The following is a 70,698-nucleotide window of genomic DNA, read 5'->3' on the forward strand; positions in this document are numbered from 1 at the left end:
TGGTCACCGCTCGGACTCCCACGAATAACTGGAGAGAAACTAGAGAAAGGGAAGCAGAGAGAATCAACATTTTCCCCCTGTTCTGAGAGCAATGCTGTACCCAGAAACAAATGCAAGGTAGCCCCACCAGGGCAGAACAGCGCACACCACCCAACCCAGCCACACTCAGGAGACCCAGGTGCTAATGTCCGTGGCTGGAATCATGGAAACACTCCTTTGTGGGCTGGAGTCTCAGCTGCTAAGACCACACACTGCTCTTGCAGAGGACTTGGTTTCAGTTCCCAGCTCCCACAGGGCAGCTCACAACCACATCGCTTCCTGTTGCAGGGCACTCAGAATCCTTTGTGGGTACTGCATGCACACTCATGGCACACTGACACATATAGGCAAAACATCACACACATAAATTAGAGTGTTCTTTCGAATGAATGGAAACCCTACAATGTAGATAGTCCTACCCTGGAGGGGCCCCACCCTGTCAAGAGGCCAGAGAACTTGCTGGTAAAGGCATCTCCTGCCCTGCTGAGAACCCTCAAGAGCCTCAGTCATTAGGAAGGAAACTTCCTGAGAGATTCATGCTGGAAAGGCGATGAAGTCACACACTAATAATCCAGTGCCTTTGTCTGAAGATGTTTAGAGAGGCTCCACCATGCGGAGGGCACAGAACACCCACGGCTCTGTGGAAGCCTAACAGAGCCTGGCCCGCGTAGACACTGTGTCAGGAGGGCGAAAAAGGAAACAAAATAAAACAGAAAAGCAAGAGAACCAGCAAGTTCCCTGGCAGCAGAATGTTTGATTAACAAAAACAGGGCTAATTACCACTTTATCTGTGGAGCCATGAAATCACAGAACCGCACTAAAGCCGCTGTGAGCGTTTGAGCGCTGGGTGGATTAGCATATTCACCAACTGTATCCCTGTTAATCTCATCTGCTCGAATGCTAAATAAAATCCATAGGGGAAAAAATCCTGGAAAATCAATCAATCAATCAGTCATCTACTGAACTGTAACAGCCTGTGAACTGTGTGGGTGGTTCTGTCTTCCTAACATGCTATCTCACCTCCCCCACCCCCTCTTACTGCAGGGTCTCGTGTAGTAGCCCAAGCTAGCCTCATACTCACTGTGGAGTCAAGCCTGGCCTTGATCTCCTCATCTTCTTGCCTCCAGCTCACACGTGCTGGAATTTACAGGCAGGGGCCACCACTCCCCCTTGCCTTGATGTTTTAACGACAACAGAAATAGGTAGAGGTGGAGACAGGAGGATGAGGCCTTCAGGGTCACCCTTTGCTGAGGCCAGCTCGGGCTACGTGAGAATTGATCTTGTTTTTAAGAGAGCAATAACAAGCAGGTAAACGAGCCTAGCGGTAGCTTAGCATACAGAGTTTTAAAAAGCTTTTAACAATGGAATGTCAAAAAAAAAGAAGGAAAATTCACTGTTTTTCCATAAGTAGCATACCATCGTTAAAATTCCTCCACCAGGTAACAAATCCTGGCGAGCCGGACTGTAAATGTATACTATTTCAATTCTAAGAGCAGATGTCATCTAAATACCGCTAGGATGTTTTCCTGCACAGCTGTCAGCGTGCAATTCTTCCTATCTCCCAAACCCTGCTTCCATGTGTCTCCTTCTAGGCTAAATAATTGTAAAGATCTTCCCAGCCTCCTCTTCCTTTTATGCGTTTTCATCACAGTAAGAGGCGTATAACAAGGCGCAGCACTGTAACCGTAGAGACGACCGTGTGTTGAAATAAGAGCGGCGGGGCTGCATCTCCAGCACCCCGGCCACCTGCTAGCTCATGCCCGAAATAACAACACACAAATTGTATTCTTTTAAACACTGCTTGCCCATTATATCTAGCCTCTTCTCAGCTAACTCTTGCACCTGGACTAGCCCATTTCTAATAATGTGTGTAAGCACCCCAAGGTGCGCTTACCAGGAAGATTCTAGCCTACATCCATCCTGAGTTGGAGCTTCATCGCGTGTGTCTCTGAGAGCAGAGCTATCTCGCGTTTGTCTCTGAGGAGTCTTACCTCACTTCCTCTTCCTCCTGTTTACTCCTCCCACCTATGTTTTAACCTATCAGGGCAAGCAGTTTCTTTATTTAATTAACCAATGAAATCAACAGATTGATATATGACACTCCCACATCACTTCCCCTTTTTCTGTTTAAACAAAAAAAGGCTTTAACTTTAACGGAGCAAAATTACATATAACAAAACAGTTATCAAGTAAAAATTGCAATAATCTATATCATAACTAAGGAAAACTATAACTATAACTAACTATTCTTTAACTCCATCAAAGACTCCAGAAAGATATACTATTACCTAAGCAAACAAGAAATCCAAAACTCTAGAAATGACAGAGACGTCTCGCTACCTGGACAGTCACCCAAAGTTCCTCTGTACCATTGGGGCATCCATCTTCGGCCTACAGGCCCATCGTTTCCAGCAGACATTTCCACAAAGCAGGAAATTTCAAAGGCAGTCACTATCTGCTTGTCCTGAAGAATGTCTTGCAGACTCTTTCATGAATCAGGAACCCCAAAAGGTCATCTCACCTTTAGGCAAGTTCAGCAGTCCTCTCTCTGCGGGTTCTTTGTGTCCAGTTTATGCAACAGTCCAGGCAAGAGCAGTTTCTTGCCCAAATAGCTATAAAACTACATAAGGATCCTCTTCGATGCCCATCTTCCTCTTGAAGTAGATTGGTGCTGCCAGGAGCAGAGTGTCTCATTGTCATGAAAAGTCCTAAGTTATTAAAACATTTAAAATGCCATATTCTATAATCTTTGAAAGATATGAAGAATGCCTATTTAAAATATATCTATGTACATATAGAAAATCTTAACCAACATAACTACAAACTTGACTATTATGATTATCTATTAACAATCTATATTTCTAATTATACATTACATTTTTAAACAAACTACACAATCACAGTACCTTAACCAAGATCAGAAATTCATATACATATAACAAAATTGACCTTAAATCTCTATAAGTAAAGCAAAATCTATACTAATGCAGATTATTCATATCTATATCATATAGTCCAGGCAGCGAGACGGAAGGTGTGCTTACCGGGAAGATTCTAGCCTACGTCCATCCTGAGTTGGAGCTTCATCGTGTGTGTCTCTGAGAGCAGAGCTATCTCACGTCTGTCTGAGGAGTCTTACCTCACTTCCTCTTCCTCCTGTTTACTCCTCCCACCTATGTTTTAACCTATCAGGGCAAGCAGTTTCTTTAATTAACCAATGAAATCGAAATCAACAGATTGATATATGACACTCCCACATCAACCGTGGAGCAGCGTTAAGCTTCTTCATCACCATCCTCCTCCTCCAGTGTTTCTGTTTGGTTGGTTGTCCCATGGATTTTATCTGTCTGTTTATTTCTTTTTGAGACAGGTCCTCATGTTATAGCTCGGGCTGGCCTTGAACTCATGGCAATTCTGCCTCAGACTCCTGAGTGCTAGGGTGGGAGGCGCAGGACACCACAAGGCTCTCTAGAGCTTTTGCATCTTCTCAAACTGCAATTCCACCTCCTTTAAAACGCCCCAGCAGTGACCGCTTTCTGCATCTCAGACAGACTGTGCGAACGTCTCATGCAAGGAGGAGTCATATGGTTTTTATCTTTCCGTGACTGGCTCGTTTCCCACAGGCTGAAACACTTGCCAGAATTTCCTTGCTTTGAAAGGCAGAGTCCACTGTGTGAGCACACCACATTGCTATCTGGTCACCCTTTGCCAGACCTTTGGATGGCCTATTGTAAACACTGCTCTGGTGACGGTCCCTGCTCTTTAGTGTGTATACCCACCAGAGCAACAGCTGGGTCCTGGTGGTTCCACTTCCAGTTTACAGGGGGTGTGCCATGCTGTCTTCCATAGCAGCTGTACCATTTTACCCATCGGCAGAGAACACGATTTCCCTTCTTCAGATCCTCCCCGCTTTCTCCCCGTCTTCTCGGAGGATGTTGCCATGCAGGGAGTCTGTCCTTGCCTAGCAGCAGGTCAGAAGGAGGTTGGCCCTTCTGAGCCAGCCCAAGGCCTCTGGCTACAATGAAGCCAATATTCCCACAGGGTTGTCCTGACTGTTAAAAAGGAGAGGAGATCCCGAAAGTGACACGGAGAACAGTGACTCAATTTGCCTACCAAATGGTCCAAGTCTCCGATTCAGTTCCTAGTCCCGAGAACTTGACCCAGACCCATGGACCTCCATGGACTGCCATGGGCCCACAGGCTTGGGGCCTCAAATAAAGATGCAGGCTTACACACGACTCTCGAACCTTGGTTGGATGGCCAGCAACCAAGCCAAGGTGCAATGGCTCCCCGGTAGGCATGTCCATACTGGTAGCTCCATATGCCTCAGAGGGAAGATTGTCTACATCCCCCCCACCTGCCATGCACCTTCTTCTTCACCCTTGTGTCTTTAGGAACCATCTGTCACCAGTCAGCCTACTTGAGTTTCTTCCTGTCCTTCACAGCTGAGAGGGGCAAGATGTCCAGGATAGGCCAGTATTGGTAGAGGTAGCACTCCAGTATAACATGAAGGGGACATGCCCGAGAGGAGCAGACCTCAAGCTGGTATCTGCCCTCCAGGGAGTGGGGCTTGCTTTTCTGGGGCTTTGAGATGCTGAGTAACTCGGGCTGAGTTAGAAGCCAAAGAGAGGGAAGACGGTTGAGCCTAGTCAGCAAAACAGGACAGACAAAAGGGTTTTTCCTCAGAGCCTAGCTGGCTTCCTTGTTTCTAACTGGGGCAGAGAGGTTACAGTGTAGGATGAGTGGACAAGATCTCGGCACCTGGCCCCACCAGGCTCCACTGCAGGGGCTGGGATGACGGGGGGGGGGGGGGGGGGGGGGGGGGAAAGGTAACCATCGCCTCTTCTTCTTGTGAGTGGACAGACTGCAACAGTTGCTGCGGACCCCATGTTTGGGTCCTCCCAAAAATTCTCGTCCAAGATGGTGGTGTTGGATGTGGCTTCTGAGAGAGGATTAGGTCATGAGGATAGCATTTCCGGAATGGCATGGGTACCCTCATAAAATCTCTTAGAAAGACTCTTTCCCCTATACTCCACACAAGCCTGAGTCTCCTCCCTGAATCCCACCCACCCCACCTAGGTGGCTGAGCAGGGAACTTCGCAGTGTCCCTTTCTGGAGCACTAAAGTTGCAGACACGCTCTCTTGCAGCCCCTACTCCTGCATGCTTGGTGTGGTTGAGCACTACTCTCTTGTCTCATCCCTGTCACCTGTGGGTCTTCCTGTCACCCTCTCTGCTCTCTTCCTCCTTCCACCCTTCCCATTCCCACCTTTAGTCTGAGTGGCGCCACTGCACACAGAGTGACTGTGTCCTGGTCACTCAGGCCCACATATACCCATCTGGACTGGCAGAGGTGCAGGCTGCTGGGAGCTCAGGGAGTGCCACACAGCTACAGAGCCTGGAAGAGGCAGTAACTGCCCAACACCTACCCCTTTGCCAGCTCACGTTGCCATTGGAGAAAAGCTGAGGAGCCAAGAGCTGGGCCTGATGTCCTCCATCCCTGAACTCAACAGGGCATACTTCACCACCTTGCCCAAGTCAGACTCATTCTTATGACACACTTTAAGCAGTATGGCATCAGGCAAACAGGCACAGAAAACACAGTAACAAGAAAGAAACCACTGGGCGGTGCTGGAGCATGCCTTTAATCCCAGTGCTCAAGAGGCAGAGGCAGGTGGATCTCTCTAAATTCTAGGCCAATCTGGTCTACAGAGTGAGTTCTAGGCCAGTCAAGGCCACATAGAGAAACCTGGTCTTGAAAAAATAAAATAAAAGGCGAAGGAAGGAAGGAAGGAAGGAAGGAAGGAAGGAAGGAAGGAAGGAAGGAAGGAAGGAAGGAAGGAAAAAGAAAGAAAAGAAGGAAGGAGCCGGGCGGTGGTGGCGCACGCCTTTAATCCCAGCACTTGGGAGGCAGAGGCAGGCGGATCTCTGAGTTCGAGGCCAGCCTGGTCTACAAGAGCTAGTTCCAGGCAGGAGAAAAGGAAGAAGTCTAGCCCCATGGGCCCCAGGAAACAGGAGTTTAGTGATTCTACACACAAGGCTCTAACCCTATGGACCCATCAGCTTCGCTCATCTCATCCTCTTTGCTGAGCTCCCGGAGAGAAAGAAGGCTGGATCCACTCACATGGATCTTAACGCTGCTGGTAGCATTCCATGTCCTTAGGATAGCTTCAAACCAGACGTGACTTCTGTCTCTTCTATGGAACGGAAAAGCCACTTCACTGGTTCCGGTGTTCCTTCCAGCTCAGAACCCATGATTCAACGGCCTGACCTAAACTAGGTTCCATGCAAATGACTTCTCTCGAGCTGGCCGTACCAACCCCCAAAGCAGGAACCCAGGCAAGACAGAGGCCCTCTGTTCTCTCTGCTGAGCCTCCTCCTCATTGCCCTTCCAAGCCTGACCCCTGCACAGCCATCACAAACCTTTCCACGTGCCCAGTCTGTGCTGCAGACTTCATATGCGTGCGGCAGCTTTCAGTTTCCCTCAGGCGCCACAGGCTTCTTAGCACAAGGCATTGCTATCTTCTTTTCATAGAGGACACACACCCGCACGAGCGAGGGGATGTGCTGAAGCCAGAGGGGGCAGGTCCCGTCCACAGGGACACTCTGGACCTTAGAGCAGCAAAGGCATTCTGCAGCCTGTCTTGCACTTCCTTCGCGCAGCACACGCACACCTGCACATGCAGGTGACAGGGGCAAGGACCCAACTTAATCAAAACCTCGTGTGTAATCGGGCTCTGACGTCGTTCAGTCTAACTGGCGACGTCCGCGCACTTGTGTTTACGTTGACACTGTGCATTTGTGTTTGTGGTAAAGTTTAGAATTACAGCAGTGGCAGAGGCTGTGTTGATTTAGTTATGGACCCCAGAACGGCGCTAAGTCAATCATCAAAAGAAAGCAAGCAACAAGAAAGAGGCAGCCAGCCAAGGAAATATAAACTACCAAGGAAAGAGGGTCTTGGAGTCCTGGAAATGGAGTCAAGAAAAAGTAAAGACAGGGGGCCTGAGCTCAGCAAGTAAATTACCCTTTTATTGTTTCAGGGAAAGGCTGCTCTTTCCAGGAAGATGCACGAAGGAGAACCAGGGAATGTGGAGGCCTGATTGGGTCACCAGTGTTTTAACAACCCATAGTGTCCACTGGGCTCTATCCTCTCATTTACAGAAATAGCAGCTGAAATAAGGGTGCTATGAACCCTGGGACATCCCTTATAGCTGACTGTATTGGGGCAGGCCTATGGCCTGCTGGGATGGTAAGGGAAGAAAGGTCAAGCACCTTGTGGGCCACAAAGCTGGTCACCCCAGGACAGGAAAACCACCCACACTTAGCTTTGGTCACATGACTGTGGGGGACCCAGGCAGGACCCTGGCAGCTTCAGGGATGAAAGTGCAGCTTGAAGGGCGTATAGGAACGAGGAGAGGGAGGCCTGGGGTACCCACCTAGAGCTGCAACCTTGTGGTTGGTCAGCCTGCACCTCCGGAGCAGCTTGTGTAGACCAGGTACGGAGTTGCACCCCTGCACCTCCCCAATCCTCTACCCACCCCTCACCCCAAATCTTGTATTTAGGCTCCAAAGCAGAGTGTGGTCTTTCCTTTGATCACGTGCATGTTGACATGTCTGTCAGAGGAAGGCCAAGACAGGTAGGTGTCCTACCACTCCCAGGGTGCCAGTGGGCTGAGCTGAATGGAGAGGGTGCAGCATCATTTGATTATAAAGGATTTTGCAATGGGCACAGCGGAACATACCTGTAATTCTGGCATTTGGGAGAGAGAGATAGGAGGATCAGAATTTCTTTCATTTTGTTTTTAAATTTTTTATTTAAAAAAATTTTTTTACATACCAACCACAGTTCTCCCTCCCTCCTTTCTTCCCACTCCCCCACAACCATCCCCCCTCCGAAAACCCCAATCCACTTCTCAGAAAGGGTAAGGCCTCTCATGGGGAATCTACAAAGTCTGGCATATGAAGCTGAGGCAGGACCCCTGTATCACGGCTGAGTGAGGTATCCCTCCATAGGGAAACGGGCTCCAAAAAGCTCGGTACAGTGCTTAGCTGCAGATCTCTGCATCTGCTTCCATCAGTTACTGGATGAAGCTTCTCTGATGACAATTATGGTAGTCATCAGTCTGACTACAGGGGAAGGTCAGTTCAGGATCCCTCTCCACTATTGCTAGGACTCTTAGCTGGCGTTATCCTTGTGAATTCCTGGGAATTTCCCCAGCACCAGGTTTCTCCCTAACCCTATAACGCCTCCTTGCTCTCCCTCTCTGTCCCTCCCCCCAACCCAACCATCCTGTTCCCTCATGTTCTCTCCACCAAACCCTCCTTTCCCCCTGTTCCCCTCCCAATTTACTCAGGAGATCTTATCTAATTCCCCTTCCCAGGGGCACCCAAGCATGTCTCTCTTAGGGTCCTCCTTGTTGCCTAGCTTCTCGGGGGTTGTAGATTGTGGCCTGGTTAGCCTCTGTTTTATGTCTAATATCCACTCATGAGTAAGAACATAGCATGCTTGTCTTTCTGGGTCTGGGGTACCTCACTCAGGATAGTTATTTCTAGTTCCACCCATTTTCCTACAAATTTCAAGATGCCACTGTTTTTTACCACTGAGATGTGTAGATGTACCACATTTTCTTTCTCCATTCTTTGGGTGAGGGGCATCTAGGTTGTTTCCAGGTTCTGGCTATTATGAATAAGGCTGCTATGAACATAGCTGAGCAGGTGTCCTTGTGGTATGAATGTGCAGAGGGTCAGGATCTCAAGGCCAGGCCAGCTTCAGCTACATATTAAGTTCAGAGCTAGCCAGAACTGTGTGAGATCTTAACTCAAAAAAAGCGTGAAGATAAGTGTGCTTGGTCTCTGCAAAGGACTGCGTTTGGCAGAGCTCTGTGTCCCCATCCATGAAGGGGAAGGGTGACCGCAGTGGCCAAGGTCAGCGCATCACCCCAGCAGTAGGGCCGTGCCATGCTCAGCAAATGCTGAGCAGCTTTGACAGACAGAGGCAGAAGAGAGCTGCTCCCCCAAACGCTTGGCAATGCCCCCTGCAGAGAACACTCACTGCACTCCCTCACTCTCTCTCCCTAGAAGGCTGGAAATCAAACCGTGGCTTTAATCACCTGTCTTTCCTCTAACCTGGCAATCGAGAGCTGTTTAATAGGAACGAGGAGGCAAATTCCCCCAAGAAGGACCTGGATGTAAGCAGATGTACATCAAACACACTTCAAAGGGTTCTGCCACGTGGACATGAGGGCTAGACATGAAGAGACTCGGAGGTCACTATGGTGACGCCAGAGTAGGCTGTTGATCGAAATAGGGTTAAATACGTAGTCAGTCTTCATGACTGGCAAGATCTGGGTCGGCAAATTCAGAAAGCACCGAAACTTTTCTATAAGTCAAAAGTCAATGTTCATATACTCTCGTGGTCACTCAGAACACAGCACAGTGAGCGTTGTCTCCTTTGATGCACAGACTCCCGGCGGAGGCGGGGCAGTGGTGACCTGCCCTCTGGTTCAGCTCTCAAACTTTCGCAGGCTCTGTAGCAACAGCTTGTCTTCCCTCCCTAGCAATTGTTATGCTTTTGCTCCATGGGTTGCTGTCGTAAATGCTTCCTCCAAACACAGAACGCTAAGTTCTGTGGGACTCTTAATAAGCATGTCTTGTGTCGGGTGAGCTTCCACCAGCCATGTGTTACAGTGCGGAGTCTGAAGTGAATGGGCCATCAGTGTCCGTTGTCTTTTTTTTTTTTTTTTTTGGTTTTTCGAGACAGAGTTTCTCTGTGGCTTTGGAGCCTGTCCTGCCACTAGCTCTGTAGACCAGGCTGGTCTCGAACTCACAGAGATCTGCCTGCCTCTGCCTCCCGAGTGCTGGGATTAAAGGCGTGCGCCACCATCGCCCGGCTTGTCTGTTGTCTTAAACAGAAGGGAGAGGACAGCAAGATCACACAAAGATGGGTTGGTAACGAAATGTGACTGCTCACAGGAATTTATCTCTGGGTCTCCCCCAGGAGTAAGTGTGTCATATTCACTAATGTGGTGTTCATGGCAACTTAACAGACCATATCTGTTAGGGGGAATGAAAACTGGCCGCACATTGCAGCCCGGACTGTGGCTTGAACCATGCAGAGTGGAGGTGGAATCGCCTGACGGCTCAGGGCCCACATTGGGGAAGACAAGGTTATCAAGCAATAGGCTTGACAAAATCCTTGCATTACCCCCACTCCTAGAACTCTAGGGCCTCGTCTTGTCACCATCTAGTGTCTAGTACCTTCTTGGCTATTCACATCAGTTTATGTTTCCCCGGGCATCACACAGACCAAACCTTCCGAGGCATTTCATTTGGCCATGGGCCTAATACCAATATTCCCCTATACCTTCCACCTCGGAGCCCTCCAGTTTAACCCTTCAGACTCAAAAGGACCCAGTGGGACACCCTCAGCAGAGTGGGAGAATTGCAAAAAGGCTTTTATAATGAGCCTGGTGCTCACTGATAAGAGAGAGGACTTTGGAGCACAAAGGGAAAGGCAAGCTTCTCCCAAACAGGCCGGTCTCCAGGAAGTCAACTCAACTGAATTCCAGGAAGATGGGGCAAAGGGAAGTGAGCACAGATTTGAAACATTAAGGAGAAAGGGCAAGAGAGGTAAAGGAAGGGAAAGAAAGAAAAGAATAAGAGACTTCTAAGAAGAATCTGAGCATGCCTGGTGGGGAGGGGTGGGGACTTTGTCGTGGACCTAAGGGTACCTGACCCACAGAAAAGTCATTACTCTGGGATCCTTGCACTGTGATAAAACTGAGCAGGGGTTGGAAAATGTGGCGGGCTGACCAAACCCACCCTCCTTTGTTTGTGTTGTGTAGATCAGCTAAGAATGTTTTTATATTTTGAGGTTTTGATCCTGAACACACACACACACACACACACACACACACACACACACACAATATTTACATGTATGGGGGTTTTGTCTGCATGTGTGTCTGTGCACCATGTGCATGCATTGCTCCTGGAGGCCAGAAGAGAGCGCTGGGTCCCCTGGGACTGGAGTTAAAGACAGTTGTGAGTGGCCTGTGGAAGCTGGCAAGCAAACCCAGGTCCTCTTGAACTGTAGCCAGCATTCCTACCACTGAGCCATTTCTCCAGCCTGAGATTCTCATATGGCTGATAGTGGAGATCCTTTTCTGGGCAGAGACTGGAGCTGTGTAACTTCTTTCTAGCCTTTGCTGGGGTGAGGGGTGGGCTTGTTGGGGCCCCTGATCCACCCCAGGCATCTGGCAGCTGTCATTTATCAGCTGGAATCCTCCAGGCGGACGCCTAGGCTGCGCATGAGACATTGCCTGGTGACAGCTGAGTCAGTGTCTCTGCTGTCACCAATCAGCTGGCTGAGGGCTGTCCGTTCCACCCAGGTGGAAATCATGAGCAGGAGAGAGGAAGCTCTTTGGTGCTGGAAGTCCCCAGCCCTTGAGTGTCTGAGGCCAAAGGGCTGGACCGGCAGACCCGACCTACAGCTTCAAGCTGTGAGAGCTAGGGCCTAAATCCCAGCTCTGAGAACTTGAGTTAGCAATCTTCTGCTCTGGGCTTTAACCAAGAGTGACCTGGGCGCTTAGTGGCTGCAGGCAACACCTGCTAAGTTTGCCAAGAGAGAATCGTGGCCTGTAACATTGCCTGGGCAGAGACATTGGGAAGACACCTGGTGAGTCCAGGCCACATGGGCATAGGAAAGCAGGCTTGCCATGGCCATCCTGCCTTCTGTTGGGCTCCAGATCACCCATTTCAGGGCCTATGTGTAAGCATGTTACTCAAGTTTTTGTGACTCAGATTTTCAACAGGTGTATGTGTATGAGAGAGAAAGACTTGGGGCCATTTTTGTATGCTAGGCAAATACTCTACCTTTTCAACTACATCAAAGCCCTCAAACCATTTTGAGTTCATATCTTCTGCCTCTCCACTCAGTGCCTCGTGCTGAGTGCGAGGCACAAAAGGCCTAATCTCCCAAAGCAGTTCAGAGTTAAGAAGCCATTTCTGTCTCCTTCTCCCATAATCCTAGCAGACACACTCGAACCCACCGTTAGGGCTGACTAGCTCAGTATCCTTTAGATGATAAAACTAACTGCTACTTCCTGCTCCTGTTAACCTGTGTGGTGGGGCTCTGTCCCCGCAATCCTAAGACACAACAAGGACTACCCAGCCCCGGCGGCATTTCCTATGTGAATCCTTGCCCCATCCAGTCCAAGTCTGGCTGCTTACTGCTTCCAGGCTGATCTAGTCAGGATACACGGTGCTGAGGGGCTGGAGAGATGGCAGTTGCTGCTCTTCCCGAGGATCTGAGTTTGATTCCTAGCACCCACATCTGGTGGCTCACAGCAGCCTGTACCTCCAGATACAGGAGATCCAAACCCTAGGCTCTGCAGGTACCCACATGCATTGTGGTATTACACACACACAAATAAAGATAAATAAATAAAATTTTTAAATTAAGAAAAGGTAGCGGCAAGGTGTTGAAGAAGAAAGGTGATTTTATTCAAAATCCAACTAGACTGGAATATGGAGGACTCTCAAGGGTCCGTCTTGCCAGGAAGCTGATTTGGCGGTAGGGATATTTTATACAGGTGGTTGATAGGTATTCCCAGACTGGTGGGTGCCTTCTCTTAGCAAGGGAACCATCCGATACTACATCTGATCCTATTCACCTCATCTCAGGATGACTTCCAGTTCTGTGAACATCAAGAACAGAGATGTTATTCCCTCAAACTGTTCCTGTCATTGACTCTTTTGCCCCACACAGTTCCTGACACAGTGGACAGGCTGGAGGGCAACACTTCCCTGAAGCCGTCCAGCTGATTTCCAAACTGACAGCACAGAAAGGAAACAAACCGCCCGACAGCTGCGGCAGTCAAGGGTCAGGCGATGTCACGTAGGGCACTGTGCAGGGGATTTGGTCTCAAGGCTGATGTCACCGCCTACAATTCTAGTGATGATGTTGGCTCTACTCTGGATCTTCTCAGCCCGTTCTGGCCTCCTCTTCTAGGAAGGGAAATCAACACAAACCCAGCTGACTGTGTCCTTGCCCGAGACAGGCTGAGTAATGGCCCCAAAGACACCCCGGTCCTAATTCTTATTTCCAATCGGGTTTTATAAAGGTGGCTGAGTTGAGAATCTTGAAGTAGTAGATTGTCTAGGATCTTCCAAAGGATCCTGAACATCATCACTAATGTCATAAAGAAAGATGAAAGGAGCCAGGCACACGCCTTTAATCCCAGCACTCGGGAGGCAGAGGCAGGCAGATCTCTGTGAGTTCGAGGCCAGCCTGGTCTAGAAGAGCTAGTTCCAGGACAGGAACCAAAAGCCACGGAGAAACCCTGTCTCGAAAAATCCAAAAAAAAAAAAAAAAAAAAAAAAAAAAAAAAAAAAAAAAAAAAAAAAAAAAAAGAAAAAAAAGAAAAAGAAAGAAAGATGAAAGGAGAGAGGATCATGGTGGAAGAGGAGGAAGTGACAAAGCCAAGGAGGAGTTTGGGTGACATGGCCATGCCAAGAAAAGCCAGAGGTCACCAAAGGTTGACAGAGGAGAGAAGAATTCTTCCCCTGTCTTCTAAGCATGTAAAGCTGCCTATCTTCAGGGTTTTGAGAAAGTGCAGCACCCCCATTTGAGCATAGAAACTCAAATAATGGCCCAAACCCCTGTTCCCCATACTGTGAAGCCCTGGAGGTCTATTAAACCTGCTTCAGATCACAATGCGCTTTCCGGCACTAGGTTGCTTGTCCCCAGCCTTACTTTCTGCCGGTGCTCAGGACTTGGAGGCCTCTTCCACCAGGGCTCTCCATCAGCCGACCCCAAGACCACCTGCCGCAGCTCCTGTCTGACCCAGGCGTCTCTTAGAAGCTGTGTGCTCTGCTTCACCTACTTGATGCATTTGGCTTTCAGCTCCCAGTGGAAGCAGCAATGGATTTTCACATCAAGTTAAGCCCATCCCTACTGCTAAAGGTGTTCATCCACACAGCAATGGAACTTTATTGATTGTTGACTGCCTATAAGTGTGACCCAGGCAGGCTCTTAAGTATTAGGATGCTTTACAGTCGACACAAAATTCTGTGTGGCCATTGTGCACAGAGAGATGCGTTTCTTATCCAGGGGTCTCCTGGAAGTGCCTTTTCCCATGGTGTTTCTTCTTAGCCCCACCCAACGTCCTGCGCCTCGCTCCTCTGGCTTCATTCATCTCTCTGGCATGCTAAGAGCTCAATTTTCAGCGTTTTTCTTTCCTATTTGTACTTTTCTGAGGATCGTCACTCTATTTTTCTTTCTGCCCTCCCCCCCACTTTCTCCCATCTACCCAGTGAAAGTATCTGTTTGGATGCCCCCCACACGCTTGGAGCCCAACATATCAAACATGATTTTCTTGTTTTTGTTCCTGTCTATTAATCTCCCACTAATGTGGACAAGCAGAGGCCCTGGGCAGGGCTCTGGAAGCCAAAGTAGGACACGAGGGAGGACAGAGCAGAGAGAAGCAGCAGCTAAAGGCACAGAAACGACGGGCATCTGGGGCAACGTCCACAGGGACGGTGCCATGAGACTTCTCTTTGGAGGACCCCAGCAGAGGTGCAGAGCCAGACGCCAGATATAAACAAGGCCCAGAAGAAGCAGAAGGCCCTCGTGGGTGTGGGAGACAGCACATAAAGACATTCTGCAGAGACAGGCTCCAAGGTCATCTCAAGGGTGCTTAGTGACTCCTGTGGACACGTCTACTCCTGCGCCTCCTTTCCTGTTGCTCAGCCATCCAGCCAAAATCCTCAGACATGTTCTTGGACTTGCTTTGCTTTTAACAGGTCCTAGCGGGTGTGTTCTATTGAAAGCTACCCCCAGCATCTTCAGCCCCATCCCATAGCCTCCGAGGAAGGTCCTTTCCACAGCATCTTCCTGCACTGATCACACACAACGCTAGAACTAGAACTCCAAAGTCACGAAATTGTCTAGCTCTTTCTATAGCATCTAGAATGAAGTCTCCTAAGGACGCTCCAAGCTCTTTCCCGGCACTCTCCTTGTCTGGGGCCTGCAAGTGAGTGCTTAAAAAACATGACAGCTTCCTATAAACTTGCAGATTTCTGGTTCTTGGCTTGGAACCTGGCTGCGAACACTCTGAGCACTCATCACTTAAATAAATAGGCTCTGAGCGAAGACGCCAAGTTCAGAAGGAAAAGAAGCGCGTTAGCTTCAGAGCCCACAGCTGCTGCCCCCTCAGCCTCTGTGACCAGCACCTACTGAGGCACAGAAGCTCCATGCTATCCTGAAAGCAAGACCAGTCAGGAAATGAATGAGCCCTGGACGAATCCAAGGCTGGACCCTTTGAGTGATGCCAGAGACAATGAGCAAGGGTGGGCGGGAAACACTCAAGAGAGTACACAGCTTGAGGAGATTCATGCTTTCAACATACTTTTAACATGCTTTGAACATACAACTTTTAAATAGACATAGAAAGGATGAGATCTTGCTCAGTCACCCTTGCCCCTTTCCCTCTCTCAGTATCTGTGGGAAGGGGTCCCAGGACCTCTCTCCCCTCCCCACACTGCTGGTGGAAACCAAGACACCACCACACCCTGCCTATAGAAACTAAGGTCTGTGGATGTTCGAGTTTCTTAGGTAAAATGGCACAGCATTGGCTTATAACCGACGCAAGCCCGTCATATTTTAAACCCTCTCTGCTTGACTAACAGTACCCGAGAGAATACTGTCTGAGCAGATGTTACTCTGTGTTACTGAGGGGATGACGAGGAAAAGGTCTGTGTATGCTCTGCGCAGACGCGGTGGTGTCTGGAGCAGTTTCCAGCTATGGTTGGTTGAGCTGGGACATGTAGAAATGCAGGGGTATATATGTAAAGTACTTGGACGTTGCTGGGTGGGACTGACAGATGCTGCAACTGTGCGGAGCTGTTGTTTCCCCTCCCTGACCCTGGGAACCGGAGGATCCACAGTCCCTATCTGACTTCTCGCTCTGTCTCATGAAGCTCGGCTGGGGTAGAAATCCCACAACAGGCTTCTGCTTTAGTCCGACTCCTCGGCTCAGAGATTCCCCTGGAACTGCAGTGCTTGGAGTGAAATAGAATCAGGCACCTGTAACATGCCAGTTTTGGGGGTAATTAAATGACCTCATATCCTATGGCTTATACTGACAATGCTAAAGAATAATTCACCTTATTGATAAAATTCTCTTTGTTTAGTCATAGAAATTATTTCTGCAAAATAACTCAAATTAATTCATTATCTAGGTAGCTGCATATTTTTATGTTGAATGTTGTGATATTGTTATTTTGCTATCTTTGACAAACAAAATGAAGATTTCACATGATTCAATCCAGTATCTTTAGCTGCTGATGGGATCTCTGCCTCGGGGCTGGTGGGGAGAAGCTTTAATCTGAAGCCACAGTGGTGTGCCTCTGGGGAAGAGGCTGTCTTTCCTCTAGGGAAACAACTGACATTCTAGTTCTGTGGACTCTCACAGGCAAGGAAAACAGAGCAGCCAAAATTGCTTTACATAGACAAATACTGAGGTCCTATGGTTTTAATTGAATTTCCCTGTTGTCTTAAATGGAGGAATTTTATTCCTTGTGGCAGGACAAGATGGTTTGGCCCAAGGGAGGCTGGACCGTAGAGCACAGAGAAGGCCTAGGAGGCAGGCAATCCCGGGTCGCCGCATCCCACACTTGGTGCACATCTAAAAGGTACCTACACTATTTCAGCACACTGAGCTTTGTAGAATCCTGTCAGACAGCACCTGGGAACCTTGGGATTGGGAGAGGAGATCAAGAGGGCTGGAGAGGTAGAGGACAGGGCTCAGGCCCAAGTTCAGGGCCAGACATGATGATCATACTCAGAGCAGACTGATCTACTAAATCAGTGTGGGAGGGCCTTAGCCCTGACCACAGTGACTCTGAGGAGATCTCTTGATCTTGATGAAAATGAGATGGGCTCAGATGGGGAACGGGGTTTAAGGGAACCAAAACAGGCACAGAAACCTAAGAAAGACAGGGAAAGTTGTATGTGGGGATGTCCAGCTCGATGCGAAGTCCACTTGCAGTGGTCAGAGATGAGGAGCAAGGTGTGCTGGATCCTAAGGTTTAGGTAGGCAAGCCTTGGGAGGAAACGCTTGCATTGTGGCAAGATTCCCTGGTGAGCAAGCCTCCCCAGTACGGCCACACAGGAAAGAACGGGCAGAGGCCCTGCTGGACGCTGATCCCTCTGGTCTTCGCATTGGGCAAAGGCTGGGAGAGCTCAAGGGGCTCTGAGGCCACAAGTAGAGCCCAAGGCCAGGAAGGTAGAGGGACTAGTGCAGGAATACATGGGGAATGAGCTGCCGGCTAGCTGAGCAGGCAGGGGAGAGTGGAGGTTCAGGCAGAGTGGACTCTCCCAGCCATAAGACGCCCCTGCTATGCCCTAGACCAGATATTAGTGAAGGCATCCAGCTCAGCTGCCTACCTTCTCTGTCTCCTTCCCACTATGGGCAGAGGAAGAGGGAGACGTGGAGTTCTTAGGATTATTCCCTCAGCTTCCCACCCTTGTCTCAGGGAAAGAAGAGGAAGCACCTCACCTCTGAGGCGCAGGACCCTTGGGGACATCTCTGGGCAGGACCCGGGCCTGGGTGACTTATGACACTTTGAAGATAGTAAGAGTGCAATGTGCAGAATGCTGGCTCCTCCTGCACTCTGGAAGGTGCCAGCACAGATCACACATGTACCAGGCCCAGGGAACACACACACACACGCACACACACACGCACACTGCACACAGGTATTCATACAGCACGCATAGATTTACATATTCTTGTGCTTACATACCATACACACAGCACGAGCAGACACAGATTATACGTTCACACATCACCCACTCACAGTCATGCCCAGAGACACGCCCACACCGCATCTATTTACACATACACCATGCACTCACATAGTACATACACTAACACACATCCATACCTCGTCCACACAGAATACCTGAAGAAGTTCTGAGATTGTGCCTGTGGTGGGGACTTCTATGGCGGGGTCCAGCATCCTGGGGGAAGCCAACATCAGGGAAGAAAGTCACTTACCTGACAGGGCCACTTGTGCAGAAAGACAAGGCAGGCTTTCTGTGGAGAAAAGCATATTTTTGTTCTTGTAATATGACCCTGCAGTCTGGTAATTGCTTTCGGTTAATTGTGAAAACAGCCTCTAAAGACAGAGCCTTTTGAAGAGCCTGCTCTTCTGAGTTTCGCAGGACACTTAGGGTGGGTCCTGCACTGGGGGATGGGTGGCATGTCCTAGTTAGGCTCAGCAGTGAATGTGCTGGAACCTTCCCATGCGGCCACTCCCCAGCAGACACTCAACAGCTGAGTGTCTAGGTCGCTTTCTGAAGATGTGCTGTCTCGTGGCTCCATGCGCACCTGACCTGCTCCCCCAACAGGAAACCTCACGTTGCTCTGATTCCTCTCTGTCCCTTTATCATTTAGCTTCTCACGCACTTTTGATGTCACTTTGGCTTGTCCTTTATAGTGGGCCATCGTCCTGGGGACTCAGCACTTTTTTTGACAACAACCGTCTCTAATTAGCATCCCCAGGCAAGGAGGGCGTTTCTTGAAACACTCCGTTTAATCTAGTAATGCATTTTCTAGGAGGTGTCATAGAGCCAAGTCATCGGCCCCAAGGTACCCAGGAGATAGCACCAGGCTCCCTGGTACTTGCATAGAGTAGACCTGAAACGGTTGCTGCAGCCTTGCTGAGTTAGGTCCCCCATGTGTGGAATTAAGCTCTGTCAGTCCTCTGACCCTCCCCCACAGGTACATGGTTAGAGAACCACTCAATGCAACTTTATATCACATGGAATTTGTATTAAGCTTTTTGTTTTGTTTTTTGTTTTAGTTTTTTTTTTTTTTTTTTTTTGAGACAGTATTTCTTGGTACAACAGTCCTAGCTGTCCTGGAACTAGCTCTTGTAGACCAGGCTGGCCTCGAACTCATGGAGATCCACCTGCCTCTGCCTCCCGAGTGCTAGTATTAAAGGCGTACACCACCACTGCCCAGCGGAATTGTGTTGAGGTTTTAAATTGTGTTAAGTTTTTTAAGAGCTGCAACAAAGCGTGAATTGAGCTACTTGTTGCCGAGGGGTAGGGTGGGGCTTTTCCCAGTGCTGTCTGTTTTTTGTTGACAGTTCTGAGCCAGCTAGACCACCTGAATCAAATTTAGAAAGCAAGGTGTAGAAAGGAAGCTAAATCTAACAGCAGCAACTGACCGGGGTTTGCCTAAGGTCACAGAACTGGTTATTCCTGAATTTAACATCAATCCCAGATGCCTGTCTTTGAGAACCCATAGGAAAAGAGCCTGGGATCATCTGGGCAAAGCTGTGGTGTCCACACAATGGGACAGCTAACTGTCATCAAGGAAACAAGGCCTAAGGCCCTACAATCCCAAGACTACACTCTCAAGGTCCTTCAAACCCAAGGCTCTACAACCCCATGGCTCTCCAATCCCAAAGCTCAGGGCTTTCACTCCCCTGTTATCGGCCTCTCCATCAAGAGATCCCTGTCTTCCTCCATCTTCCCTGATTTTGCTGATGCAGGGGACAGAGCATTCGGGGTGTGTCTCAGGACACAGGGGGCCGTGAGCAGAAGCTCTGTAAGACCCAAGGCACCTCCAGGGTCTGACCTCACATTCGCCTGTGCAGATCGCCCGCGTTCATTTGGCTGAATGAAAGAATTTACATAACTATGCTGCTTGCGTGTCTGTGTTTAAATATGCTGTTTGTATGTGTGCGTCTATACGTTTGTGCACACGCATTCCCCTTGCATTTGTTTGCTTAAATTTTGTGCTGAAGATACAAGTTATTTATCTGAAAAAGTAGACAGCTTGTCACGACTCAGAGCCTGATGCAGCATGGCAGGTCTGACTCCCTTCTGGGCCTCTCTACCCCCACCTCATCTTCTACCATGCAATGCATTTGTGCCCGTGGTTTATTTAGGAAACTATTGTGGAAAGAGAATAGCAGTAGGGATTCTCTGATTCTCTGGGCCTGGGTTGCTTTGTTCCACATTATGTTTAGTGAGAACAATCCACATTGCTAATAGCTGTTGTTCCAAATTCTTTTTAAATGTGTGTGTGCGCGTGCGTGCCTGTATGTGTGTGTGCATGTGTGTGTGCATGTGTGTGTGCGTGTGTGTATGTGTGTGTGTGCATGTGTGTATGTCCATGTGCCACAGTTCATGTGTGGCGGGCAGAGGACAACTTTCAGGAGTCAGTGAGTTCCAGATATCAAACTCGGGTTGTCAGACTTTGTAGCAGGCACCTTACCCCACTGAGCCATCTCCCTGGCCTTCATTGCAAATATTTTGAAACTCGAAAGCAGTGGATGCAACCACGTTTCGGCACAGAATTCGTGTGCCTGTGAAAGCAGTTCTCTCTTCCATTTGTTTTAATGCCAGCAGTAGGAGCAATGAACGGCTTGCATTCTAAACGTAGTTAATGCAGTAGTATAATGGATCGGGAAATCTTGCCTTTATGCAAAACAAATGGCAAGGGATCCGACTCGTCCAATTCATTGCATCCTGTTGGATTTCCCAGACCCCTGATGGGTTTTGTCTGAAGGCTCAGGTCCCAGAAATCCCAGAGCCTCCCACAAAGGAACACCCTTGCTCACCCTAGAACAGCTTGACACAGGCTAGTCAGGGTGAGACTGTCGCTAGGAGCCTGGCAGGGCCATGAGTTCTCCCTAGAGAAACAGAAAAGGAAGTGACTGGCTGGGGACAGCATCTTAACTGCCTGCTCTAGGCCACTAAAACTAATGGAAGTTGGATTTAGCTAATGAAATAGCCTGTGGCCAGATCAAACAGCAATGAAATTCATTAACTTCTCATCTAACGCAGAGGAGCCCCAAATTGAATTTCATACGCTAATGTTTGCGGAGACAAGGCAAAACCAAACTGCAGAGGAAGAAGGAGACCCTTGAGATTTACCTACAGAGTGCCGTCGTGTCTTCTTGTCACCCTCACGTCCCTCTCTGCGCCTGACCGTCGTGCTCAGTCACATTCTCTGCTGCCAAAGGATCCCACAAGTGCTATAAAAACCTTTGCTTGGGAGTGAGGTGCTAGATCTGCCATGGGTGCCTATCAAGCCGTCAGGCACTTGTGAAAAAAGCAAAGTCTCCCCCACGGAGGAGGCTGCTGAACGGCAGCTTGTGGGTGTAACTGAAGAGGCTGTGTTTAGGTTACGGGGAGGACCGAGGGAAGCTGTCCTCCAGCACTAGTCACTGGTCACCCCGGTTGGCACTGCTGGTCATTTACCAGGTCCCTACATCCTTGTGGGAAGAAAACCAACTCCATGCCTTTCCTGTGAAATCCAGATCCAGCCAGGGCAGTACTGAAGGACAGGAACACAGTTCACAAGAAGAGACAGTGTGTCCTGGGATGATCCAGACACCTGACTGGACCAAGAGTGAGTGCCGTCTACTCAAGATGTGCAAAGGAAAAGTCCAAATCCTGGTCAAGGAGGGCTTCAGGGAGCCTAGAGGAAGCACTGGTCTCTGCTCCAAAGGGACAAGGGAGGCTGGCAAATGCCCTGCCTCTGCAGCTCTCACGCCGTCTCCCAGAGGGGTAGGTGTGTAACTGGACCTAAGGGTGGCATTGGACAGCCATAAGGGAGCTCAGTTGCTCCCTTCACTTGGTTTCCCTCTAACTTCAGTTGCTGAACTTTCTCTGCGCTTGGTCCCTCCTGGTCCCAGTCTGTTTATGTGTGAAATGCAGGCTTGGTTTCCTTTTGTCTTGCTGTGGTAAGACTGAATGACATGGGCTCCTATGGACAAGAAGCTCTGAGTCCGTGGGATCCTTCCGTGAATGGAAATGCTATGATCCCTCTCCTGCTTGATCTAAATAAAATTCTTACTTTCAGAAACTTTCCAGAAAAGCAGAACACAGAATATACTGATGTGGGATTCCAGTCTGTATGCTGTGAATACCATTGGTTAATAAAGAAGCTGTCTTGGGCCTGTGCAGGGCAGAATAGAGCTAGGCAGGGAGAACTAAAGTGAATGCTGGGAGAAAAAAGGTAGAGTCAGGAGATGCCATGTAGCCCTGCCAGAGACAGATGCCAGACAGAACCTTGCCGGTAAGCCACAGCTCTGTGGTGACACACAGATTAATAGAAACGGGTTAGTTTAAGATACAAGAGTTAGTCAGAAATACACTTAAGCTAATTGGCCAAATAGTGTTGCAATTAATACAGATTTCTGTGTGATTATTTCAGGGCTGAGTGAGCGAACAAGTAGCCTCCGCCTACCGCTTCTGGAACTCTCCATCCCCACTGTTAATATGTTATAACATAATTCTATATTTTAAGTCAACCACAGCTTGGGTTTGTCACTACTGAAAGAGTTCACACAGCAGTAGGCTTCACTAGCTCCCTTGTCCTCCTCACAGTTCGGAGTCCCTTCAGGGTCCCCATCATATTTGCCTCCTGTGGTCTGTGACCATTTTTCTCAAACTTCCCTTGTGGGGAGAGGGGTGATCTCGACAGTTTCGAAGGGTCCCGGGAAGATGTTTAAAATGTGCTTCAATTAGGGGCTTTCCTGCTTTCCTTGGGGATAGACTAGAACATAGATTTGGGGGAGACCACAGAAACAAGTACCCTCTCATCTCCTCCTATAATTGCTTGCTCCCAACTAACTCATGGAGGAGGTCAGCCTTGGTTAGCTGCCTCAGAGGAAGTCAGTCTTGGTTAGTAGCCAGGTGTTTTCAGGCTTCTCCCTGCCCCCAACCCTGCTGGGAGCCCCTGCTCTTCCATAGAGGGTAGAGGGCTCAGGCCAAGAGTCAGGCTCCTTTTGAAGGGGGTCTGCTGTCCCCTGGGGCCCTGTAGGTGGGGCTTTGGTATGGAGTAGTTTTGACATGCACTCCCTTTCTAAGGCCGTGGGAAGTGTTCCGGGCCCGCTAGAGAGCTCAGGAGGCGACGGCAGGGCAGAGCAGTGTTCAGCTTGTGGTGGGTATATAACGTGGTGGCAAGAGGCGGACCTTTACTTGGGGAGCCATGGGGACCCTGCATTTTTTTGTTCTGTGATAGCAGAACCAGCTCTCTTGGGGAGGCTGAGCTTCTGCTCAGTGTGGGAGGGCTGTGCTGTTCCAGGGCTTGTATGTCTGTGTAATTTATGACAGGGGCCATCTGTGTGAAGTCTGACACCACATGGCCTGAGACCTAGGTCGGAAAATGCTAAACCCCGCCAGACTCCTCCTCTAGTTACCTAAGCCCAGTGTCTCTTCTATCCCAATCCAAACCTCACATTTTCCTGTCATTCCTTGTGGCTATATGCTTCTGGCTTGGGGATTCTAACCCTCAGTGAGTCCAAGACTTGGTTTTCTGTGGATTGATGCTCCTATTTGGGTCACTCATTCCTGAACTCTGCCCAGAGTGATACACAGTCCTCACCTGTGGCCGAGAATGGTGGCTAACATCCATAATGTCAGTAGTCAGGGACTGAGGATTGTTTTGTAGCCAGTCCAGGCTTTAAGATGAAACCCTGTTTCAAAAGGGGGAAAAATCCTCCCCTGTTCATTCTCAAGGCTGATCTCCAGTTACGACATCTGTCTGGCTCACTGTGCTGAGCCTGATGTACATCCTGTTTTCTCTTCCTCCTTGACCTACGTGCCTGCCTCTCACCACATTCTATACCATCTGTGCCCACTGCCTGCTTGGTCTACACTGGGTCTTTTCCAGCCAAATCTCCAAGACTGGTCCTTCTTTGTCATCCAGGAGTCCTCCTTATCTAGTCAGGGTGGATCTGCTTTTAAAATCATGGAGTTCCCTCTATGAGGCCCACCCTCTACAGCATCCCCTTTGGGCAGCTCTCCTGGCCCATCTCAAACATCAGCTCTGACCCAAAATCTTTTCTAATTCCTTTATCTATTTCTGGTAAAAATAATTGTTCCTTCTTCCGTTTCCAGTCTCTTGCTCAAGAATCATCTCCTGTTTCCTACTTTAATTTTCTGGGCTTGCCATTACAGATGCTAAGGCAGGACTACATGGACACAGAAATCTGTCTTTCACAGTCCTGGGGGCCAAAAATCCAAGATCAAGGTGAGGATGGGTTGCTTTTCCTGCTTTGTCCTTACACGGCTGTCCCTCTGCGTGTGTCTGTGGCCTAATTTCCTCCTACAAAGGCGCCCGTGGGATTGGATTTGGGCCCGCCCTAATGACCTAATTTTATCTTTACTACTTAAGTGTTTCCAAATATGGTCACATTCTGAGACACTAGGGGTTAAGATTCTAACATAAGAATCCGAGGGACAGAATTCTCTTTGTAAGATCTTCTGTCCTTTCTTTCTCCCTCCCTCCTTTATGTTGCTGTATAAACCAAAGTTGAGCCCTGAATTTTGATAAAGATAAAAGAACAGTGAAGATGTGGTCTGTGTCCTTGGGTAGCATGGAGTAGCCCAGAGAGAACAGCTGAGTAGCCTGCAGGATTTGAGGCAGGCGTCTCAAGGCTAGGAACTCCTGCTGCTGGTCCTGATCTCTCCACATTGTGTTGAAAGCCGTATCCAGCTTCCTGACCCAGAAAGAAGTGGCTTCCTCAGGATGGACTTCTTGTCGTCTTGGGATTCATGATGCCTAGATCTGGGCCTCACCAGACAGGGCACTGTAGTCCTAGCACTCAGAAGCCTGAGGCAGGAGGATTGCCACAGATTTGGGGCCTGCCATAGCTACATAGCAACTTGTTTAGGTCAGAGGTGAAGGAGAAAGAGAGGAGAAACAAAAAGAAAAATAGAGTCAAACATGGGTAGATAAATGACCAGCAAATCCTGGCTGCATTGGACCCGAATAAACTGATATTGTGTTTTTATTCTTGAAGGGTTTTTTTTTTGTTTGTTTGCTTTTGTTTTGTTTTGCTTGCTGACCAATGGACTTTGCCATCAGTCTCAATGGACAAAGGTCAGCAAACATATTTTATTTGCTTTTAAATCCGTAAAAATATAGATTTATGCTTCAAAAGAGGCAATGGCTCTGCATATTGGGGGGAGAGTAACTTCTGTGATTTCTTCTATTTAGAAATTTCACACTTTCCCATTGCAGAGTATAATACATCTAAAATTGTAACTGCAGTGTTGAGTTAATATGTTACATTTGACATGAGCCAAAAATAAAAATGAGTCTCATACTCTGAGAATGATGAGCAAATTAGTTGGAATCTCACAAAGACTTAAAAATTTTTGTTTTTTGAAACAAAATCTTCTGTAACCAAGGCAGAGCCTTAAGCCCTTCTGAACCTCTCTTCTGCTCCTTTCTGGGGTTCCAGGTGTGCTGTCTTTCTTAACTTTGCAGAAAGTCTGAGGAAGTAAAAAGTGCTAAATGAGAGGAGCCGACCTTGGGCTGGAGAGATGACTCAGTGGTTGAGAGTAGACCCCGCTGCTGCAGAGGACCCTAGTTCAGCTGCTAGCCCCGCCCTCCACTCCGTGTTGAGCAGCTGGCAGCTGTCTGTACCGAATCCAACCTCGGGCGACTGGACATCCTTTTCTGAACCCTGTGGGCACCCGTACTCACCTGCGCATACCCCCATACGAACACTCGTACGCACGTAATTAAAGGAATAAAAGTGACTCTTAAAAAATATATCTTAACAACTATCTGCGGTGTTCGTGCCCTGTTCTATTTGCAACTGTGGCAACAGCATTCGTACTTGAGGGTTGGATCCAAGTGAGGCTCATACCGCGCAATCACCAAATACACATCCTTCCCCCTTCTTATCCAGAAACGGGAATCAGATTGCTCCTCAACTTCAGCTGTATTTTCTGGAGTAAGGTGTCTGCTGGCCTTATGCCAAGTATGGGGCAACAACCGGGCTCTGGCAGGGAGCTTCCACACTGTGAGACCCTGCATGGTCACAGCCCTTCACCTCCGCGGTGCTTCTTCTTGGCCTCGGCAACCCGCGATGACTTTCCTGCAGTGGAGGTGACAAGAGTCACGAGAAGTCACCGTAGGAGCTGACGTACCTGGGAATCCTAACACCCAGCGCAGGGTGGCCCACAGCTGAGGAGTAAAGCTGCACCAGGACCTGTGTAGGAAAAGAGTTGTCACTGTGAAATAACAGCCCGCGGTGACAAGCCCGGCAGCAGACGCTGATGCAGAACTTCTTCCTGTGGAAAAGCAGCATGGCCAGCAACAGCACTGCTTTTGGATGTTTAACATCTTCTACACGGGGTCTAAAAGACCCTTAGCCAAACACTTCTGGCAACATGGCATTTCCCACTAGGATTCTTTAAAACCCAGCTTTTAGTAGATTCAGGTTTGTGAAGTAAGCCCAAAATTAAGAAAGGGTAACAGAACCAGCAGCTGTTATTCCAGCTGGGCATGGCAGAACTTGCCTGTTATCCCAGCACTAAGGAAGCTGAGGCAGGAGATCATTGGAAAGTTTTTTGGTTTTGTTTTTTAAAAACTGGGTTTCTCTGTATGCATTCCTGGGTGTTCTAGAACTTGCTCTGTTGTGAGCTAACCAGTGTGGGTTCTGGGAGCTGAACTGGGGTCCTCTGACTTACCAAAGAACAGTAGGAGCCATCTCTCCAGGTCCTGTTTTTTAAAAGGTCTAATTCTATAGGCCAGATGGCCTGGAAAAAAAAATTTTTTTTGAAGAAGCAAAATATGATCAAAAGCCAAAATCTAACTCCACAATGCTGAGCTGCATTAAACTCAATGAAATGGGCTTGAGGGTGTCTCAGGCAGTGTGGCCAGATAGTGTGTCTCTAATTCCTCCAGAGAGTTCCCTCACAGAAAATGGGGAGGTTCACAAAACTCAAAAATGTCACAAGACTTAATAAAAACCTTCTAGAGGAAGGACTCATTGGCGGAGCTGCCTGCAAGCTGGGCAGTGGCCCTCTGGAAGAGTAACCCGTGCTCTTAACCACTGATCCAGCCTACAGACACAGATGGCCTCTCTTAACCAGTCTGTTTTTGTTTTCACGATGGTGAGCTTGTTCTTCTAGACCTCATGCTGTAAATTTTGATAAACCAGCCTACCTCTGTTTTAGGCTGGAAACCATCTTATGGTAAATATTACATAGTTTACTTTATAAACTTTATATAACATTATATAAGCTACATCTTATAGTAAACATAAGCATTCCTGTTTTGATTAAATCTCTTTTTCTCAAGGAATGGGCTATGCCCTATCTGTAACCTTAGCTACAAATGGTCTTGTACGGCCCATTCCAGGAAACAGCAACCATGCCTTAGTTCCAAAGGTTATTATGACCACCTGTTGTTATGACCACCTTGTTATCACTACCTCGCAGCCAGATCTTTGTATTGGGAGGTTGTTTCTGGAACCCTGCCCATTTGTCTGCCAAATCCCCCGTTTGGAAACTCCTAACCTATAAGAACCCTTATCTTCCTCATGCCCAGTGCCGATCTCTTTAACCCATCCTGTAGGGAGAGACAATCTGTGTACACAATTTTTTTTTATTATTAAAAATTTCTGCCTCCTCCCCACTATGTGCACAAATTTTAAAAGGCTTCTTTAGCTGGTAAGTGGTGGCACACACCTTTAATCCCAACACTTGGGAGGCAGAGACAGGTGGATCTCTATGAGTTCGAGTCCAGTCTGGTCTACAAAGTGAGTTCTGAGGCAACCAGGGCTGTTACACAGAGAAACCTCGGCTCAAAAAAATAAAACAAAAACAAACAAACAAGTTTGCTTTAATTAATTTGGTTATGATTTGGGTCAGATGTCTCTCGCCTCATATGTGTGGGATTAACAATTTCCCTCACTCAGAGTAGGCTTGCCCACAGCAGTCTCCTTTGCTTTCAGGATCACAGGAACAAATTTAGTCCAGAGAATCTCCGAATGGATGCAGCTACCGACAGTCCCTAATGTTCACCCTTCCCAGTCCACTCTGTTAACTCCTCTTTGCACACCACCTGCTGATGCTGGTGTCTAAAACACGACGTAAGGGAATTGTGGACCATGTAACTGGGCAGTGATTGGCTGGTCCCTTAACATCGTCATTCTACACAAGCAGTTCTTTGGGGATGAGCCTGGTCAGCTCTAAGGGAATGTACTGCCCAGTGCTGGCTGTTCTCTTCTTGGGGGATGGTGCCTGTAGGTCACTATGTTTCTACTTTCTCTAAATAAATCCCTTTGCTATTGTGTCTTTGTCTTTGGTTCTGATTTATTTTCTCACCATATTTCACAGACAGCCTGCAAAGAGTAACCGGAGGTGTAACAATGTTAGTGTTAGTCAGCCTCCCTGTAGGAAAGAAATTACACGCCTCAGGGCCTTAGAAGACACTAAGTGGCCTCTATCTGCAAATGCAGAACAGGATTAAGGAGCTCAGTGGGCCTCTGGAGCACTCTGGGGAGCATCGGGAAGCAGGTCTCTAACAGCCCCAGGCCTACCGGGAAGGTGGGGCTTATTTGGCTTATTTATTCTCTATGCCAAGCCTCTACCAACCTGATCACACCATCCCGGGGAGGAGCTGCCAAGAATTCCAGCTCCCCCCAGCCCCTCACCGCTGTGCAGAACCCGTAGGATCAGTGGGGGTGGGGGGAGTGGGAAGGTGGGGGTGGCACAGAGAAGGGGCTAGCCCTAAGGCCCCCTCTATATGGAAAACAGAGAGGAGCTCAGGTCTGTATGAAGCAGAAAGAAGACATGTTCCCAGGAGGTCTGTATAATGTTCATATTTTATTTTTAATCACCATGCCAGGCTCAGAACACATCTGCACAGGGCATGATATTCCTTTATTCCGTAACTGATCAAAAGTTATGAGCCTCTGCAGTGGAAGGCATCGTGACTGACAGGATATTACTGTATTTCCAAACAAAGCAGCATTTCCTTCTGGCAGCCAGTAAGCACTAAAGGGGATACAATAGTCTGAGCCTCTTGTGCTGCACACGGAGCTATCTTCAGAGATGTTTTCTGTTATTAGCAACCCCAGAGCAGAGCCTCCTCAGATTCCAAGATCACAGACTTGGCACAAGAAGCAGCCAGTTAAATCTCGATCCTTCTGTGGTTTCCAGGGCTGGTACCTGCGAAGGTACTGTGTGCCTCAGTTTCTTCATCCATAAAACAGGGAGAGTGATAGCATCAGCTCCTTGGACTACTTTCCAGTGACCGTGCTACCTTCCAACCCTGCTACTCAGTAGGTAGAATTGCAGGCAGTCTTTGACATATACTGATTCCAACAAGTCTCTGGCTTCGTCTGTCTCTGTGTGTTCTCTTTGATTGACCCCCATGGCCAGGTCCTTGGAATCCTTCTTCCTTGTTAAGACAGAATAAGGCTTGATTTCCCAGTCATGTTGTTTGTCTGTAATGAGAACCAGGATTTTGCAGGATGTGAGTCCCTAGTTGGGGGCACTTATGCTATCTCCTTGCTTCCAAGTTTTCAGCCTAACTTTAATTGCTCCAGGGGCAGGCTTAGCAAAGCACTTCAGAGAATGCGAGCTTGGCCTTGACCTCCTTGGAGGGCAACAGGGACTCTGTCTTATTCACCATCTCCCTTCTGCCGAAGTACAAGGCCCAGTGAAACCTCCATTGGATGAAAATGCTTGCCTATTTGAAATTGAGCAAAAGAGTCCAAGGCTGTGTTGGTAGTCCTATGAGCTGTCAACATTAGGAGCTGGGCTAATTGATTTCAGGTTGAACCCCTATAAATTGAGGCCTGGCCTCTGTTTTTCAGGTTGGCCTCTGAAACTGGTCAGGTAGGTTACTGATAAAAATACAAATTTGTGGAGCTGGGAGGTGGTAGCACACACCTTTAATTCCAGCACTCAGGAAGCAGAGGCAGGTGGATCTCTGAGTTTGGGACCAGCCTGGTCTACAAAGTGAGTTCCAGGACAGTCAGGGCTACCCAGAGAAACCCTGTCTGAAACAAAACAAAATAAAACAAAACAAAATACAGATTTGTAAAATAAAATGTATAGACCTACTCCACAGGTAGAATAAAGGGTGGTGAAACTGAATTTCAGTCAGATAACAGTTTCCTTGTACGTCTATGTCCTTGTCATTGATTGCACCCCAGACCGAAGAGCACCTTTAGAATTCCCATCGGGCCCAGGCCCGGCCCCTCCTGTGTTCTCCCCACAGTCTGAGCAATCACGAGCTGTGCTGAACACTGCAGCCCCTGGGATGAGAACTTGGACCAGAACTCCATATTGGAGAGAATGTGGCCACTGACCCTCACTTGAACTTGGTGCAGGGTTGCTGGTTCCCATTACCAGGCAGGAAGAACCAGAGGAAGACGGGGAAGGGATTCAGACTTTCATGGTCACCCTTATTCTCCAAGTATCTATCAAATTTCCACCTCGGACGTTTGGAAAGGGAACATCTGTGCTGTAGATCATCTGTAGACCCAAGTGGGCCGTTTGCTTTGCGAAGCTAGAATAAGGGCAGCAGGACAGAATTCCAGAGATGCTGTGCAGGATGTCCCCAGACTCAGAGCGATTCCAACGGCCCTGCTGCTTCCTGAAACCTGAGTGTGACGACACTGAGGGGTGATGTGGGGGTCTGCCACTCAGCCAGAAGGGAAGAAGGCTGATGCTGGGATAGCAGGTAGACAGACTGGCTGAGATGGGGGCCCATTGTCTGGGGAGGAGAGTAGCCCCAGGCATCACGGTGAGGCTCACCGTGGTCAGCTTGGACAAACTGAGGTGGAACCTGTTCCTAGGATGTGAAGTGAGTTCCCATTCTTCGCTAACTGCCATATTATAGACTCCAGTGAAATCCCAGCTCTGGCGTGTCAGAATATATATATATATATATATATATATATATATACACATATGTATATATATTTGTTTTGAAAATCAAAATAATTGCAGGAAGTATAGTTGAGCATACACAAAAAAACTGGTACACAAAGGTTGCTGTTTTCACCGTGGATGGAGTCTGATTCTCAGTAAGAGGAAGCAGCACCAGAAAGCCATATCACACACTCCCCAGCACCCCAACCAGACTCTGGTTAGGCAAGTGTGATGCCTGACTGCCTCTGCCCAATGTGGACGCTCTTCTGAATGGCGACCGGGCCCACAGGCTTCCCTGAAGTTTGCTTGAGACCATCCAGTGTGCACCGTTTCCTGGGGTTGCCCTGTTAGTTTCTTGGCATCCTCTCGCCCCAACCTTTGAGTACATAAATCTCTGATTCCTCTCTCCTGTTGCATTGTTTCCTAATGAGTAACATGGTGTGGTCCTCAGCTTTTACCAGCCTGGAACACGCTCACACAGCCTGGAACACGCTCACACAGCCTGGTGCCCAATACATTCAGGAAGAGTAGAGAGAGTGATTAGGTTACTGCTCAACCAGGAAAGACCCGTGTAAAGAGAGAGAGATGGACAGAGGAATAGAAACAAACACAGACACAGACAGTCAGTCACAGAGACAAGAAGTGAGGAGGGAAGGAGAAAGTGGGGGGCTACTCCAGTGTCTACCACCCCTTCCCCACCACCCTCAGCTCCTCTGGCCCACCTAACGGAAGCAATAGCAGTTCCCAGCTGACCGGGTGCTCACCAACCTGCCCCACACTCCGGCCAGTTCTGGCTTATGCTCTCCCCAAACCTGTCAACTGTTAACAAGCTGGAGATTTCCTCACCAAGAGGTTTTTCAGGCTCTGTCTTTTGTTTCATTTTCCCAGTTGTCCCTTGAGGAAACAGTTCTTTCATTGGGGAAACTCATGACCTCTGACTCCTGCCCCTGTGACCTCCAACTGCTCCGACCTGTCTCTTATTCGGGGCCTGAATGATGAAAGGACTTTGGGTCCCAACTAAGCATCTGGTGCCCCAAACAGAAGGAATAAGGCCCTCTCTTGTGCAGCTAAACCCAAAGCAACATGTAATTCAACGATTTCAGGGTAAAACGTCCGTGCTTTAGTCTCAGCGTTGACAGCCGCACACTATGTCCCGTGACTGAGCCACTCTGTGCCCTGCTTCTGCAGCCCTGCCCGTCCTCTGCGTCCTCTGCGGAACTCTGCTTACTTGTCCCGAGCATCCCTGCTCTCCAGGCTCTCGTGTCTCTCTTGGGAGTCTCTGAGAGATAGGTTTAATCAAGGTTAATTCCTAATTTGACACATCCATAGAGATATCTGTGCTTCTCAGCTGATTGCTAGGAGGGAGTTGATCCCACCAGCTGACAACCCCAACAGCCACAAAACATCCCACTTCCCTTGGTCTGTCTCCCTGTAACAACTGGCAGCCGAGCTGCTGCTGCCGGTCCAGGCTTTAGCCACGCTAATCTTGGGAAACTGCATCCCGAATATTTGGCCAACTCTAATGAACCAACCTCAGCCACAATCCTAACAGGTCACAAATCCTTCAGGGTAGGGTAGAGAGCATGGCCTCACAGCCGCCAGCAAAACCATCTCCACCTTACCCTGGACACTTTGTCATGGTTGGTCTCCCCTGATGCTTCCTAGGGAAGCGTGGCCTCCAGATGGAGCCTTGTGGGAGCTACCTGTCTAGAGCATAGAAAGTCTACACAGAATTAGCCTTGAACTAAACTAAAATGAGAAAATGGAGTACAGTAAAATATCGGATGTTGTTCGAGGATAAACAGTGGCTGGGGGAATCTCAGCCTTGTGTAGAGAAGTTCCAGAATACTATCCATGGGAGGAGGGTCAACGAGGAGCTGCCTATGGCAGTCACTTCATGAAGACAGAAAGGGGATTCCCAGGACTGGAGATAAGGTTCAGCAATTAAGAACACTTGCTGCTCTTGCAGAGGACCTAGGTTCGGTTCCCAGCACCCACAGAGTGGCTTGTAACCATCTGTAACTCTGGTTCCTGTGCCCTCTTTTGAACCCCATGGGCGCCATGCATGTATGTGGTGCGTATACATACATGTCGACAAAGCACTCATACACACAAAATAAAATAAATAAATCTAAAAAGAAAAGAGAAAGGGAATTACTTTGAGCCCACCTGTCTTCTCCAGGAAACAAGGTCCAAATGCGTAACCAGCAGACAGAGCCCTGGTTCCTTGTGTCCCAGGGCTGCTGCCCATTTTCAGTCTCTCTCTCTCTCTCTCTCTCTCTCTCTCTCTCTCTCTCTCTCTCTCTTTCTCTCAAACACACACACACACTTGCACATGCGTGCACACAAATACATGTCCTTTACTGCTTTTCAGTTTTATTTTGTGATTGCTGAGTAGGTGTAGGATAGTGTAAAATTTCCCTTCGCACATTCATAGGAAGAAACCCAAAGAGTGGGAAGCCGGCACCTTGCGCTGCTCAAATGCTTCTGAACAGTGGCTCAACTCTGTAGAGCTCTTTATTTCTGGATGTGAGGTCCCATCAGATTATTTGCCCCTAAAACAATAAGGTAGTTAGGCTTGGTTGTTTAAATGCCTGGGTTTGTAATGTCTTTGTTATAGCAGCAACAGGAAACTCATACAATGAATTAGGTTTATGTCCCAGAGAAGAGGCCTGAAACAGACTTCAAAAAGTCTGCCTCTCTCCTTAGAGACCTCTCTCTCTCTCTCTCTCTCTCTCTCTCTCTCTCTCTCTCTCTCTCTCTCTCTCCCCCCCCACCTCTTCTCTCCCCCATATGATGCAGCCTCTTCCTGAACCTTCTTCTCAGGCTGTTGCCAAACTAGGTAGCTGCCTTGAAACTCAGTCAGGCTTTTACCGTTTTACACAGCAGCGATCAGCCTCACAACTTCTTCAACATCGTCAGTAGATTTGGTAAGACAACTGGGAATTCTCAAAGGGAGGAATTAGTTAAAAGAGAGGTTTTTTTTTTTTCCAACATTAAAACATGAGAAAAAACATTACAATGGAGTGGAGGGATTTGGGTCTCTGTATGATAAAATGCTAGACAGTTTGAAAATGGAATGATTAAATGAGAGAATATCTAATTTAGATGGGATTTATGTAATCAATAATAAACATTATCAGCTTTATCATTTTTGTCTTATCCCTAAAAATGCTGGTTAATCTGAGTGGTAAAATATAGGCCTTAGAAAAACCAAACAAAGATCATAGAGATATTCAAATCCAGACAGACGACTTAAATGGAGAGCCAATTTTAGCTTTGCATTATAAGAATAGAGAGGAGAAACCTAAGGTTTTCAGACAACCAACCTTAATATATTCAGTAACCTTACAGGAATTGCCAAATGGCAGAGGTTCTGTTACAGCTAACTGGACTCCTGTGCCAGTGTTAGATTTAAGGAGATTCAAGGAAGCAATAGTCTCATATGGCATGCATTTTGTAAAGTAAATGTTAAACTAGTGGTCAGTTTGTAATAGAATTATCCCTAAAGACTGGATAGATTGGTTAATGGTGTTTTAGAGCCTGGTCCACAATTACAATGGAATACCTGGTTTAGAGAAGAAGCTAAGATTATTGAACAACAGAGTAAAGCTAGAGGGAGGGAAATCTTCCAAGATCAAATTCTTGGAAAAGGAGACTATGCCACTAGGGAAAGGCAAGCTGTATATGATGAGTACATCCTGGTTTTATGCCACACAACAGCTTTGAATGCTTGGGACAGAAATAGGAAAGAAAATTGAGTCATTTACTAAAGCTATCCAGGGCCCAAAGGGAGACTTTACAAAGATTAACTTTAGCAGTAAATAGAACAATACCAAATTCAGAAGCTAGACAAATGATAATTGAATCTCTGGCTTTTAAAAATGCCAATTCTCTATGCAAAGGTTAATTAGGCCATTAAAGGCAAGGTCAGCACCTTTAGAGGAATGAATTTGAGATACAATTAATATTGAATCTCATAACCATGATGATGCATGGATAGGAGAGGTGATTTCCAGAGGTTTGGGGAAAAATGGAAATGTCAAGTGTTTCAATTGTGACAAACAAGGTCATCTTAAAGGGACTGTAGACAGTGTGTTCCTAGAAACATTTTTTTCTAAGAATAATCTATTCAGAATGTCCCTCCCTTCTGGATTATCCAGAAGCTGTGGTGAAGGTTGGCATTGGACTAATGAATATAGGTCAACAAGGACTAGGCAAGGTAATTGCTTGCTGTTGGGAAACTCTGTGAAGGGCCAAATCCAGTTAAGCCATTTCCTTCCATTGTAGAAGAAACTCCTTTCCAGAGCAATCAAAGAATTCAGTGCCTATAGCAAGAAATCATACTGTTCTGGGTAATAGAACAGCTATAAAAGAGAGAACAAAAATTTCAGGGGAGACCATAAAGCAAGTATTTTGGCAAATTTTTATAAATGAACAGAGACCAAAATTAAAAGTATGACTAGATGATGTTGTCATTGAAGGTCTGGTAGACACAGGTGTGGATGTAACAATAATTTCATGATGCCCATATTCCTGAGAGGTGAGGTGGGTGGTTTTTGGTTGTTCAGTGGGTCATGGATATTTGTCATTGTTTAAGGGGGTTGGTTACAAGTTGTTATTGGTAATGGTCAGGAAAAAAGCTAAACAAAGGAAATTAGATTCAAGGTTCTTGTTTTGAAAAGAAAAGAGGGGATATAAACATGGTAGGATAAAAGGGTAGATTATTGAATCTACTCTGAATAAAGGGAAGATATAGATATTATTATTTACCTGGTGCAGAAAGCAAGTTATGATAGAAAGTAAATTAGGTACAAGATTTTGGACTCACCAAAATAGGATAGATAATGGAGAATTTTCTCTGAATTTGTCAAATGCAAATGGACAGACATTGTTAATGTATTTATTGCCTGAATATGTTAGATAAAGTATTGAACTTATTCTATATAATTTTCTTATATTAATTATAGCCTTTTTATTTTAGACAAAAAAAGGGGAAATGTAGTGATATTTCTTTTGTATTTTAATAAATAAAGCTTGCTTGAAGAACAGAATGCAAAACGGCCACACTAGTCAGTCATAGAGCCAGGTGGTGGTGATGCAGGCCTTCGATTCCAGCACTAGAGAGGTTGAGCACTAGAGGCAGGTTGAGGCAGGAACTTGTCCACTTTAGTCTGAAGATTTCAAAGAGGTAAGAGGTCTCCAGTGGCTTGACTGGTTTTGCGTCTCTGATCTTAAGATTGAACCCCAATATGTGCCTCTGGGTTTTTATTATTCGTGCAGCAAAGAGGTGTACCTGGGATTCAGGTGCAGGGCCCAGGCTCTTCCACGGCCACACTTGCTGCACTCCAGTCTTGGTCGGCCGGGCCTCAGCATGTAACAGGTGTCTTTCTGCCTTCTTTCCTCTTAGAAACGGCTCTGCTGGTACTTCTTGTTGCCCATCTTTTCTAGGTCATAAATCCTGAGAAGCAGCTCTGACATCTACCCCGGGGTGGACACACTGTCCCCATGTTCCAGGTCCCTCTGGGCTGGAGTCTACCACTATAAGGTTGATGCTGAAGGCTGTGAAGCTAGCCTACCATTGACCCCGTGGCCACACATGGGGCGGGAGAGGTTTGACTGCTATCTGCACAGCATTCCCCACCATCAGGGTGGACTGTGCAGCTGGCACTTACAAAAGCTGCAGCCTGCCAGCTGCAACACAGCGGCCATCTGCTACCAGACAACTCCAATTGTTAATCTTTTAAAAATCTTTTAAAATCTTTTAAAAATCTTTTAAAATCTTTTAAAAATCTTTTAAAATCTTTTAAAAATCTTTTAAAATCTTTTTAAAAAGATTTTATTTTTAATTAGGTATACACACATGTGTCTGTATATAATATGCACACTTAAGTGCAGGTGTTTGCAGAGGCCCTGCAGTTGGAGTCACAGGTAGTTGTTAGCATCTGACATGGTCGCTGGGAACCTAACTCAGGACCTCTGGCTGAGCAGTGCACGCCCCTAACCACTGGGTCATCTTTCTAGCTCAATGACATTCAATCTTGATTCCCCTTTGGTTGGGTTGAAAAGTGCCAAAATTAGTAAAGGACACTTTCTGGGTTTTCAGGGGGGGGGTTGAGGGGAAAGAGCCACCCCACCCTGAATGCAGGCTTCGCTGTTGCATAGGCTGGGGCCCTGGAGGGAACAAAAGGGGAAGGAAAAGCCTGCAGCACACACACGTACTCAATCTGTGTTCTGGTCAGCACAGGTGAGTGGTTGTCGCTCTAAGATCCTCAACCTTGACATTTCACCTCACATCAGGTTCAGAACAGATGGGATCTGCTAATGAAGGATTGTGACCTTCGAAACCCTGAGCTAAACGAAATCCTTCAAGTTGTTTGTGGTGGGTTTCACGTCAGAGACAAGATGGTGTGTGTCTGCTCGTATCCCCTAGACAGCTACACCCCCTTAACACTGTAAGATCAACTTCCAGAATCATAAAGCACATAATGTCCTTGGCATCCTGGGATGCAGGTACCCGGGGTTTCAGAGGCACCATTGCAGGTGATGGGGTCTTGGCTTCCATTTCCCTTCTTGTGCCTTATAGATCCCTGCCACATGCCACCCAGGGTACTCATCTGTGTTCACACATGAAGCTCTCGGGCCCTCAGGTCTTCCTCAACACCGAACACCTCTGGAATCTGAAACACAGGGTGAACATGCAGAGGGTCCCAATCATTGGGCCAACCCCAGAGCCCCCAAGGGCTGTGTTGAATGAATGTGTACTAGATGCTTCCCCTGAACACAAGAACGCTTCCTAACCTGTGCCAGGCCAAGGCGTGCCTAAATTTCTGTTCTCCTGATAGAAGAGACAAAGACAACTATGTCCACAGGTCAGAGTTTATTTCATAGTGACTCATTTATAGCATTTTCAAGTACAAGATTCTGTCCAACACCTTTGACACGTGGAGACAGAAAAGCACAAGTTGGTAAGGCACCTGCAGAGCGGTGAGGCTCCCCTCTCGGCTCGAGACTTCTGGGGAGCTGCTCACATGTCTGGTGAGCAGAAAATAAAGGTATCAAAAGTTTGTTTGCACACACGATGAGGTGACAGCTTGGTGGCCTGAACAGTGTGTTTTCCAGGTGACTCGGCCTACACTGAGAGTCTGAAGAGACATGGCTACGCACACGGCTCACAGAGCCCTCGCGAGACACCAGCCTGTATGTTCTGCCACTTTTCAGCCACAAAGAGAACCAACTTTACATTTCATTCAGGCACAGACTTTTAAAAATTTCTCAGCCCAAATCTCTATATTCGAAAAGTAAAAATGCAGGAAAACCTCAAGTACATTCAGACTTTATTACTCCATAGGCTGCAGTAATATATTGAAAACTTGCAGGCCAGTGTCAACCCAGAAGATTTGTGGCATAACAGCCCAGGAATATCCATCCTGGAAGGAAGTGTCCAGAACTTGGTCACACAGCATCCTTCATGCCACTTCCCAGTGGCCCAGAGGCCGGGCGCGAAGCCTCACGGCCCTGGCACCATACTTCAAGTCTGTGTTCTAAATGTTCATGTCCTTGGTCTCCACTACATTGGCTTTTATTATAACATTTAAAATTAAATAACTCACTCCTCCCCACCCACCTTCTGTACAAGGACAGACGGAGCCTCCTCTTGGAGGCGGGCTTTCCAGGCAGCCAAGCACAGTAGGGCAGTAAACTCAGTCACGAGGCCAGTTACAAGCATTTCTGTAAGTGAAGCAATGCTACCGCTCAGGCCACAGTGAGACGCCTCAGGAAAGTGTGGCTGATGTCACTGGCACTGTGCTGGAGGCTCAGTCACAAACAGTTCATCTTTCCCGGTGGTTCAGCAATTAACCTTTTCACTTTAATAAACAAAGTCCTGGGTCCTATTCGCCAGCAGGAAGAAGTCATTGACCTGAAATATGACCTGATCTTTTTACCTTTTTTTTCTATAGAAAATCATAAGGTTGACTTTTTTTAATATAAAAAAATTTTTCACAGACAGAAAATTTTGTTACCATGTGGCCACAAAGAGGTACCTTGCCCAGAGCAAATGAGAAGCTGGGATTCACTGTCTGGCCCCTACAGAAGTACCTACAACACTGTGAAAGAGCTCTCCTAACACAGGGCAGTCTCGGGACAAGCGCCACAAGCATGATCTTCTGAACATCAAAAGTATGCTCATCCCACATTTTAAGATAGTTTCAAAAATGTGTAAATGAAGATAACATTCTACAAAATGATGCCTGTTCAAAAAAATGTCAAGAGGAAGACATGCCACCCTGACACCTGCAACTACGCTTTTGTGTGTCTCAAAATTTCATTAGCAAACCAGCCACCTGTGTGTGTGTGAGCACACTCATGTGTGCATGCACACAAACATATGAGTGTGTACCCAGATGGACATTTCAGCACACTTAAGAAAAGGTGTGTGTGTATGTGTATCCCACAATCGACTATGGCTTCTCTCGAGGAAGGGACCCCCTTCTTGCAAATGGGATGCTGTGAGTTTGGCAGCTTTAAGTCCCTAGACAAGAACCTCCTCTTGCTTTCATCCCCAGGACACAGATGACCCAGTGCACAAGCCAGTCCTGAAAGCAAAGAGCACTCTCTGATCTCAACGTGAGTCAGTTGCCCCCTGAAAATAATGCCAGCTCTGCACCCAGCACTTGCCTTCCAAGAGCCATGCCCACCATTTTCATAGCAAGGCAACTGGTCACGTGATTCAAAACAAAACAGAAAGCCTTACAAGCGAGTGTTCTCTTCAGACAGCACAATGTCAGGAGCCAGCGGGATGTTTTGGTTTAGAATCTTAAGCAAGCGAGTCTGAGTGAACGGCAAAGGGACGGGTGTGAGGTCTTCTGGTCAGGAGCAGATCTTCTCTTCAGATTTATGTGCTTACAAAAACAGGTATGGTTTGTGTGGTTTCGGAGCCGGGACTGATTCTCACCAAGTCTGGTGTGCCCATCATTCACTGAGCACTCAGCAGCCTTTAGTCAGGAGAGGGGCACGGTCTCCTTTGTCCTGTACAATGCAGCAGAACTTCATGTAACCTAGCTTGGAAGAGCCCTTTTCATATGAATATAAATTAATCCAGAGGTCTACAGCTCTAAGTTTCCAGAGTTACGAAAAACAGAAACAAAAACAAAACAACTTAACTTCCAAGTTTCTCTAACATAGTTTGCATATGGATCTCAACTCCAGTCTCCCGGACAGGAAATTAAGGACAAAGGGGCACGCTTTTAAGGGCTTGTCCTATGACCACACCCACGTGACACAAAGAGTTTCTTGCAGCTTAAACACCAGCTGCTTGCGAGGGTCAGGCCAGGCAGCAGTACTTTCTCCACCAGGACTTGGACAGGTCCCGCACCTTATCTGGGGTCCTGCTTTTAGACTTCTTCGGCTGTTGCTGGGAGTCCGAGTGCTGGATACCAGCAACAATGGCGGCGTCAAACACCTCTTTGAGGTTTTTCTGAGTCAAAGCCGAGCATTCGATATAGGAGACAGCTTTGATTTCCTCAGCGCACAGCTTCGCCGCCTCCTCGGGGACTGGCTTCTCCTTGCATTTGTCCAGCTCAATGAGCACTTTGACATCTTCTCGAAGGTCCGACTGGGTCCCAACCAGGATGATGGGGGCCTTCGGGCAGTGACACCGAATCTCCGGTACCCACTTCTCACTGACGTTTTGGAAGGAGGTGGGGCTCACCACGCTGAAGCACAGCAGGAAGATGTCTGCGTTGGTGTAGCAGAGGGGCCTCAGCTTGTCAAACTCGTCCTGAAATCAAACAGTACAAGGACATTACTCTTGTTAGCTCTCACCACCTTAGTGAATGGCCTGAGGACCAGCGCAGTCACAGAAAGCCTCTCTTTTTAGAGTCAGGAGCCCTCCTGCCTGCCCTGGGACACAGGTGCAGCCTCTCTAAGCTCTGAGGGACGGCACAGCCTTAACACTCCAAATGCGCTCTTTGTTTCCTTAGTGATCACGACCACCATGCCATTTGCTACAGAAACGCACTCAAAGCAAATGAGATCTCGCTTTTTCTGGCCTTCAGCCCACAGTGACCTCAACTCTCTCCTTTTGCTTTTGGAACTTGGCAACTCTAAAGGCCAGTACTCATCCCTGTTGGTACCCAAGGGCCGGCCCTGATCTGCCTGACCACAGCCGTGAAGGATGCCAATTCCTCCCGCCAGCCCCAGAGCACAGTGTGGAACCATGGTCCTCAGAAATAAGAAAGACTGAGACATGAAACTAGGGCTCCGTGTAGGCCACTATCCGTAGCAGTTTAACGAACTGGTACCCTCCCTGACGTCACCCATGGACACTGGTAATACAGGCTTGTCCTGGCCGCATCTTCTTTCTCTTACTTCTGTTCCTTCTCTCATCTCTGCAAGTGGCTAAGCTTCCACAGTGTTTCAGACAGAAGGAGCACAGCAGTCCCGTGGTACAGAGACCTGGAGCAGGTAAATGAACACGGGCGGTCTGCAGTCTACCGGCATATTCTCCAAACACCAGACACAACAGGCACAAGGCAGGCATCCATGCCTGCATCTCCTGTCAGACATCTTCTAGAGCCCTGTGGCACCATTTCCTGCCCACAGGAAACTCCAGCTGAGCTCAGCCCAGGAAAGCTGCCGCACCAGCTCCCTCTTATCTGAAATGTGTCTGTGGTGCTGACACCCTCCAGCAGCCAACACTGGTGACTTCCCAAAGCAGGAAAAGCCAAACGCTCTCAACGGTTCCCATGACTCAGCTGGCAGGTTCTGATCACCTACAGCCCTATTCTTCTCTAGGCATCCTTCTCCAACGATGGGTGTCTCTGTTGGGGTTTCTATCACTGTGATAAACATCAGGACCAAAACAACACGGGGAGGAAAGGGTTTACATGACTTTATAGCCTGCAGTCCATCAGCCAGGGAAATCAGGGCAGGAACCTGGAGTCAGGAACCGAGGCAGAGGCCATGGAGGAGTTCTGATTACTGGCTTGTTTAGCCTGTTTTCTTATAGCATGCAGGGTGATCAGCCCAGGTGTGTCACCTTGCGCAGTGAACTGGGCCTTCCCACATCCATCACTAATTAAGAAACTATACCAGGGCCCGCCCACAGGACAGTCTGTCAGGGATAGGTATTAGCTACTTTTCTATTGCTGTGAACAAAACATCATGGCCAAGGCAACTATAAAAGTAAATTTTAAAGAAGGCATTTAATAGGGTTTATGGTTTCAGAGGGCTTGCTAGAGTTCATGATGGCAAGCCAAGGCATGGTGGCAAGAATGGCTGAGAGTTCACATCTTGATCCAGGAGGCAGAAGGGGGCACACTAAGAAATCTTTTTGGAACCTCAATGCGGGGGAGGGGGGACAGGGGGGACACATCTCCTCTAACAGGCACACCCTAATCCTTCCCGAACAGTTCCATCAATAGCAACCAAGTATTCAAACAAACCAACCCATTTGGAGCTGGGGGTGTGTGGGTGTATGGGAAGTGGGATGGAGATGTGGGGGGTAATTCTCATTCAGAGAATGACAGGGCATTTTCTTAACTGAGGTTTCCTCTTCCCAAATGACTCTGGTCTGTACCAAGTTGACATGAAACCAGTCAGCACAGGCTGCTTTCTCGGGTTAAGGGAACCAACATCTGTCTTATTTGCATTAGCCAATCTTGGTCTGAGGATCTATTTCCACCGTGGGTCAATAACCAAGTGGCCACACGAGACAACAGTTAATAAGCTCAAGGGAGAACCCAGCAGCTCAGGGTGTCTCTGCCCCTGATGAGGTCCCTATATGTGAGAGCTGAGAAAGAATGACCCCACCCACTGCCCCTCAAATTCATGGCCTCTTTTTCTTTATTATATATACAAATAACTATGTAAATGCAACCCGAGTCTGTTTGATATATTTTCTTTTAAACAGGATTTCACTGCACAGTGAGGCCCAGGCTAGCCTTGAACTTACAGTTCAAGGGCTACACAGTAGCCCAGGCAGATCTAAAACTTGTGATTCTCTTGCCTCTGTGTCCCAAATACTGGGAGTACAGGACTGAACCAATACTCTCAGTTTACTCCCTGGCTTTTAGGGTATGATATGATATGAAGGGTACATTTAACTCCTTCTTAGGAATACTGAGTTGATTTTCCAACATATCCATCTCCTCTCAAAAACCCATAGGCCAAGGTTTTGCCCTGCACTGTGCTGTTTTCCTTGAGAGCTCCTGAGAACTGGTCTACGGCTACAGGTCGACAGCAGGCACGCCCAGTTCTACAGGCACCTTTGCCTTGCTCTTTCTGGTTCATGCACTAAACCACACAGATGCCAACTCAGGACTCATCTTCCAAGGAAATCCCACCTCCTTCAGAAGCTAAGAGGGCAGTAGAGACATCTGAGGGGTAGCACAGTGATTCCTGAGCCAACATCCTCGCAGCTCCTCAGTGGGGTTCATGATGTCTGTGCTTTGGGGTTCATGTTTCCTGCCTCCTGTCTGGTCCTCAGGGTGCCTACAGCCACTGTACACTTCTACCCATGTTTCTATAGATGGAAAAACCCAACCTTCTCACTTTGTGCATCATGCAAAAAGAGGAAGACCCAAGAAGATTGTTTCTTTGGTATTTTTCCTTGGTTTGCATGTTTTCGAAAGGCAGGGTCTTACCCGGGCTAGACTGGCCCTAAACGCCCTATGTAGCCAAGGACTTTGACCTTCTAAACCTCCTGTCTTCACCTCCCAAGTGCTGAGATTTCAGGTGTGTGACCACCATGCCTGGCATTTTTGTTTTTGAGATAGTGTCTTATGCCCAGGCTGGCCTTGAACTCACTACATAGTCCAGTTGGCTTTGAACTTGTGGCTTTCCTGCTGCAGCTTCTTGAGAGCCGAGATTCCAAGCATGAACAACTCTGCCTGGATTTTGATGCTTCTTTCCCACGCAGTGAACATACTGATGGGGTCTGGCTCCTCTCACGCATGAACAGCTTTCCCAGCTGGACTTCCACTCCATTGCCGCAGTTATCACTTTGATGATGATCCCTTAAGACAGCCTCGTCTTCTGTCTCCTTGAGGTCTAAGGACTAAGCCAGGGCCTAAGTCTGCTAGCTTAGAGCAGTGAGTAACCTGAAGGCCCTGGCTTGGGATGAGAACTGGGGGACACAGGCAGGCGATCTTCTTTAGAAGCATGGATAGTCAGAAAAGTATAGGGGATACGTCTACCCCCTGCACTTCGTCAGCTCTAGACATCATGGGGAGACAAGCTCACTGTCACTTGGGCATCCAAGTACTCACAACCACGTGACCTCGGTGACTAGATAGCTCCTGAGGCAGATTCAACCAGGCCCCAAAACTCTTCTGGAGGGCAGTGAGGGGACCCTATACCCATGACCCCTGCATCACTGCCTGGCTTTCTCTTCTGGTGCTCTGCCCTCAAAACAAAACTAACCAAAGAGAGCAGCCTTTCCTCCTCTGCTCCAACTTTGTCTCTGACCACCACGCCATTGCTCTAGAATCGAGGAAGACCGACGCTAATATTCACTGTAACATAAGCTACAATTTCTCCCTGAACAAACTTTTAAGTATCTGGTTTATTAGCTTTGAATCAAGAAATTATAAAAGAGGAGGGGCTTACTCTGAGAAGTGATTACAAACCATGACTGTGGTTTTTCCTCTTTAGCAAAGGCCAGAAAAGCGAGAGGCATCAGAAAACCCTGTTCTGAGAAGGGCGGTTTCTGCCACTGCCTTCTCCTCTCTTGCCCAGAACAGGCAGGCCCTGTTTCACTGGCCCAGAGGGGTCCTTCTTCGCCTCCTCAGCCCCTCCCACTGCCTGCAGAGGGGCTGAAGCAGGGGTGGGCCAGCTTCCCCAGGTTTCACAATGACCCAGTTACTAAGGGAATAGGTTGTTTGCAAACCTTTAAAAGGCTGTTTCCTTTCCCAGTGCTGAGCTGTGTAACTTGATACTGACCTGTCCTGCCGTGTCACAGAGCTGGAGTCTCACAGGCCGCCCATCTACAGACACCACAGCTTGAGGGGGAAAGAAAGAGCAAGATGATTATCTGGACATCTTTCACCCCCTCTGAAGATTGGCAGCTCCTCTCCTGGTCCCTCTTAGTGAACTAAGAGCTTGGCTAAACCCAGTGGAGGTCTTTTTATGTACAAATGTTTCAAGGTGGGGGCTCCCTCCACCACAGAACATGAGGCAGCAAAGCCCTGACCCCTAGAAGGTGCCCCGGAAGGTTAGTGTTTCCCTCTCAAGTCTGGAAGATTAATTTTCCTGTCACCCATGTTTCAAAGGACCTGGAAATAACACAAGGGGGGGGGTTAGGTGGGAACAAACTCTGCAGTTTTAAATCCGTGGAAACCCTCAGAGATAATTCTGTTTTCTCTTGGGAAAAAGTCTCCGGGCTTCAGGGTTTATCATAAAACTCCAGCAGTTTTGAGAACTTGTACAAACACAGGAGGCCTATCACCCTATGTGTGGAAAAGGGCACTCCTCTCTGTCAATTCAAAGAGAGGATTAAAAAGAAAAGCTGGCAGAGGGAAGCCACACAGGTTCTCACCAGGCTCGAGGTGGGGTGAGAGCAAGAACTCCCATCCAGGAAACTCATGGAGGTTTCAGTTTAAATTAGACAATTTGTCTCTTTCTGATAGCCTTTCTGGTTGTTTATAAATGTTTATGCTAGTGGGGAGTGGAGTGTGTGTGGTGATGGGGTGGCGGGGAGGTTACCCCTGTACTTCTGTGTTACCCATGAGGTTTCTGAAATAGAGACAGTCAGGGTCTGGCTATGGAGACTGGAGGTCAGAGGTAAAATTTCTAGAAGCAAGATTTTCACACTAGTTCTTGTGATTTTTTTAAAAAAAAAAAAACTTTTTATTAAATTCCAAAAAGACTTCTAAAAAAATCAAGATAAAGGATTGCTTTACTTTTGTATCTTTGTATGATCCATGAGCCCACCCGTGAGAACTTGCTCAGCTAAGGACAGGCTGGAAGGACTGGGCCAACCGTCAGAAACCTAGACGGCGCAGGCGGGGCTCGGGCCAGGCGGGGCTCGGGCCAGGCAGGCGCCGGGCTCAGAAGAAAGGAACGTTCTCGCAAGCCCAAGCCCTTCCCGGTGCGCCTGGCCGGCTCACCCTCGGGGCAAACCCGGTTGCTCCAGGCGGAGACCCCCTGGAACTGAGCAGCCACGGATGAGGGCGCAGGTGAAAAGAGCACCTGTACAACAGCTCTCTCCTGAATCCCCGAGCCGGGTCGATCGGACACCCCGCCGCCGCCCCGCTGTGCCGGTGCCTGGGGACCCGCGCCACCCCGAGCTCCCGGGCCGGGCTCCCGCGCCTCCCAGCCCGAGGCCGCGCCCCGCTCCGCGCTCACCCGAGAAGTTGTCGAAGGCCGTGGGGATGTACTCGGTGGGGTAGCCGTTGGTGGTATAGCTGACCACCAGGCTGGTCTTGCCCACCGCGCCGTCGCCGACTAGTACGCACTTGACGCCGCGCCCCTCGGCGCCGCCCGCGCGCCCCCGACCCCCGGGCACCCCGGGCCCGCGAGCCCCGCGCCCCCCGCGTTCTCGGCGAGGCGGTACGGGCGGTGCCGCCGGCGGCTCGCAACGGGCGGGCAACGCGGGCCGGCCTTGCTGCGGGGCCATCGCGGGCGGCGGCCGCGAGACCAGCTGCCACCGGCGGACAAAGGCGGCGCGAGGTCCGCACTCTGCTGGGCGACTGTGCCCGCGCGGCCGCGATGTGGCCGAGCCTGCTCCGCCGGGCTTCCCTGCGACACGGGCGGGCGGGGAAAGAGGCGGGTCCGGCTGCACCTTCTGCAATCCGAGACCACAGCGCCCCCGTCTGCGCGCCGTGCCTGTGTACTACGCCGGCCTCTCGAAACGGTACCGCTGGTCGATCTGCCCCCCCACACCAACCCACGCGGACCCTAAGCTATCCCTGCCCCTGCTTCGGATCCTCACCTTTCCCACCCACCTCTCCTGCCTCCTTCCCAAGCTCTCTCAGCCTCTCTTCCTCCCCTTGCTCCTCCAGTTCCCCCAGCCCTGCCCACCCATCCTTACTGTGTTCCCCCATCTCTCCCGGTCCTTTCTCCTCCCTCTGCTCCTTCTCTCCAGTCGCCCCCTATTCTTTTTCTTCTCCACAACCTCCTTCTTGTTCAGATCCCTGTTCTTCCTCGCCCTGTTCCCGCAGCTGCACTTGGTCCCCCACGTAAGTGTCTTGGTTTGGAAGGGTACAGTGCTGTAAGCCCCCACTGGTTCAGCAGTCCCCCAGGAAGAGAGATAAATGTTCTGGCAGCTTGTCCTCTTGATGAGCAGGAGTTAAGTCTGATTACGGACAACTGTATGATTTTTCTTTTAAAATCGTTGGTTCTCATTTGGGTGCAGGGCCCCCCATCCCCCTTTGTTAGTGCTCCCTCTCTTTGGCATGCTGTGACCTTGTATGTACTCATGGTCCAGCAAATTTCCTTACAGTCTTTACTTAAGAGCAATTTGGGCTGCATTAGTGTCGTCTAAAAACAAATAGTTTATCTTCCACTTTCTTTTCTCTGCCCTTTCTGTGCCTAGCCAGGGCTCCAGACTTGCTTCTGGTGTAAGAAGAGCCTTATGCTGTTAACATGAATATTATTTTTGCCAGTAGTAAAGAGAAGTAGTAAAGGCAAGAGCTAGTAAGTATTGAGCCTTGTTATGTACCCGATATTGCGTAACCACTCTGCCAAAACTAATTCCTTCCATTTTACAGTCAGGACAACCTGAAGTACAGAGACACTGGATGACTTGTTTGAGTTCCACATAGGAAATGATGGTGGCAGGCTCGTAACTAGCGTCCCATATGCAAGTTATGCAAGTGAGACTGCCAAAGATGGTGTGGCCATTGGAATACAGAAGTGGGTTTGCCAAGAGATGAGTTTTGTTTTGTTTTTGTTTTTTTTGTTGTTGTTGCTTTTGTTTTTCGAGATAGGGTTGCTCTGTAGCTTTGGAGCCTGTCCTGGAGATCGCTCTGTAGACCAGGCTAGCCTTGAACTCACAGAGATCTGCCTGTCTCTGCCCCCTCACCCGCGGAATGCTGGGATTAAAGCCATGTGCCACCACCACCACCTGCCTAAAAGATCTTTAATACAGGATCCTGGTTGGCAGAAAGCAAGGCCTCAGTACTGTCAGGCCCTATAACGACAATGCAAGCTACTTTCAGGACTGAGGTATAGAAACCTAGGGCCTGACCTAAAACGACCTTAGGAGCCTGGGGAATAAAAAAAAAACCCTCCCCCCACAATCTGAAGAACAAGAACAGGGTGTCTTGGAACTTGATTAGAAGCTTAGGATGCAGTTTCCTGCAGCAGGACAGACTAGGGCAGCAAAAAGGCTGGAAAGTCCGAGTTTCAGACCGTCAGCCCTCTCCTGCCCTGTACCCTTGGGCCACCTGAATTCCTCTGCCCCGGGATTCAAGTAGACAGATTTGAGTGTGCTTTCCAGCTCCTTGATGGTTGACACTACATTAATGCTTTCTTAAGAAAACAAAAACAAAAATCAAAAAAAGTATTGCTGTAATACTAACTTCTGGGCCTGTCTAGCTGCAAGCGTTTGCTTGGTGTTACTGTGAGATCTGACAATATGGGTACATGATACTATGTTTCTGTAAATGTTGCAAAATGTTTCTACTTTAACAATTGTGCGTTAAGCCCCTTATCCGTTTTAAGTCTAAGTCTCGGTCTTCTGGAGTGGCCTTGAAGTAGCTGTGAACATTGGGGGAAGCAAGCCAAGGAAAATTAGGCTGGAGAGTCATTTTGTTTGTGTTTCATGAGACATAGAACCAGGAGGAGAGAGATAAAGGAGGTGGCACGGGACCACTTACTACTGGAAGCATCGGAAGCCAAGAGCTCATGCTGCTGGCATGAACCTGAGCCATTCCTGCTGGTAGGTAGTATACTTCACGTCTCATTTGTGACTGCAGACACTAGCCACACAGGTGTGGGAAGAGTGGCCAAGGCTGAACTGCCACCCTCTGGGAGTCTTGTCAACTTTATCTTTCCTCCGCACTGGAGGATCCAGGAGCAAAGAGCGGTGGAACTTGCGATGGATGGAACCAGGAGTCCCACTGGAGCAGTGCTTTACAACAAAGCAAAACAACAAACAGGCAAACCCACATGCTGGTGGGTTCGGCAAGCTCAAGCCCTGTCTGGTCAAAGTGTCAGGAACACGTCTGCAGGCAGGGGATACAATTGCTAAGTGTTGATCTGAATCCCGGTTTTTGTAAGGCAGCAAGTCTGTAGTTGTCTCACAAAGCACAAAGTCATGTGTGTCTGTGCTCTTCCTACAGGAAATGGATCTGGAACTTGAAGGAGTCAGAGAGTCGGTAGCTAAAAAGTTCGGGGAAAGGAGTATGTGCGATAAAGTTGTGTCAGGTCAGTAAGTCCCATAAAAATACGACATTTTCTGACAATTTTGTTGATGCTTTAGTTATTCATTAGCTTTTAAAACATGTAACTTATTTTTGTGCATTTTTTACTTTAAATACTTAATATTGTATCTGATTTATTGTTCTTAATAGCTCTGGCTGGCCTCAAACTCACAGATCCACCTGCCTCTGCCTCCTGAGTGCTGGTACGAAAGGCCTACACCACCGTGCTCAGCCCAGAATTTTAGTTCTTAAGTTCTGATCTCCACAGGATCCTCTGCCAATTCTGAACATCCCTCCTGGCCCCGAAAGCCCCTTACGACATTTTTATGAAACTGAACTGCGCATGTGCAACCGTGCCCTCATGGCTGATTAGGTTTCTCCAAGCTGCTAGGACCCAGGTTGGTGGTTGTTACCCATGAGGAGACCCTGGTATTGTCTCCTCATGTCCTAGGACACAACCAATACAAGCCCTTAGTCTCCTTGTCCATTTTGATGCTGAGGAGAAAAATGAGAAGAAACAGTCAACATTTTTTTCTTCTTTTCTTTTCTCTCTTTATTTTTTTTTAAGAGAAGATGGGGAAACCATATAAATGACCCCAAGCTGCCATCAGGGCATCCAGTGGTTTTGTGCAAAGTCACAGCTACCAGTGTCATGGAAAAGGATTCCAACACAGGGCCCTTTGTGAGCACTGGCTCCTTACCCACCATCCCCTTGTTTATAATTAGGATTAATAAATCAAGAGCTCTCATTAGAACCATAAAATTCTAAGTGCAAACTCAATCATCAATGTTGACTGGCGGGAAGCATTTCTGAAAGGAAAATGTCTGTATCCTTTTTACTAGTTGGGTAAGATGTGCTGTGTTGCAGTAATAAACTCAGAACTTCATTGCCTAGTTAATTTTTTTGATAGTATAAAATGCACAGCAGCCCTCTAACACAGCATCTTCCCATATGATGACTTGGGGGTTCGGCCCACTCATATCTGTGAATCTCCCTTGGTGATCAATGCATGTCTGTGCCTTTATAAATACATGTAGCAATGAAACAAACCAGCTATCCCAAGCAGTAAAATGCATGTAGTAGCTATAAAACGTATGTTATACCATTCAATCAATAAAGCAATGGATAGGGCTGGGGAGACAGCTCAGTGAATTAATGTGCTTACCACTCAAGTGTGAGAATCGGAGTTCAAACCCCAGGAAAGCCAGATATGCCAGTGGTCACCTGTAACCTCCATGCTGTATGGGTAGAGACAGGCAGATCCCTGAAACTCATTGGCTAGTCAGCCAAGCTAAATCTATGAGCTTCAGGCTCAGCATAAACCTTGTCTCAAAAAATAAATGTGGAAAGCAATCCAGGAAATACTCTCAACATGCATGTCTAGCTTCCAAACACAGGCGCACACATGTGTCTATACCCACTAACCAATTCACATACCACAACGAAAATGAGCAAGCAAAAATGAATCTTCCCACCATGTTCAGAAGTGAAAGAAGCCAGGCAGAGAAAAGTATGAACTGTCTGATGAGGGGAGTGTGAAGCTCAGAGATGAGAGAAACCAGCGATGCTGGATGTTTTCGGGCTTGAGGGAAGTTGTCACATCCAGCATGGACGTGGTCAGGAGGTTCTCATCTGAAAGATGACTTCACCCGGTCTTCATAGTAACGCGTGTGCTCTCTCTACTTCTGGAAACCACATTATATTTCAAAATTGTAGTGGTTAGAAATACTCAAACACGTAAATCATACTAAATGAGACTTTGTGGAGAGATGTTTGCTTTAGGCTGGCACAGGGTGACTCACATGTTGTCCATTCCACGGATTAGACAATCCTCTTATCGTAAACGTTTAATGTGATTTGAGTAACCAAAGCCCTGCTGGTGCAGCGCTATTCCAGGAACGCCTCTCGGAAAGTTCTGCCACACATTATGCGCATATCTAATATTTATTTTCATATGGGCATCATCTTCCACAAGTGTTATTTTAGGTGTTTGGTATTTTAAACCAACCTAACTGGTTCGGCAAGATTATTACAAAAAAAAGTAAATGGCAATTCGTACACATAACTTCCGGCAGAAGAAAATGAAAGCGCTGGGGAGGGTTTGGAGGGACATCAGGTACACAGCCAGAGGAAACACGCTGGGCCTGCAGGCTGCAAAGCAGGCTGAGCAAGCAAGGCACCCAGCCACTCAGCTGGCACCTTTCCTTCCTCGGTTTTGGTTTGTTTTGCTCTTTAGAATCCCTGCTCTGGGTCCTTCCAGCTGTTCCAGCTCATCTATTCACCCCACACATGAGAGGAAGGCTAGTTCCATTGCCTGTGTCTGGGTGGTGTGGGGGGACACCCAGCTGTCTGACCCTCCCTGCCCCACAAAAGAACTCTCTCCCAGACCTTTATAGCAATTGATAGGCTTCCAACTCCTAAACCCTCCGCAGAAACTCCCCGGCAAACACTTTCCAACTGCCAAGCCCTCCAGGATAATAAGAACGCTTAAGAAACTCCTCCTAGTTATTGCAAAACCTTGACCTCCCTTCTCTTTGCAGCCACCATGAAGATAAGAGCAGACCAGTCAGCGATTCCCAGCAACCATGATTGTGGGCCAGAAGTTCTGAGACTCACACTGCCCCACCTCTCCCGGGACTCTCTGTCCCCAACAAATCACTCCTCCAGATGATGGGAATGGAGAGACACCAAAGGATTTCTTTAGGATACCACAGGGTCGCCAGCCCTCCCTGCTGGGTCCTCGGCAACAGAGGGAATGTATAGACACCCAGATGCTGTCTGGTCTGCCCACGTCCACCTCCGAGAAGAAAGCGGAGTCTCCGGTGCCCAGGCCAGTATTCTCGGTTGTGCTTTTCCTCAAAGAATGTCCTCCGAGGCACATCTGCTTCATGTGGACTTTATAGCAGGAGAGAGTTTAGCTGACCGGGGGTCCTAACTCATGAACTGGGATCACTACACGTAAACGAGACTCTTGAGTATAACCTCACTTAGAAGTGAGGCCTTGGCTTCAAGGAGCTGGTAATTATGGAAGTCCAAAGATCCTTGTGAACTAACTGAGATCAGACAGGCCACAGAGGGCCGTGGAAATGTGGAAGGTGAAAGGAAGTCTGGATGGGGACACAGTTGACCTTTCAGGAGAGCAACTGATGGGCGCGATCCTGGGTCCAAACAGACTGCCCCTTCCCAGATAATCCCAAGTGTACGCGTTACAGCCACCGCATCTTCCAAAGCTCGCACGCACAGATTCTGAGCCTGTTATTAGTCCTCCAGTTTTATACACTGAAGACAGCATCTCAGGAAGACTGCTCTCTTTCTTCTTTTTTTTTTATCATTTGAACCAATAATATTTTAATTATGCTGTTATAAATTTTGTATAATAGAATATCAGCACGTTTCCCTTTGAAAATTAGAAAGTTGGATGATCTTGTTTGATCGTTATTCTTTCAACCAAAGAATGAAATTCACAGGCCAATACCTTGAACTTCAACAATTATTGAGAAATTGACCGAACCTAAACGTCCAGTTCCGTCCTCTCTAGCCTTACGTAGGACACAATCCCTTCAATGTGGGGACCACAAATTATCAGTGGAGAAGACTGTTTCTCAGAGAGTGTAGCTCAGGGTTGTTTAGGGTGCCCGAGTGTGCAGCACACAGATTCATGAGTGCAGTCACATGAGTATGGCACAGCAAACGGACCTGGGTGAGATTGTTTATCTCGCCCCAACCCATGTCAGTGAGCGCCTCTGTGAGCCTCTGTGAGGCTGTGCTTAATGCTGCAGAAAACGGAAGTATGACTGCACATCCAAAGTCAATAAAAAAACTTAGCCTCACTGTAGGAAAGCTTCAGAAGCAATGCTCATTGGCCACAGAGTTTCTTCTGATTTTATTTTTTAAATGCTGCATACACGCATGGATACATTCACGTGGATGCTGGTGCGGCTGAAGGCCAGAAGTGTAGGATCCAGAGTTGCTCTGGCCTTCCAGCAGGGTGTGGTGACGCACACCTTTAATCCCAGTACTCGGGAGGCACAGGGTGGCGGATCAGAGAGTCTGAGGCCAGCCTGGTCTACAGAGCGAGTTCCAGCACAGCCAAGGCTACTCAGAGAAACTGGCTCAGAAAACCAAAACCAAACAAACTCGCGTACTCTGCAGAAGTATCGCCTCCTAATATGAGCCATCTCTTCAGCCCAGCTTTTAAACCCTTTAAAATTTGTATTTGTGGGTGTGGTGTGTAGTAGGTGGGAGAATATGTATGCCAGAGCACGCGAATAGAGGTCAGAAGACAACTTTGTGGAGTCAATTCTTTACGTGTACTTTTATGTGGGCTCCCGGGCTCACACTCAGATTGTCAGGCTTATGTGGCAGGTCCCCTTTGTATCAAGATTTTTTATTGGCTGCCAGCTCACAAATGACCACAGAGACATTAATTATGAAAGCTTGGAGTAGCTTAGGCTTCTTTCTAACTGACTCTTTTAAATTAATCCATTCATATTAATTTACATTTTTCCACGTGACTCGTGGCTGTTACCTCTCCTCCTGCCCATCTGTGTCTCCTGGTGTCTCCACTTTTCTTCTCCCCAGAGTCCTCTTCCTCTCTGGAAGTTCTGCCTAACCTCTTCCTGCCTAGCTATTGGCCATTCGGCTCCTTATTAAGCCAATCAGACACATCTTCACAGTGTAAACAAATATCCCGCAACACACTTTATTCACTAAACAATGTCCCCAGCTCTGAACACAGTTTCTAGGATATAGTCTTGACCAGCAGGACTGAGTTATAGCAATTTGCCTGCAGCATCCTAACTGGGTAATGATAATGTGTTGGGCATTTGAGAACCACTATCTTAATTAGGGTTTCTGTTAGCTGTGAAGAGACACCATGACCATAGTTACTCTTATAAAGGAAAACATTTAATTGAGGCTGACTTATAGTTCAGAGGTTTAATCCATTATTGTCATGGAAGGAAGCATGGCAGTACTCAGGCAGACATGGTGCTGGAGAGGTAGCTGGGAGTTTTACATTCAGATCCAAAGGCAACAGGAACAGGGAGTGAGACGCTGGGCCTGGCTTGAGCTTCTGAAACCTCAAAGTCCACCCCCTGTGACACACTTCCTCCTACAAGGCCACACCTACTTCAACAAGGTCACACCTCCAATAATGCCACTCCATATAAGTACATGGAGGTCATTTTTATTCAGACCACCACACTCACTGAGATTTGATTCTAAACGTTCACAAACACACACACACACACACACAAAATTTCAAACATGGTGACTCACACCTGTAATTCCAGCACTCACAAGGATGAGCCAAATGGACTCTTGCAAGTTTGAGGCTAGCCTGGATTATGTAATAAACTCAAGGTCAGCCTGGGCTTTATTGTGGTAACATATGTCCATATCAAGACATCTTGATGTGTAACATGACACTGTAACATTTTGTCAGTTTCACCTTAATGAAACCAGTGGTGGGTGAGAAAAGGGGAATTCTTTTAAATTTGCCATGAGTTTTCCTTTCTTCTCAGGTAGTGGGATGAACTTCTCTGGTTCCCCCATTCAGCCGCATCTTTTTGGCACCCTGGGACGTGGCAGCAAGTACCCAACTTCTTCGTCAAGGAGCTGGTATTCAGAGGTGACATTTGACACAAACAGATGGACAGTGCTGGGAAAGACACCATCACACAGTAGCTGCCCCAGGGCCGTGATGTGGACTTAGGCAGCTCTGCATGCTTGGGAAGGAGGATCCAACTAGGGGAAGAGTTAAGAGCCAGAATCTGACAGCAGGAACTGTCCGTTTGGTCCTGTGACATTGAAGGGAGAGATGCCACCCAGACAAAGAAAAGGTAAGTGGGGACAGGCCATGGTTATGATGGGGTCAATTCAACACAGACCTGGAAGGCTTTGGAACAGATCTGAGAAGTTAGCGTGGCGTGACTTGGGTTGCTGATAGGGAGACTGTAGGGGACAAGGGCAAGAAGAAGCCAGGCTTGGGACCTGCCTTGAAGGTAGAGCAAGCAAGACCCCCCCTGGTTCCACGGGTCTTGGATTTGCGCACACTCAGGAGTGGTAAGGACAGTGGCCTGATAAACTGAAGCAATTGGCGTCTGAGACAAGGAAGACGTCAACAAACAGTTTGCGGGGGCAATTCAGAACTTGCCTTGCACATTCAAAGTCTGGTAGTCCAGGGGGTGCTTTGTTGGATATGTTGACCAGACAGACGTCATACACAGGAGTCCGGAGTTCAGAGAAAACGTGGTGACCGATGTAAATTAAGTTTCATCAGCTGATCAACAAACATGGAGAAGGGAGACTGAGAACTGGATTCCAGGTTAAATAAGAGGATCGATTCATTGAGCATGACCAGATATCAGACACTGACTAGACAAACACGAGGAAAACCCCAGCCCAGGCCTCCACGGTAGAGGACTACCAGCACTAAGACCCAACACCCAGTCGCAGACCGCTGAAGCCATCCCTGTCTCCTGTGTTCACACTATGGGCAGCAATAAACCTGCTACAGCACTAGCTTGGTCCTGCTGTAAGAGCAGCACCGCCTATCCTGCCGCCGATTGCTTCATAATCGGGGCGTGGCAAGGAACAGAACAATGCCCATGGGAACACGAGGTGTGGGTGCCTGTGGGTGAGCCCAAGCTGAGCACCTGGGTTCTTCCTGTGTCCACGTGCCTGCTGACCGTGGACATTGCCCTTGGCTGAGCCAGTCAGCAGACCTGCTGGAGCTGGCTCCGCCCAACACAGCCCCTACTCTCCAGAGCTCTTCTCAGGAGACTGGAAGCACAGCCAATGGGGTGCACAGAAGAATCTGTCAGTTCTCAGCTTTGACTGGGAGTGAAGGGGCTGGAGAGATGGCTCAGTGGTTAAGAGCATTGCCTGCTCTTCCAAAGGTCCCGAGTTCAATTCCTGGAGTGAAATGCCATCCAGGTAGCTTGTTCCTGCCTGAAGAAGGAAAATGTCTACCTGGATCCTGAAATTACAGATGAAGCTCTTAGGCTTACTTTTTACTCTTAGACTGATAAAAAAAAAAAAAAAAAAAAAGCCTAGTGGTGTTGGCTCACGACTCACATCTTTGATCCCAACTCGGGTGGGTGGATCTTGGAGTTCAAGGCTAGCCTGCTCTACAAAGCAAGTTCCAGAACAGCCAGAAACACAGAGAAACCTTAGAAACCTTGTCTTGAAAAAACATGTGTGTGGTGTGTGTGTGTGTGTGTGTGTGTGTGTGTGTGAGAGAGAGAGAGAGAGAGAGAGAGAGAGAGAGAGAGAGAGAGAGAGAGAGGTGATGACAGAGCCCTATGCCCACCGGGTACCATCTCTACTCAGCTCCTCAGATGTTTGTGCAGTCTGACTTAGTCTGAGAAATGGTCCCTGGGAAATGGTTGTGTGGGATTCTATCTCAATACTCAGCTTTTAAGACTATGTAGCTTAAGAAGACATGATGTTCACAAAGGAAGATAACCCAGACAAAGGGACTTGTGTGTTTGTCCTGGCATACCCTGCTGGTGAGTGGCACAGAACCATGACCTTCCTCTTGTGTCCAGTGCCTCTCCGACCCTGAATAAAGTTTCCAGATGACTGTCCAGATTCATGGCTGCTGGTTGGTTCCAGCACAAGAACCGGGTTAAACTGAGAAGAGTCCAGACTATCGCTCCTGTTGACAGAGGCGGTCATCTCAGTAAGGCACCCGCCTCTGATAAGATTCTTTTAATGAGAGATGGCTCAGTGGTTCAGAACAGAGGACCCGGGTTCAATTCTTAGTACCCACATGATGTGTAGCTCCACTGTGTGCAACTCCACTGTGTGCAACTCCACTTCCAGAAGACAGTGCTCTCCTCTGGCTTTAGCTACACCAGGCACACGTGGTTCACAAACACGCTTGCAAACAAAACTCTCATACATACAAAGGAAATAAATTAATTAAATTTTTAAAAAGACCCTTTCAGAAAAGTTGAGCATCAACTTTTCCCTCTGCTGATGCCCAAGAGTGGCTCCAGTTTAAGTCTCAGAAAATGGCTCTGACACAGTGCCCCCTTGTGGGGACTCATAAAAATGAGGCTTGCAGTAAACAGTTGAGGTTTCTCTCCGGCTGCCTAGCCTCTCCAGGTTGACGTACGTCTAGGGATATCTGCACAAAAGTGACACCAAGAGACCACACAGCCACAGAGGACAGGAGAAGTCATTTTGGCTCCGGGGACAGTTACACAGAGCCTTTACCCTGTGTGCAGGCTAAACACAGAGAGTTACCCCGTGCCACGACTTTCTGACTCTGTCCCCACACAGAGCTTTGTGCAGCTCTGCAGTAGGAGACAGGAAGGCTGGAGGGTTGTCGCAGCGGCCAAACCACAGCACCCTTTCAAACCGGGCACATCAAACATGGATTTCTGACGATGTAGAGATCCGAAACCTTTGTTCTGGAATTCTCTGGGGGAAGCCATGCTCTCTGTCCGGCGCCTGCAGGGGCTGGTTCTTGGCTCCTGTCCCTCCCTCCAGCTCTGAGTGCAGTCTGATCATAGGTCCTGGCCCAGCCCTGGAGATGGGCAGCCTCGGCCTTCTCATCTCGGAGAGGAGCGTGAAAATTAGGTCATTCTGTCGAAGGAGAGCTGGAATGTTCTCATGAGGAGACGGTGAAGATACTGCTTTCTTCTTAACATCATCTCCTGATAGATTCCAGGCTGTGCTTCAAGGAAGAAGAAACAGAAAACTCCAGGAGGGGAAAAATGAACTTCTCAAAAGTATTATAAATCTCAAAGAAGTTACTTCTACCCTGAATCACACCAACTCATTGGAAAGAGCACTCTTCCAGAGCGGTGAGTAGGTGATCTGCAAAGAGACATGGGTAAGAGCTCAGGAAATTCTGGAGGCTTCAACATACCGCAGAGAACAGGACAGAGCCAGTGAGCAAAAAACAACGCAGCGGCATCTGGAGACCCCACTGAGCTGAAAATGTTTCTCAAGAAAATAAAAGGTAAGACGACAAAAATGACAGCGATTGTTCAGGAAATCACAAATCAAGTTACGAAGAAAATCTCAACAGAAATATTACAATCCAGCCTTTGCTCGCCGTGTAATAAACCTGGAAACTGCTAACAACTAAAACCAAGAATCCGAGGCTGGAGAGATGGATTGCTGGCTAACGGTCCATACTGCTCTTCTGAAGAACCTGAGTTCAATTCCCAGCACCCACTTCAGGGAGCTCATAACAGTCTGTAACTGGCTCCAGAAGATCCGGCGCCCCCTTCTGGTCTACTCAGGCACTACACTCCCATGCATAAACACATATAGACAAACACACATACACATAATTAAAAAAATAACAACCAACTATTCAAAACACCAAGCACACATAAACGTTGTTACAGGTAGAAACGTGAAGGCTGCTACCAAGGACTCGTGGACAAAAGAGGAAAGATAAAGTTAGAAAACCTCTGTAACACAGTGGTGGGGAGACCTTAGCAGCAGGGTGGACAGAGTGCAACTGATGAAAGGGATCGTCTTGAACTCTTCGTAGTGGGATACGGGATGTCACTGGGAATGGACTTTGAGGTTTCAAAAGCCCATGGCAGGCCTAGGGTGTCTCTCTTCCTGCTGCCTGCAGATCAAGCTGCAAAGCTCTCAGCTACTGTTCCAATGCTGTGTGTGTCTGCTTCCTGCCACGATGACCATGGGCTAACCCCCTAAAATTATGAGCAAGCCCCCAATCAGATGCTTTCTTTGATAAGAGCTGCCTTGGTCATGGTGACTCTTTACAGCACTAGAGCGGTGGCTAAGACAGTGAGTGTGTATGGGTTATATGGTCAACATTATGTTTAAAATGTCCAGACTGCTATGCTTAAGAGATCCGTGAGAAAACTGTTTCAACGTGTAAGTTTCTAGCTTCTAAAACTTGCCCTGTCTTCTAACTTGTCCAAGATGGACGACTTCCCAGATTATTTGGGCTATTCCTGAAACTGCCTAGTCTTGTACGTTTTTAACTGCCTCTGCTGTTCTTTAAGATAACAGGCTACAAAAAAAAAAAAAAAAAGATAACAGGCTACAAGCTTAGCCACTTGTTCTGCTTCTGTAGGAAAATGCTGGCTTGCTCACTTCTGAGACATCTGTAGGACATCTGTTACCAAAGTTTGCTCTTTAGCCAGGCATGGTAGCATACGCCTTTAATCCCAGCACTTGGGAGGCAGAGGCAGGCTGATCTCTGTGAGTTCTAGGCCATCCTGGTCTGGTGTGGGAAGCCCTTCTGTATATGTGTTGTTTTTATTAGTTAATGAATAAAGCTGTTTTGACCAGTGGCTTAGCAAAATAGACTTAGGTGGAAAAACTAAACAGAATGCTGGGAGAAAGAAGGCAGAGTCAATGAGAAGCCATGGAGCTGCCAGAGGAGAAAGATGCAAGCTGCCAACTGGAACCTTGATGGTAGGCCACGGGCCTCATGGTAAAATATAAAATAATAGAAATAGGTTAATTTAAAATATAAGAGTTAGTCAGAAATACGCTTAAACTATTGGCCAAACAGTATTGCAAATAAAATAGTTTCTGTGTGATTATTTTGGGAGTCTGGGTGGCCAGGAAATGAACAAGTAGCCTCTGCCAACACTGGTCTACAAAGTGAGGTCCAGGACAACCAGGGTTGTTACACGGAGAAACTCTGTCTCAAAAAACAATTAAAAAAAAAAAAAGGTTAAGCTCTACCTGCATGTAGGCAGGATATGTATTAACTTGACCCCAAATGTGGTTTTGCCTTTATAAACCCCAACTAACAATAGCTCAGGGGTCATACTTATAGAATTCCAATTCTCAGATGTGGTCCTGGTGCTAGAAATAAAAAGCATCTTCTTTGTTAATATTATTCCTAGTCAGACTGGTGAATCTCTAAAAGATCGCAGACCCATAACACTGTCTAGATATGCATATGGAGATCAGAGAACAACTTACAGATGATAGGTATATAGCCCTGGTTGTTTTCACCATGTAGTCTTAGCTGGCCTGAATTTAATATGTAGACCAGGCTAGCCTCCAACTCACAGTTTCTGCCTCCCAAGTGCTAGGATTAAAGGTGTGTGCTACTGTACCTAAAAATGATATTTTTTTTTCTTTAGAGACAGGGTTTCTCTGTGTAACAGCCTTGGCTGTTCTGGAACTCCCTCTGAAGACCAGCCTGGTCTCAAACTCATAGAGATTGACCCACCTCTGCCTCCCAAGTGCTGTGATTGAAGGCATGCGCCACCACCACCTGGCCTGAAAGTATTTCTGCTAAGATTAGAAGCTGTCACCTGAAAGTTCTTCCGGAAGCATAAGCCACGCCTTTAAACAAGAAGGGGAAGCAACAGACGGGGTGCCGTGAGAAGTGCAAAGACGCCAAACCGTTGGACAAGATCACAGGTCTGTAAAATTCTCGATGACGAACGATCAAGCTGACTCAAGCAGTAAAATAATCCAGCAAATCACCAGACTATAGGCCACCATAAGCATACAAACAGCTTCCACACACACAAACAATAGCCAGCTAGCTAGCAAAACTGTAGTGAAAATCTATTTACAGCAGCAGCAGAGAAGAGAAACTGTCCCAGAGTAAATGAAATCCAGAGACGCACAAAACCACTATGAGGAAAACATTTTTAAAACTCCTCAAAAGATCTAAAGAGGAATGTGAAGGGTGATGTCATTCGTCCCGATTTAAGAGGACTGGCAACAGAAAGATGTAGCGCTTCCTAGGTTATTTTATTAACGAGGGTTTTTTTGTTTGGTTTGGTTTTAGTTTTTGGTTTTCTTGGGAGGGGTTTTTTTTTTTTTTTTATTTTGGTAAGACAATCCCAATGGGAATGCCAACAAAGCTTATTGTTTTTGGAGCTAGACGAGTTTATGCTAAGCCATGCAGAAATAATAAATATGCAAGAACAGACGGGACGCTCAGAAAGCTACATGGGAAACTAACGGTGCCAAATATTAAAACATGGTTCACAGTTCCTTGAATTAGAACAGTGTATCTCTGACACACTCATAGTCAGACTGATCGTAGGAAAGGACACAGTTAGGGAGCAGGCCCTATGAAGTTAGGAGCAGGCCCTATGCAGTTAGGAGCAGGCCCTATGCAGTTAGGAGCAGGCCCTATGCAGTTAGGAGCAGGCCCTATGCAGTTAGGAGCAGGCCCTATGCAGTTAGGGAGCAGGCTCTATGCAGTTAGGGAGCAGGCCCTATGCAGGTAGGGAGCAGGCTCTATGCAGGTAGGGAGCAGGCTCTATGCAGTTAGGAGCAGGCCCTATGCAGTTAGGGAGCAGGCCCTATGCAGTTAGGGAGCAGGCTCTATGCAGTTAGGGAGCAGGCCCTATGCAGGTAGGGAGCAGGCTCTATGCAGATAGGGAGCAGGTTCTATGCAGTTAGGAGCAGGCCCTAGGCAGTTAGGGAGCAGGCCCTATGTAGGTAGGGAGCAGGCTCTATTCAGTTAGGAGCAGGCTCTACGCAGGTAGGGAGCAGGCTCTATGCAGTTAGGGAGCAGGCCCTACAGACATTTATTCCTGCCAGTGGAGAAAAAGAACAGCTTTTCAGTAAACAGTGCTGAGACAACCAACTGTCATTTGGAAAAAGGTAGATCCTGATGGTATACTATACACAAGAATAACTTCCCAATCAATCAGGAGACTCAGAAACCAGCAAAGAAAATGGCTGAACCTCTCTTTAAGCTGTGTATAGGTGAAAATGCTAATTAACTTTGGAACACAATATTTGAAGTATGTGTCCTAGATTATAGTAAGAATGGCGTTCTAGGGGCAGGAGAGATTAGGAGCCCAGTGATTAGGAGCACTGGCTGTTCTTCCCCTGTAGTCAGATTGATGACTACCTTAGTTGTCATCATAAACCTTCAACCAGCAACTGATGGAAGCAGATAGATCTACAGAGAAGCATCGGGGCGAACTACCTAGGACCAGCCCAAGAGAGGGAGGAGTGATGATACAAAGGGGTCAAGACCATGATGGAGACACCCACAGAAACAGCTGACCTGAGCTAGTGGGAGCTCACTGACTGTAGACTGATAGCAGGGGGACCTGAATAAGACCACAGTAGGCCCTCTGAATGTGGGGGACAGTTGTGAGGCTTGGGCAGTCTGTGTGGCCACCGGCAGTGGGACCAGGATTCATCCCTAGTGCTTGAACTGGCGTCTAGGAGCTCATTCTTTTTGAGAGATGCCTTGCCTCGCAGTGAAGGGTCAGACTTTGTTGACTCCCCATGGGAAGCCTTACCCCTTCTGAGGACTGGATGGAGGCATGGTGTTGAGGGAAGGTGGGGGAAGTGGGAGGAGGAGGGGAGAGAGTGGGAACAGGGATAGCTATACAAAATGATAAAAGATTGTATTTAAAAAATCATTATTAAAAAAGGAAAAAAAGAAAAATAGTCTATATGTTCAAGAAGTAAAGAAGTATGAGCATATTAAAGACATGGAAAAAAAGGAAGACAACTTGTGTAGTTGGACTTTCCTTTATGGGACCCCCAGCCTGTAAATAATGATACAGAGGCTTATTATTAATTATGGAAGCTTGGCTTTAGCGTAGGCTTTTCCCTAACTAGTTCCTATAACTTAAGTTAATCTGCTTTTATTAATCTGTGTTCTGCCATGAGGCTCAGTATGGCATGTCCACCTTGCTCCTTTCTTCTTTCCAGAGTTTTCTTCCCACCTGGAAGTCTCACCTAACCTCTTCTGCCTAGCTATTGGCTGTTCAACTTTTTATTACACCAACCACAGAAACACATCTTCACACAGTGTACAAATACCCCACAACATTTCCCCCTTTTGCCTAAATAAAAAAATGTTTTAACTCCAGCATAGTAAAACTATATACAATAAGAACAATTATCAGGTAAGAATTATACTCACAATGTCCAGTCCATTTGTATTTGGCAAAACTGGAGGAAGTACTCTGTTATCTACCATACCTTGATGAGTTCAAAGTTTATAACTAAACCATTTTCTATCATAATTTGTAATAACAGCCCAAAAATATCTTTTTAGACCTTTAAATATTCTTATATAAACAACTTAAACTTTTATGTCTCTTAACCTTATATATTTTATACCTCTTTTATGAGTTTCTGTTCTGAATTCGGTGATAAGGAAAACTGTAACTATAACTATCTAGGCTTCAACCTTATCTTATTTATGGTTTCTATTGCTGCAATAAAGCACCATGACCAAAGAGCAACCTGGGGAGGAAAGGGTTTACTAGACTTACACTTCATTATTACTGTTCATCACTGAAGGAAATCAAGACAGGAACTCAAAACAGGGCAGAATCCCAGAAGCAGGAGCTGATGCAGAAGCCATGGAGGGGAACTGTTTTATGACTTGATTCCCCTGGCTTGCTTTTTATAGAACCCAGGACCAGAAACCCAGAGATGGCACACCCATCAGGGACTGAGTCCCCCCTTCATTGATCACTAATTGAGAAAATGTCTTACAGCTGGATCTCACAGAGGCATTTCCTCAACTGATGCTCCTTTCTCTGATGACTGTACCTTGTGTCAAGTGTCACAAAACCACCTAGTACAAACCCATCAGAGATCCAAGAAGGATATAATGTTACCTGAGTTAAGAGGAACTATGAGCAAGCAACTTCCAAAACTGTAGAAGTGACAGAGACATCTGACTGCCTAGACAGTCACCAAGTTTCCTCTGAAACATTGGGGCATCCATCCTTGGCCTCCAGCCCAGATTGTCTGCCAGACTTTTCTCTGAAGCAGGAATTTTTAAAGGACTGTCCTATCTTGTCTTGGAAAAGTTTGGTAGTTGCAATCTTTATCAACCAGCTAAAAATTAATCGCTAATATGAAATTAGGACAGAACTTTTGTTCATCTGGGTTTTTGTTTTGTTTTGTTTTTGTTTGTTTTTTGAGACAGAGTTTCTCTGTGTAGCCCCGATTGTCCTGGAACTCCCTCTGTAGACCAGTCTGCCCTCGAACTCACAGAGATCCGCTTGCCTCTGCCTCCCAAGTGCTGGGATTAAAGGCGTGTGCCATCATGCCTGGCTAAAGACTTTCCTCCCCCAGCTTCAACCATTCTAGCTGGAGTTTGACTCACTTCAAACATGACACTGTCAGCATCAGCTTGTGGGGAGTCAACCTAGGCCTCAGGTAGGTTCTTTACGGGCACTGAGGAGAGGGGTAGGGTACAAAGCAGGAAGGTCTGTGATATTTCACTGGACAGGGAGGAGTAAGGCAGGGCATAACAGAAGCAGAGAACCACAGGCGGATCCAGTGTATCACTGATTTCAGCTCTCGGGAGACGGAGGCAGGGGGACCCTGAGACTGAGGACAGCTTGGACTACAAAGAGACCTTGAGGAGGAAAAGGGCCTTAATTCTTAATAGTTGTTTTATTTTTAGTGTGTTTGATTAGAGCTATGTCTATCTGGGTGTTGCTAGGTGCACATGACCACAGGTGCTCACAGAGGCAACGCATGTTAGATGCCCCTGGAGCTGAGTTCCAGGTGACTGTGAGCTGCCTGAGACTGGTCCTGGGAACTGAACTCAGGTCGTCTGGAAGGACAGTCCATGCACTGAGCTGCTGGACCATTGCCTCAGCCCTTAGTAATTGAGACACACATGGGGCTCCTCAGGGTGTCAGGAATTTCATTTTTTAAATCCTGGGGGGGAGGGGGAGGGAGAGAGACAGAGAGAGACAGAGAGTTTACGTGCCCTGTGTGTGAGTGCAGGGTCTTGCCAGGCAGAAGAGGGCACTGGACTCCCTGGAGTTACAGAGAGTTGTGAGCCACCATGTGGTTGCTGGGAATTGAACCCCGGTCCTGTGGAAGAGCAGCCGGTGCTCTTAACATCTGAGCCATCTCTCCGGCCCCAAGGGGGCTGTATTCTTCTTGTCTGCCAGCCTCGGTGCTTGCTTCCGGAATCTGAATTTAAAGTATCCCGGGCATCATGTGACTGAGCACATCCAGAACTGTGCTGTGCAAGCCGTTGGTTCACATCTCAGGCCATGATCACACCTAAACTACTTATGGTTTAAAGCAACCCTAGAATGCTTTAAGGACTCATGTAATCCAAAGGACTTTGTGACCACGTCGAGCTTGTACTTACTGGGTGCTCACCCTAATCTTGCCAAGTACCATAAACTCTGGATAAAGTGATTAGAGACTTCCGGTCCTTCAACCCTTGTGTTGGCTTTGCTAGTGTTTGGACAGTTGTCTCAGAGGGCAGCTCTGCTGTTTGGGATGAATTCTACCAGCTACTGTTCCGTACTGTAACCTGTAAAATGCACACCACAAGATCTGAGCATGGGTGTTAACGGCAGCTCCGTTCATAGTGGTCAAAACTTGAAGCAACCAAAATGGCCTTCAGTACGTAAATGAAAATTACCCTGCGGTCTTTCCAGATGGTGGAACAGAACTCAGTGCTAAAACAAAATGAGCTATTGAGCCATGAGGACCTCAAGTGCATGTTACTGAATGAAAGAAGTCACCTGAAATGGACAGACAGCACAGTTCCCACTGTGTGACCTTCTAGGACGCAGTTGCCAAGAGTAGAGTTGGGAGGATGGGGAAAGTTGAGCAGGAACAGTGAATCACAGTGGACTCTTGGGGCAGTAAGCCTATTCCATGCCAAGCTACGTCATGGTGATAATAACAAACTATACCACTACAAATCTATAAAACCCCAGATGATGTTCAGCCCCAAGAGTGGTTCCCTCCTCTCTGCGAACTGTGAGCTCTGAGAAGAGACAAGGAGGCAATGAAGGCTGGTAGCTTTCCAACACGACTGACTGGGCAGGTGTGAAGCAGGGAGCAGGAGGATCGGGCACATGTGACATCTCTCACCTTCTCTTAAGGAGCCTAAAAAGGCTCTCAGAAGCTTAGCTAGGAGGCAGAGGCAGGCGGATGTCTGTGAGTTCGAGGCCAGCCTGGTCTATAGAGTGGATTCTAGGACAGCTAGGGTTACACAGATAAACACTGTCTCAAAAAAGCAAAAAAGGGAAAAAGCTTGGTTTTTCATGTTTAGATCCTTAAGTTTCTTTTCATAATCTAACTTTCATATGACTAATTTAAGTCCTTTATAATTTTGAGAACATTATTAAATTATAGGATAAAATCATAAATTTTTTATTTAAATACTATATAATATGTTCTTTTAAAAAATAATCTTTAAAAAGCTGGGCAGAGCCTTTAATCCCAGCACTTGGGAGGCAGAGGCAGGCGGATCTCTGTGATGCTGCTTAAGTGTGATGATTTAAGTGTGATGATTTAAGTGTTGCTTTTGAAAAAGACACCTTCCACTCCCAGCTTCTCCAAAGTGCTGTATTCGCTGCTGCCAGCCCCCTTCTTACACCAGCAGAGAAAATCAACCTGTGCAAGTGACTGGGGTAGCAGAACCAGTGCGCGATTTGGATGGTTGTAAGGGAAAAGGAAATGCCAACCTCAGTTCCCCCGAGTGTTTGTAAACAGCATTGGATATCAGTGCACATAGCTAGGCTCAGGGAAGCTAGTTCATGAAATAGCTCAGAGCACTGCTGGTCAGCGGGAAGACTTGGAGGGAAGACAGAGCTCAGGATGCTGCAATTCTCCATGTCTTCCCCTGCTTCCGCCACAGCAGGCAGTCAGGACAAAGGAAGAAGGAAAGTAAAAAATAAAATAGAACCTAATGCTAAGGGAGCCCCCAAACCCTAGCAAGCTGCTCTGCCTCTAGAAACTGAATTTCTTGGCCCACAGACAGCCAGGTCGCAATGCCCCTGTAGGAAGAAGTTATAGAAGGAGTCAAGGGTCTGTCACACTAGAGAGAAAGACTGTTTTTCTAGAGAGCACTTTAGCAACGGCGCCTTCCACAGAAGCCATGAGAGGTGGTGGGGAGCGGAACATGACGGCCGCTGTGTTACAGTCTCAGTGTCCAGATGCGCCCTTCTGAACCCTTGGTATCTGCTGATGGACGGTGGACGGGATCCCTGCTCTTGTGCATCCTCTGTCCTGTGAGGGGGAGAGAGGAAGACAACACTTATTATCAGGAGGGAAGAGTCCCGAGAAAAGGGAGGGGAGGGAGGAAGAGAGGCCAAGAGTGGAGAAGGGGCGTGTTGGAAATGAAATACACTTTTTTTTTTAAGATTTATTTATTATGTATACAACATTCTGCCTCGATGTATGCCTGCACGCCAGAGGAGGGCGCCAGATCTCAGTACAGATGGTTATGAGCCACCATGTGGTTGCTGGGAATTGAACTCAGGATCTCTGGAAGAGCAGCCAGTGCTCTTAACCGCTGAGGCATCTCTCCAGCCCTGAAATACACTTTTACAGAAATCAAAGCATGAGAAGGAAGAGGCCGGAGGGGCAAGTGCAGCCCCCAGGGGAGTTGGCAGTTCTATCGCCCTCATCTCTGCTTTTTTTTTCTTTAATAGTAAACAGTGGTTCATTCAAGCAGAAAACAACTGAGTGCCCTCTCAGTCGGTCAGCTCTTTTGCATTTCCTATCATTAAAATGCCTTTTGCTGGGCTGGAGAGATGGCTCAGTGGTTAAAAGCACTGCCTGCTTTTCCAGAGGTCCTGAGTTCAATTCCCAGCAACCACATGGTGGCTCACAACCACCTGTAATGAGATCTGGCGCCCTCTTCTGGGGTGTGGGCATACAAGGAGGCAGAATGTTGTATACATAATAAATAAATAAATATCTTAATAATAATAAATGAGTTAATTTTTTAAAAAAATGGCTTTTGCTTGTTGGTTGTGATTATTATATTAGGAACTCGCATTTTCGAGAGATGTGGCTGCAATGGCAACATGCGGACACTAGAGGGTGCAATGCTCCCATGCCAACGACTACTACCTTTTCCACAAAGCATCTGCTCCAAAGGCCCGGGCTCTGGGCACCGGCACAATTTAACACTGGCTGTTATTATGCCCACCAGGCTTCCTCCATGCCAGAGCCTGCTGCAATGCCTGCTGTTCTTATTCCTTCCGGAACAACTGAAAATAAATTAAGATACAAACAGCTAGGTCAAGAAGCCCACAAGGTGAGGTCGGTGGCGGGTGGGGGGTGGGATAGGACTAAAGCTCCTGCGGAGGTGGGGCACTCTCTGGCTTGTTAGTATTCTCATCAGCATGAAGGCTCTCCAAATTAACTGGCCAGAGATCTCTGAGGCTCCACTGCGCAGGTATGAGTGATTACACCATCGACTATTAGCTGGTACCGCTCTCATCACAAGGTTGACTTCTCTGGCAATCAGGTCCCATCTGAAGCTACTTCAGGGTCCCCATAAATCACTGGATCACAGGTTGTGCTGGTACAGTTGAAAGAGGCTTGTTACAACCAACCAAAGTCTATCAGCTCAGGAACTTCCAAGGGTATAGGAAGTTCTGGGCCAGGAAATGGCGGGGGGGGGGGGGGGGGGGGGGGGNNNNGCGGGGGGGGGGCGGGGGGGGGGGGGGGGGGGGGGGGGGGGGGGGGGGGGGGGGGGGGGGGGGGGGGGGGGGGGGGGGGGGGAAGAGCACAAATATTTACTTTTTATTATCTGACAATAACATAGTAACAGTTTACTTGCCACTATTTTGAATTGTCCAGTAAAGTGAAGGTCCGTAAAGTAAAACTTATTGTTAACTTTATTGCTTTATTAAAAATAGTATAAGCCGGCAGCCCTCGGAGATCCCGTGGATCTGTGTCTTGCTTCAACAGTGCTTGAGCAGAACAGACCCAGGGCCTCTCTTTGTTAGCTTCCACCGCTCCTCATCCTCTGCAGTCGCAGCCTCTGGGACCATCTTCTGGCCGCCTTCAGCTCCCAGGACCAGCCAGCACCGTCTCTTTGCCGGTGGCTCCAGACTGAGTCTCAGCCATGACCTCCCAGAAGCTGCCGTGAACCGCCTGGTCAACCTGCACCTGCGGGCCTCCTACACCGACCTCTCTCTGGGCTACTATTTCGATCCGGATGATGCGGTTCTGGAGGGTGTAGGCCACTTCCTCAAATTGGCTGAGAAGCGCGAGGGTGCTGAGCGTCTCTTCAAGTTGCAGAACGATCGCGGAGGCCGTGCACTCTTTCAGGATGTGCAGAAGCCCTCTCAAGATGAGTGGGGTAAAACCCAGGAGGTCATGGAAGCTGCCCTGGCCTTGGAGAAGAACTTGAACCAGGCCCTCTTGGATCTTCATTCCCGGGGCTCTGCCCGCACAGATCCTCATCTCTGTGACTTCCTCGAAAACCACTTCCTGGATGAGGAGGTGAAGGTCAACAAGAAGATGGGCAACCACCTGGCCAACCTCCGCAGGTTGGCTGCTGAGCCCCAGGCGTCTCTGAGCCAGTACCTCTTTGAGCAGCTCACTCTCAAGCATGACTAGGAGGCCTCTGCCTCAGAGGGGCTCCCACCTCTGCTCTGCACCAGCCGGCTCAGGACCTTCACCCGAACCTCTCAAGAAGTCACTAGGCAGCTTTGCAACGCCCTGGAGCCCCTCTCAAGTCTTGGACCAAGTAAAAATAAAGCCTTTTGAAACAGCAAGAACAACAACAATAATAAAATAGTATAAACCTGGTGCGGTGGTGGTGCACACCTTTAATCCCAGCACTGAGGAGGCAGGGCAGATCTCTGTGTGTTTGAGGTCAGCCCTGATCTACAAAACGAGTTCCAGGATAGCTATGGTTCTGTTACACAGAGAAATCCTCTCTCTCTCTCTCTCTCTCTCTCTCTCTCTCTCTCTCTCTCTCTCTTTTTAAAAGAAAAGAAAAAGAAAGGAAGGAAGAAAAGAAGGAGGGAAGGAAGGAAGGGAGCATAAAAGTGAATAACCTCTATAACATCGGCTCTGGATACAGCAGCCCCTTCCTCCCATCCCCTCACCTGCGACTGAGAAATTCAGAAACTTAGGACAGGATGGCCTTCCTGGAAGCTCACACACAGCTTTCTCTCTGGTGTGGCCAGACTCAGACCCGAGCAGATGGAGGAGCCCCACCTGCTCCCACAGAGCAGCCAAAGCCTTTCCTAGGCTGGGTAGACATCTGTTCAGACTGGTTTGCAGCTTATGGAAGTCCCAGGGTCCCCCAGAGGGATACAGGGTTTTGGCAATTTGGAAACCATTATTGAGTTTGACGATGCACCACCGTGAAGGAAAAATTCCTTCACAAGAAGTGGAGCGCCACTGAGACACCAGGCGGCAGGGAGAAGTGTCATCGTATAACACTCGCTCACGGGGCTGTGCTCGTGACTGACTACCTGACAAGGACGGTTAATAGCAGAAGGATTTATTTGGGCTCATGGCTTGGTGACGTGGGCCGTTGTAACAGGAAAGGCGTGGTGCTAGGCTCACTGCTGGGTTCAGCAGGAGACACGGAAAGCGGTGAGTGAGACTCCCACTTCGCTCTGCACCTTTTAATTTTTATTTAGAAACTTTTATTTATTTATTTATTTTTGAGGCAAAGTTTCTCTGTGTAACAGCGCTGGCTGTCCTGGAACTAGCTCTGTAGATCAGGCTGACCTCGAAATCACAGAGTTCTGCCTGCCTCTGCCTCCCAAGTGCTGGGGTTAAAGGTGTGTGCCACCGCCTGGCTTTTATTACGTGTGTGTGTGTGTGTGTGTGTGTGTGTGTGTGTGTGTGTATACATTCATGCATGTGCCAT

At 47.8% G+C, this 70,698-nt stretch overlaps 3 protein-coding genes across 3 annotated transcripts in view; 2 read left to right on the forward strand and 1 right to left on the reverse strand.

The window, feature by feature from the left end:
* Nucleotides 1–37,617: 37,617 nt before the first annotated feature.
* Rhou (ras homolog family member U) lies at nt 37,618–46,504 on the reverse strand. The gene is made up of 3 exons (XM_050146918.1): nt 46,101–46,504; nt 44,697–44,755; nt 37,618–40,533 (listed from the first exon to the last, which is right to left on the reverse strand). The coding sequence occupies exons 1-3, from the start codon at nt 46,369–46,371 to the stop codon at nt 40,078–40,080; spliced, it is 786 nt and encodes a 261-aa protein (XP_050002875.1). The 5' UTR covers nt 46,372–46,504; the 3' UTR covers nt 37,618–40,077.
* Nucleotides 46,376–60,209, forward strand: LOC126504550 (PR domain zinc finger protein 2-like). Its single transcript, XM_050146917.1, has 5 exons — nt 46,376–46,933; nt 48,531–48,636; nt 49,040–49,124; nt 51,662–51,955; nt 54,651–60,209. Exons 1-4 carry the CDS (start codon nt 46,464–46,466, stop codon nt 51,790–51,792), a joined length of 792 nt encoding a protein of 263 aa, XP_050002874.1. The 5' UTR covers nt 46,376–46,463; the 3' UTR covers nt 51,793–51,955; nt 54,651–60,209.
* An 8,496-nt stretch (nt 60,210–68,705) lies between these two features.
* The window catches only part of LOC126504552 (ferritin light chain-like), a gene marked incomplete at its 5' end in the record, with an annotated part of 4,041 nt that continues 2,048 nt past the window's right edge, over nt 68,706–70,698 (forward strand). Inside the window, one exon of the mRNA XM_050146919.1 lies at nt 68,706–70,698. This exon is cut by the window's right edge and continues 2,048 nt beyond it. Within this exon, the coding sequence (XP_050002876.1) occupies nt 68,706–69,428 (723 nt within the window).

This window comes from Alexandromys fortis, unplaced genomic scaffold (genome assembly GCF_014885135.2).
Source record: "Alexandromys fortis isolate MF-2015 unplaced genomic scaffold, M_Fortis_MF-2015_v1.1 scaffold_12, whole genome shotgun sequence".
NCBI classification, from domain to species: Eukaryota; Metazoa; Chordata; class Mammalia; order Rodentia; family Cricetidae; genus Alexandromys; species Alexandromys fortis.

Bases quoted from the DNA above. Each gene is read 5' to 3' on its own strand.
- Rhou (XM_050146918.1), bottom strand. From the start codon at position 46,371: ATGGCCCCGCAGCAAGGCCGGCCCGCGTTGCCCGCCCGTTGCGAGCCG. The intron at 44,756-46,100 runs GTGAGCGCGGAG...TTCCCCCTCAAG, and splicing joins GGCCTTCGACAACTTCTCGG to CTGTGGTGTCTGTAGATGGG. The intron at 40,534-44,696 runs GTCAGTATCAAG...GTTTGATTTCAG, and splicing joins TCTGTGACACGGCAGGACAG to GACGAGTTTGACAAGCTGAG.
- LOC126504550 (XM_050146917.1), top strand. From the start codon at position 46,464: ATGTGGCCGAGCCTGCTCCGCCGGGCTTCCCTGCGACACGGGCGGGCG. The intron at 48,637-49,039 runs GTAGGTAGTATA...CTCTTCCTACAG, and splicing joins AACCTGAGCCATTCCTGCTG to GAAATGGATCTGGAACTTGA. The intron at 49,125-51,661 runs GTCAGTAAGTCC...TTCTCTTTGCAG, and splicing joins GTGCGATAAAGTTGTGTCAG to CCACCATGAAGATAAGAGCA.